The sequence below is a fragment of the Telopea speciosissima genome, chromosome 11 (genome assembly GCF_018873765.1).
Source record: "Telopea speciosissima isolate NSW1024214 ecotype Mountain lineage chromosome 11, Tspe_v1, whole genome shotgun sequence".
NCBI lineage: Eukaryota > Viridiplantae > Streptophyta > Magnoliopsida > Proteales > Proteaceae > Telopea > Telopea speciosissima.
The window spans coordinates 51,870,981-51,943,069 of NC_057926.1; the positions used below are offsets into that span (position 1 = coordinate 51,870,981).

The following is a 72,089-nucleotide window of genomic DNA, read 5'->3' on the forward strand; positions in this document are numbered from 1 at the left end:
CCACCTAGCACTGCTGCACTGCCACACTTTAAGGAATTGAAGAGGATAATTTTCCGTTGGTATTACCAATGTTCACATCATAAGACTTATAGTTGTCCTCTTAGCTGACATGCGTCACGTATACTTAGTGAAAATATGAATGTTCACCAATGTTTCTATCTTAGTAGGCGTGACAATTCTCAACCTGATCGTTTTATACATGGGGACAATATGCCGATATATGAGGTGTATGTAAATTGTTGAGTTTTGCTAGAAAAAAATAAAACTAAAAATGGCATGCATATGGCTAATCTAGAGTCTAGACCATTCCCTTTTTAATCAATGGTTGGATTTATCAAATCATTTTTCCATGTAGCCATGACACATTAGGTGGTTGAGTGTATGGAATCTTCCATGGGTGGACCGACACCTAGAAAATTTACCTAAAAGGATTTCAATTTAAAAAACTGTTTTTCTAGAACATGGGATGTCCATTATAACATATAATCTATTGAAATCGAACTAATTGAACAGTTATACACATATACTAAAGAATGCACTCGTCCGAACTTAAGTTTAGGGTAGACGACACCATCGACGCATTGATCACCCACCAGTTCGGTTATGGAGACAGATTCCTTAAAAGGAATTGCGAAGTTCCTGGTAGAGATGGAACTCACTGGTTATGGAGACAAATTCCTTACAGAATTGCGAAGTTCTTGGCAGAGATGGAGCGTAATTAGTGACTGAATCCTTGAGGGTGAGGAGGTGCAGACCCTCACAACCTCCATGTAACCCATTTCAAACCCCACACACCCTCCCTCATTATTTGAAGAAGCTCTTCTCCTTTCATTCCCTGTGCCTGTAATGGTTCCATTGTAAGAGTTAGAGCTATAAGGTCAAAATAATGAAGTTCGAGTTTGAAATTTTGAGCTAGAAAAAATCACAGAAGCATGGTCAATTCATGGAGTACCAAAATGAAATTTAATTATTTTAAGTTAATAGACCTCATAATGTAGAAAAATATGAACTTAAAATAATGCTAAAAATAGTGAAAATCGCAAACAACAATTACACAATACGCCTAAGGATTTACGTGGTTCAATAAAATTGCCTAAGTCTAGGGTGATACAAGATCTGCTTCAATAACTATCAATGAAGAATAAGGTTATAGTTGCTCATCCTCACACACTCTCTCAAATTACATAGAAAACCATCCCACTACGAATATATACTGAAACTTTACATAAGCACAAATTACTAAAATATCCATGTAGTCCTACAAAATTTTTCATTGGACTCTTCAGACCTACGACGGTCCTTCAGAATTAACCCATTAATCGATGCAATGGAATGAAAGACATCACACCCAACACAAGACCCAAGCAGACCTACCTAATTTTATTTATAAAACAAAAAATATATATACAAAATGAGACAGCCAATTTAGCGCTAAACCAGCAATAATAATTTAAACAATTCATCACACAAAACAAAAATAAGACACCCATCCCCAATACAAAAGAAATTATATTATATGCAAATTGACTAAGCCTAAACTGTCTTCCAAAACAACCTGCTTACCCTCATCGGCAAGTATCATAATTCATAGCACATAGCTTCAAGATTGATAGTACGAACTCTGGACAGGAATTGTAACTAAACTGGGAGCAGTTCAAGCGTGATATTGTCATTACAATCCGAGAGAACTAATTGTAAACCATTACAACATCGCAAAAAAGATAGGAAAACCATGTGGAAATTACTGTAGTTGACAATCCACTACTGTTGTGGGAGAATTGGTGGCAGTTCAAGCACAAAGTAGTAATGCCATATCAGAATTTGAAAGTTGGCATCGATAATCTTCAAGCAATACAGCGCAAGTCTGTGTTGTTTTCTGTTCTAATATAACAACTCCTTAATATCCTGAAAAGGATGCAGAACTACACATTAGAAAGTCATGACCACGTTTAAATCTTAACCTATTTTTTTTTTTAATCTTATTCATAAATTCAAAAAGTTGTAGTCTGGAAAAAGAAAACTAAACAATGTCTATTATTAGTAGAGACGAGTGTATAAAGATATTGAATATCAGGGAAAAGGAGGTCGAGGAAATAGCATACGACACTTTTATAAGCTGTATAGACGGATGCGAAGCCTAACCGTTGATTCAAATATCATTTCATTAGTTTACTCCAATGTCTCACTTTCTTCTAGTAAGATATGATGGAACTAGAAACCATATGAAGAGCATTGTTCCAGTTTGTCATGCTTTGAATTCTTTGTAATATTAAGATGTAATTATATTGAATCAACAAACCCAAGGAATTTTCTTTTATGAGACACAAAGCATTAAGTAAATAATAACTTCCTTGTACCTTTTCACTACAAATGTATGTCTCTTCCAACGAGTTTAACATGACGGTCCAGTAACTACTTACACAGACTGGTGTGTTTTTCACGTTCACATCATAAGACTTATAGTTATCCTCTTAGCTGATATGTGTCACGTATACTAGTGAAAAGATGAACGTTCACCAATGTTTCTATCTTAATAGGAGTGGCAATTGATCCTTTTATACAAGTGGGAGGGAGACCTTCACTATCTGTAGTGAAGATTAGGTTTAGGTATGTTGTTAAGAATAGAGGTTTGTCAAATAGTTGATTCAGTATGGTTTCAATCTGTTTCTTATGTACCAAGTCAGTTCGAATCAGACCAATAAGGTGTTCGGTCTATAAAAATCAAATCGAGAATCAATATCTATCGGTCCGGTTAGTTTGAGTTTGTTATCAGTCTGGTTCAATGGTTTTTTTCATCGGTCCAATATTTTATTTTTTCATATATAAAAAAGTAAACAAATATTGAAATTTTCTGCTATAAGTCGGTCCAGTCGTTTTGACCTTATAACAATTTCTAAAATCCAAAATTAATACCGAACAGATAATGAGTTCAATCGATCATTTCGGTTTGATTGATTCAATTGGAACGGTCTATATAACCCCTGTTTACCCCTTTTTACCCCGATCTTAATTTTTTCAAACGTTTAGAGGTAAAATATATATGACGTAGAATGTCATTGTAAGATTTTTCAATGCTTATTTATCATTTATTTTACATAATATAATTATTTAAAATTATAACACAAAATGCCATTATAACCAGATTTTAATTTCGCAGCCCCTATATTGGGTTAAGATTATTGTGTAAGAGCAATAAAATACTGAATCTAAAATCTAATTCAATCCAGTCATAAGCATCTCCTCTTGACTATAGCAAAAGTAATAGTTAAAATTAATAAGACTTACCTAAAGCCATACTAAATCAGTGTGGTAGTTGGTGTGAGAATTGGTTTGCAATCAGTCATTCCTCTGCAATAGATCAATGATGTAATGAGACATGGAAAGTAATAAAAATTTGTATGAATGAGGATGTAAATCCAACATACTCAAACTCCATCTTTTTTTGGCGCGTTTTCTACGCTCGTTTTGAACTTTTTGTTCGGAGTTAATATTATACATAGGGAAAAAGAACACTGCCTGGTCATGTGTAGCCTGTGCCTAAACACATTCCACCGTTTCATCCCCTACAAATGAAAAATCCCCCTGATCCATGTCCTTATGTGTTCCCTCAGTGGCCCCACTCTAGTGCAGGGGTGCAACAGAACAGCGTTCTTCTTTCCTTATGCATAAAAAAAAGGCGTACCCAATACATGAAACTCCCGCCACTGCAAAGTTTGGGAGGGAATCATTATACATGCAGCCTTATTCTTCCTACTTTCACAGGAAAGCTGTTTCCAAACTCAGACTCGTGACCATTGGTCACAATGGAGCAACCTTAGCACCAAAGCACTCCTGAAAAAAAATATATATATATATAAACCCCATCTTTCTCATTTAATAAATCAACTTAAAAATTTATTTGTACATATTTTATTATACTAGTTGGAGTTTGACCAGATTACTTTAACACCTTTAAAGTTATCTGCAACTTAAGTTTGGTTTTGCTTCTACACAACCGAATTAAGAGAAGGGGGAGATAAGATTCACTAATAGAGCGAAAATGGAGAATGGAAGAGGCGAAGAAGAAGGATACGATCGGGCCAAGGAGGTGAAGCAATTTGACGATTCCAAAATCGGAGTAAAGGGACTCGTCGACTCAGGCATCACCTCCATCCCTCGTTTCTTCATTCACCCACCCGATTCTCTCTCCTGCACCGCCACACCCACTGCCACCGCCATCGCAGCTTCTCCTCCTGCGTCTAATCCCATCCCTACCGTCGATCTCACCGACTTTGATTCAGACCGTAGATCGATCATCGTTGACCAAATCCGAGACGCCTCCCGTACTCTGGGCTTCTTTCAGGTCACTAACCATGGCATCCCTTCCGAAGTCATCGACCGTACGATCGCCGCCATCAAAGGCTTCAACGAGCAGTCGGTGGATATCAAAGCACTCCACTACAACCGCGATGTGGGACGCAGCGTATCATTTTCGTCAAACTTCGATCTCTACACATCGAAGGCTGCCAATTGGAGGGACACGATTGAATTAAGGTGGGGCCCGAATTTTGACATCAGTGAAATCCCGGAGATCTGTCGGAGTGAGCTCGTTGAGTGGGACAGGCAGGTTCAACGGTTGGGAGAGACGTTGATGGAGATCTTATCGGAAGGCTTGGGACTGGAGGGTGGAAGATTGAAGGCGTTGAGCTGCACAGAAGGGAAGACTATGGTGGCCCACTACTATCCGTTCTGTCCTCAACCAGATCTGACGCTTGGGACTTCGTCTCACACGGATCCAGGAGTGCTGACCGTGTTGCTGCAGGACCAGATCGGAGGGTTGCAGGTGAAGCACGGGGAGCATTGGGTGAATGTTCAGCCCGTACCTGGTGCTCTTGTCATCAACATCGGGGATATCCTCCAGGTAACCAAATTCATTTAATCTGAACCGGATGATTGAACCATGTTAGATAACCACCTGACAAACCCTAGTTTGGTGTGTAAACCATCGGTTAAACCAAAAAAAGAAAGGGGACCTACTCTTTCAAGGCTTCGCTAAAAACTCAATTTTTATCCTCTCAAATGCATTTTTAAAGTATATTGGCTAGTGCACGGCACTTGAGAAGATGAAAATACCCTTCGTTGTTATCGTATGTAAAAAAAACTCATCTTCCAACCACAATGGGGTGAAATTACCGCCCCACCCCCATGAAAGACAGAAATCCCACCCCTAAGATACCAACGAACTCTCATTGGTTGTTGCACATATGTAGCCCCTCCAGTCCCCCATTATATGTGAGATTCGTTATATTTTTCAGGTTATTTCCAATGATGGATATAGGAGCGTGGAGCACAGAGTGTTGGCCAATCATCTTCTGCAACCACGCATCTCAATTGCTATTTTTTTCAATCCAAGTAAGAGAGAGGACTTATATGGACCCCTTCCAGAGCTGATATCACAAGATAAACCAGCCCTTTATCGGCCATTTACGTTGTCAGAATTCTTAGGAAGGTTTTTCACAAGGGGGTTGGGCGACAAATCTTTGATAAGCCACTTTCAACTGTGAAAGAGGCATCTTTGATAGTTGTTTTCTGTTTAAGTTGTTTTTTAGACCTGGTTGAACTGGTGGTTCAGTTGGTCCAGTTTAATTTAGATATTTAATTTTTTTTTTCTTTTTATTTAAGTTTGGATTCACGATTTCTTAGACTTTATAAGAAGTTATGACAACCATAAATAAGATCAATTAACTTGCGTTCAACTTTAGAAAGAGAAGAGTTAGAGATGGGGGATTTAATTAGTTGTACCATAGAAGGACCTTGCAGGTACTCCATTCACAAACCTCAATGCATTTTGTCTAAGTAATGTAGAAGAATGATACAGCAATTGAAAATCATTGAATATTAGATTGATTTAAAATTGTGATCCGTTAAATTTTACGTTCAAACTCAATTATATATCATTTGATAAAATTAATCAATAATGTTTTGATAAGTCACATGTCAAATTTGGTGATCAATCTCACATATACGACAACTAGCATAAGTTTTATCGATTTTTTAACATCCTAATCCTCCATTAAGTTCATGTTAAATTCACTTATAAATTTCTTAGACCTCTTTAAGATCCATTCTAACTTTCTAGTCTGAAATGTTGGCAATCGTGATGTAGGCAATATAAACCTTGAAATTTACGCCCCAACTGAACCGCTGTGTCAATTATAAAGGCTACAATGGAATGAGTTCTAAGTATATTAGGCATATATATATATATATATATATATATATATAGCCTGTTCTAATCAAGGTTTTAAGTTTTTCATTTTTCTCTTTAAAGATATTGTTTTATATAGTTGAATCGTTTAAAAGTAAAAGTCAACCTCACTAAATAAAGGGCAATTTTGGTGAGGTAAATTTAATTGATTGCTTTAAAATTCGAATTATTTAAAATTTCTACCAACTCCCCCAATTAATCATTAAGTAAATTAAAATGATTTTTCTCTTCATCTACCCACCTACAAAATTATCTGCCACAAACATGATAGTGTTGCCAATAGAGATTTCTTTGGCCGGTGGATGATCCGGACACCTGGCCCTTCCCTCCCCTGGGCAGGCAGCAATCAATTGTGATGGTTTTGTTCGCGATGGGTAAGGCAACTATGGTGTTCTGGGCCGTGACGCATTTGGTCGTGTGTTGTTTGCCATCACTAGGCAACTATTGTGTTTTGGGCCATTCGTAGCAGACTACTTCGCTTGCTGAGACGTATAACAAACAGTTCACAAATTCAAATCATCAAGGATGATAAACCATTGGCATACCCTCACGTATACTTTGCCAAGCAGCTAAGTCTTTACTATAACAACAAAGAACTATATTACTCTCTCTCTCTCTCTCCATTTTACAACTACAATTCAAATATCAGTTGTAAGATACAAGCAATCAATTCAAATCGCCTAAATTTCAAAAGATTAAAAGAGAGAAAGACACAGCCAGCGCTAGTTTGCAGTGAGTGATATGCCCAACCTTTTTCCTAACCTTCAATTAAGATCATTCGTTCCCTCCAATATCTCATTTTTTTTCCTCTTTTTGTCGTGTGGCTCCAGCTACTTTTTTCTAATAAGATACAATGGCACCTAGAAACCATATGATGAGCATTGTTCCAGTTTGTCATGTTTTGAATTCTTTGCCATATTAAGAAGTAACTAAGCTGAATCAACAAACCAGGAAACTTTTTGTATGAGACACAAAGAATAGTGAATACCTTCCTAGCTTGAACATTTTTCACTACAAAAGTATTTCTCTTCCAGCGAGTTTTACATGATGGTCTAGTAACCACTTACAAATTCATGACACTTGTGTTTGTCATGAGAATTATGGGTGGCATTACCAACGTTCACATCATAAGTGAAAAAACGAACGTTCACCAACGTTTCTATCTTAGATTCGTGACTGTACGTATAATCACTTCACATAACTGAACTCTTTATACCACCTCAAACACCCCCAAAATAAAAAAATAAAAACTCGAGAAATAAGGTTTAACAAATCTCATCACTACATTGCATTCCTGATCAAGGAACAGCCTAGACGTACGGTGCTTGGCTCTTTGATAAGTCAATAAAGATTTGTATTTCTGTGCTTAACCATACCACAGCGATGGAGAAGCTGTACATTAAATAGCATACAATGACTTGGTTGCTAAGAAGTCAAGAACCGCAAGATGGAAAGAGACCTATTCTAATAGGAAATAAATATAGGAGACTAATATATGTTTTTCTCAATCTAATAGTAATATAAGTATGTTTCCCATAAAAAAATATATATATATGCACATCTCAATCCTTAGTGTTAATCGACATGGGCTGATGGGCCAGAGCAGGCCGGTCCAACCCACGAGCATGGGAGAGAGCCGGCCACTTAAGTGGCTGACTTTCTCCCCTCACTTTCTTTTGGACGATTAATCCTAGAGGGAGTCTACAAGGGGAAGGGAGTTTTAGGGTTTTAGGTTTATAAATAGATAATCTCCCTAACCCTAAGACCATGCGATTATTCAACCAATTTTCAATTTCTCTATGCTCTCCAAGTGTTTGTGTTTTCTGTGGGATTCCATCTTTTTCCAGGGATATGTGGTGTGGAATTCTCTGTGGAGATTTGTTCGTGTGCTCGTAACCATAAGCTTGACTTTTAATCCTTTTTCCGTAACATTTTCGTACATATTCACTATTCAAGTATGATCCAAACCCGAGTTTATTTGCATATGGTTTATGTGATCTAACGCTAAGTAAAATATTACATGTAATGTAAGGAAAGTAATATGAATTTGTGTGAATGAGAATGTAAATCCTACGAAAATTATCTCCTCCAGTTCCCCCAATGCCTGTAATTAGGAGGGATGGACCCCACCTGGGCAGAGTGTTCGGGTAGGGGTAGGGTGGTCATTGTGCCCTCCTTATTACAGGCACTGGGGGAATTGGATCGGGCAGGGTATTGGAGGGGACAAAGATCCTACCCTACATACTCAACTCTATCTTTTTCCTGGGGGCTTTCTTCGCTCGTTCTTATGTATAGGGAAGAAGAACACTGCATGGTCATGTGCAGTCTATGCCTAGACACATGCCCCATCAAATGACCGTCTCATCCCCTGCAAATGAAAAATCCCCCCAATCCATTTCCCTACACTTTCCCTCATTGGTCCCACATTGGTGCAGGGCCTGTGATGGGATAGTGTTCTTCTTCAATTCCCTTTATATATAAAAAAAATGGCTTACTCAGTGAACAAGGCTCTCGCGATTGCAGGGTCTGGGAGGGTCATAATATATGCAACCTTACTCTTGCTATTTTCCCAGAAATTGTTTCCAGACTCGAAATCGTTACCACTTGATTACAATGGAGCAATCTTACCGTTGCATCAAGGCTTGCGCTAAAAAAAAAAAATATCAACTCCATCTTTCTCCTTAATTAAATGGATCAACTTACATATATTTTTGTAAGTATTTTATTAATCTATTTGTTTTTGTTTAAGTTGTTTTTTAGACCTGATTGAATTAGTGGTTCAGTTGGTCTAGTTTAATTTAGATGTTTAGTTTTTGGGGCACTGTTCTTTGTGCCACAGCGCAAGCTACACCCAAACACATGGGGGTGGGCTCAATGACCACAGAGAACATTCATCCTTATTTTTTTTACCTAAAGATCCTACAGCCTAGTTGTTTTTCCCCTCTTTTTTTTTTTTTTTTTTGGCTTTTCTGCAATTCAAGGGTTGATTGGCCATCAGGGCCGTACAAGGAGGCAAGGAGAAGACCCAAAAGGGATCAAATTTCAAATATGATACCCATAGGCCGGGCTCCACTTCTTAGAAAGCAAGTAAATGTGGACTTCATGCCGTTAAGGAGACTTGAGTCACTGATCAAGCTCCGGACGCAGTTCTCCCAAGGGAATAGTGAACCACCAGGGGCAAGCCCTGGATCGGCTGCAACATAGATGCTCAGTAAAATCATAAGAAAGAAACAAATGTCAATTGATTTCAGCATCTTTTTTATTTTATAGAAAGTATTTATGGATTGCATTTTTGTTTATGTAATGTAGAAGAATGATGTAGCAATTTGAAAATCATTGAACATAAGAATGATTTAAAATTGTTATCTGCTAAATTTTAAATTCAAACTCAATCATATATCAATTGGATAAATTAATCAATAATATTTTGATAAATCGCATGTCAAATTTGGTGATCAATCTCACATATACGATCCCTAGCATAAGTTTTCTCGATTTTTTAACACCCTCCTCCTCGAATAAGTTCATGTTCAATTCATTTTCAAAACTTCGTAGACCTCTTTAAAATCCATTCTGACTTCCTAGTATGAAATGTTGACAAACTTGATGTGGGCAATATAAACCATGAAATTTAAACCCCAATTGAACCATTGTGTCAATTATGAAGGCTACAATAGAATGAATTCTAAGTATATTAGGTAGCATGTTCTAATCAGGGTTTTAAGTTTTTCATTTTTCTCTTTAAGTATCCTGTTTTATATGGTTCAATCGTTTAAAAATAAAAGCCAGCCTCACTAATTCATATTGAGGTAAACTAAAGGACAATTTTGGTGAAGTAAGTTTAATTGATTGCTTTAAAATCTGAATTATTTAAATCTCTACCAACTCCCCAATTAACCATTAAGCAAATTAAAATGATTTTTCTCTCCATCTACCCTCCTACAAAATTATTTGCCACAAACATGAGCTCTAATATCAAAATGTTCAATTCATAGACACCAGGATTCGGTTGTTGCCCATCCTTTCAATCTATCTTGTGCATGCGGCAGTCGATGAGAACGCGCTAGCATCTGGAATTGGAATTTCCGTCTTTCATGGGGCAGTTATTTCGCTCCGGCTGTATCTCTGCGTGGCCTCCGCCGCCACCACACACACAGAACATATTCATTTTATTAAAGTAGTTGGAGTTTTTGGACCCCCTGTGGTTGTTGAGCAGAGGATCTGTTAACACCTTCATGTTCGGTTCAACTCGAAAGTTTGGATTTCTCACTCCGTAACAGAATTGAGAGAAGAGAAAGTGAAGATTGACAGAGAGAACGAAAATGGAGAATGGAAGAGGAGAAGAAGAAGGCTACGATCGGACCAAGGAGGTGAAGCAATTCGACAATTCAAAAATCGGAGTAAAGGGACTCGTTGACTCTGGCATCACTTCTATCCCTCGCTTCTTCATCCACCCACCCGATTCTCTCCCTTGCACCGCCACCGCTAACGCCACTGTCATCGCAGCTCCTCCTCCTGCATCTAATACCATCCCCACCGTAGATCTCTCCGGCTTTGATTCAGACCGTAGATCCATCATCGTCGACCAAATCCGAGATGCCTCCCGTACGCTAGGCTTCTTCCAGGTCATCAACCATGGCATCCCTTCCGAAGTTATCGACCGTACGATCGCCGGCATCAAAGCCTTCAACGAGCAACCGATAGAGATCAAAGCACTCCACTACAACCGTGAGATGGGACGCAGTGTATTATTTTGCTCGAACTTCGATCTCTACAATTCGAAGGCTGCCAGTTGGAGGGATACGATTTCATTAAGTTGGGGCCCCGATCTTGATATCGGTGAAATCCCGTGAGATCTGTCGGAGTGAGATTGTGGAGTGGGACCGGCAGGTTCAACGGTTGGGAGAGACGTTGATGGAGATCTTGTCCGAAGGCTTAGGGGTGGAGGGTGGGATGTTAAAGGCGTTATGCTGTACACAGGGGAAGAGGATGGTGGCCCACTATTATCCGTTCTGTCCTCAACCAGATCTGACGCTTGGGATTGCGTCTCACACAGATCCAGGTGCGCTGACTGTGTTGCTACAGGACCAGATTGGAGGATTGCAGATGAAACACGGGGAGCATTGGGTGGATGTTCAGCCCGTACGTGATGCTCTCGTCATCAACATTGGGGATATCCTCCAGGTACTTTAATTCTTTTTACCTTATCCAAAAAACAAAAAAACAAAAACCTTAATTCTTTCAATCCGAAGTCTGAACCAGGTTGTTGAACCATGTATAGGGTTTTAGTTTTTGGTATCAGGAGTCAGGACTCGTATTGGTCACCATCGATATACCAATCTGTATCCGATCGAAAATTTAGGGTTCAAGCTGAATATCTGATATCATATTAGTCAGGTATTAGTTTCTGACACAATTGATATCAATACAGAGCAACCAATACACCCGATTTAGAATTTAGCACGTCTGCAAGGAGCCCAATACGCCAAGGGTGCTACCAGCCGTTGAGCTATGCCGCACACATCCCTAGGCATGCGCCAAGATGTGTGCCGCACAACTCAACTGTTGGATGCTCCCTGGTAGCATCTTGGGCGCTGGGCTCCCTGGAGACAATCCTGATCCTCCTATTTAATACTGATTCCTAAAACCATGATAACGTTAAACTGAAATGATCACCTAACAATCTCTAGTAGGAGTGCAAACCAGCAACTAAACAAGAATAATGTAAGTGGATGTCCTCGATAAACACTAGGGCCATTTGTTTGAAATTATGTCCTAATGAAAGACTTAATCAAGTAATAATCTCTAAGGAAAATTTTATTGTAACCAATGTTGGCAAAAAGAAAAATTATAATCTTACTATTTTGCCCTTTTGGGATAGTATATTTTCTACTTTAGCGGAAAAAAAAAAAGAGAACACATTTTTTTTTCTCATTGAGGACAAGTCATGGTATGTCACATTAATAATGCATTAAATTATTTTCAGTTTTTAATTTTGTTTTATATTTATATAAAATAACTCTTGAAAATAAAACAAGAGGCAATTAAAAGAAGATTGCAACTTCTTAGTTCACCACTTTGGTGACACCAAGTTGGAAAAAAGAATATATCTACTACCTGGGCATGTTCAGTGCACTGCCCGTGTGCACAGACATATGGGCGTACAAAATGACCTTGCCACGCCCCAGGAATTTTCGTTTTTCCAAGGTTGTGGCGATCATTTCGCACAACCCTGTGTATGGGCACAAGGGCAGCGCCCCATGCACGCCTAGGTAGCATTCTTTCTCCCATCTTTTTTTAATAAAATGAAAAATTAACTACTCCAAAGTATTGATTGAAGAATTTCTCTCCAATAAAATTTTTATATAACATAGTTTAAATAATATCATGACATATATTAAATTAAAGGGAAAATCCTTTTGTAAGTTGTAACAAAAGTTGGTTAAAAAGAAGCTGTTAATTTACTTTTTTTTTACTCTTTTAGTACAACACTGTCCTTTTACCAATGAAAAATCCTATCATTTAACATTTGTATTTCAAAAATGTGTAAGACAATGATAATATTTGAGAATGATATATTGGTAAGCAAGTTACTTTGAAATATGTGAGTCAACCCTAAAAGATAGCAAAATATTAATCTAATGGGTGAGGGATTTCTGGTCCGCATTGATAGTGGTGATTGGTTAGCTTTTGGGGACATTTGTTCGGATTCAGATCCTCTACTGCTGAGCTAACCGGAAGGACGGTACTGGCAAGACACAGCAAGGCGGGGAATGACTACCTTACCCCTACCCGAGCGCCTTGCCAAAGCAGGGGTAAGGTGGTCATTCACCGCCTCACTGTGTCACGGCAGTACTGTACTGCCGGGCAGCTCGGCACTAGAGGATCCAAATTGCATTTGGTCCTAGGGTCTCAAGTTTGAGGATAGTTTCAGACATTTATAAATAGGGGGTAATGATTGGTGGGTCGATCGCTCCTGTACAAAAAGATTTCATTTTTCTCCGGCTTTTCTCCTAATCTAATACCCCTTTAGTTATTTATGCCCTTCACGATTTCCCTATGCCCATTCATGAATATGAATTCCTTCACTGTGGCTTAAGGAAAATTCGATCCATATATTTATGTGTTTAATGTGTGGGATTTAAATTTTGTTGTTTTTTGGAGAAAGATGTGTAGGATTTGTTATTTTTTCAGATTATTTCCAATGATATCTACAAAAGCGTGGAGCACCGAGTCTTGGCCAATCATCTTCACCAACCGCGCATCTCAATTGCTACTTTCTTCAATCCAAGCAAGAGACAGGACTTCTATGGACCCCTTCTGGAGCTAATATCACCAGAAAAACCAGCCATTTACCGGCCATTTACATTGTCAGAATTCTTAACAAGTTTTTTCACAATGGAATTGGGTGACAAGTCTTTGATAAGCTACTATCAACTGTGATAGACAAGGGACAAATAAAATGAAAACTTCAATATAGAACTATGAAAGCCTTTGTTGTTGAAAAATGTCTAATTGTAGTGGATTAGACCATTCTAGCCTGGCATTTGGCAGTCTACAATCAAATGTCCTAAAAATGAAAAAGAAGGATATACCTAACATTATGATTAGAAGGAAATTATATTGTTAGTTACAGAACACCTAGACGTAGATAAGATAGCTTTACGAACAAGCTAGCCTTCAAACTAGTATCATTCTTCTATGGGGATGTGGTAATCATTTTGCATGATTTTGTGTGTAGGCACATGAGTGGAAGATAGAATAATTTCTAATCCACCATATGAAGTAGCAAGTTGTAACAATACGAAACACGTAGTGATTTTCAATCTTAGAGAAATTATGGAGCGATAACAAGAATTCAATTAAAGCAATCCATGAGACTGACTGAAGGTTCTCGGTATACATACCCAATGGTCCTAACATTCAGAAATGCGATCACCTTTTTTTTTTTTTTTTTTTGTTTTGTGTTTTTTAATGAAAAAAAAAATTTATTAATAAAAACCTTTAGGGAGGCGGGTACTAAGAACGTCAAACATTAAAAGAAAGAAGAAAGAGTCGATTGCGTGAGAACCCTCGATTTAGGTGACGTTTCGTGATAGAAGAATAGCAACTTTTTTTGGGTGCAAAGAATAGCAACTTGAGCTGTCTACTATCGCTTCATTATCGTGTGGGTCCTCTTTTTATAAGTTACGTGAGAAGGATACCCAGCAGGCCAGCATTCAAATCGACCTCTCTTTTTCCAAATCAATTTATAAAAAAAAAAAGATAAAGACCGGACACAAGGTGCTTAACTTAAGTTTGTCTCTCTACGATCGGATTTTCATCCTTTCTAAAGCGTTGCATTGTCTAATATACCTTTAAATGTATCGGACAACAGCCACTGCTAAATCCAACTTAATTCACAAATGAGATGCACTTTACAGGTGGATTAGGGCAGTGCATCACACTTTTTTTTTGATAAAGATTCCTCTCCGACTGCTATGAAAATGACAGAATACTTTTGCTACTACCCAGGTTGCAAGAATATTCCTGTTAGAAATGAAATAATTCACATCTTCACAAATACCTTGCTAGTTTATTGTATTTTCCAAAATACATTTTTAGATTCTGTTTCTTTGGCTGTGTGGTAGCAGCAAAATTTCGTCCTGAAATGGCCTCCAGCCGTCCCCGTTCTCTCTACATATTTTATCCAAATAGTTGGACTTTTGGACCCTGTGGCTGTTGACCAGATGACTTTTAACACTTTCATGTTTGCTTTCTGACTGCGTAACATATTTGAGAGAAGAGGAAGAGAAGATTGAGAGAGCGAAAATGAAGAATGGAAGCGGCGAAGAAGAAGGATACGATCGGGCCAAGGAGGTGAACCAATTCGACGATTCTAAGCTCGGTGTAAAGGGACTCGTCGACTCTGGCATCACTTCCATTCCTCGTTTCTTCATCCACCCACCCGATTCTCTCACCGCCACCACCACTGCCATCGCAGCTCCTCCTCCTGCTAATCCCATCCCCATCATCGATCTCTCCGGATTTGATTCAGACCGTAGATCGATCATCATCGACCAAATCCGAGACGCCTCCCGTTCGCTGGGCTTCTTTCAGGTCACTAACCATGGCATCCCCTCCGAGGTTCTCGACCGTACGATCACAGCCATCAAAGCCTTCAACGAGCAGCCGACGGAGATCAAAGCGCTCCACTACAACCGCGAGATAGGACGCAGTGCATTATTTTCTTCCAACTTCGATCTCTACAGATCGAAGGCTGCCACTTGGAGGGATACGATTACAGTAACGTGGGCCCCGAATATTGACACCGGTGAAATCCCGGAGATCTGTCGGAGTGAGATTGTGGAGTGGGATAGGGAGGCGCAACGGTTGGGAGAGACGTTGATGGAGATCTTATCGGAAGGCTTAGGACTGGAGGGTGGGAGGTTAAAGGCGTTGAGCTGTACAGAAGGAAAGACTATGGTGGCCCACTACTATCCTTTCTGTCCCCAACCAGATCTGACGCTTGGGATTGCGTCTCATACAGATCCAGGAGTGCTGACCGTGTTGCTGCAGGACCAGATCGGAGGGTTGCAGGTGAAGCATGGGGAGCATTGGGTGGATGTTCAGCCCATACCTGGTGCTATCGTCATCAACATCGGAGAACTCCTTCAGGTATTTAAATTCTTTTAATCTGAACCGGATGGTTGAACCGTGTTAGACCAAAACAATCACCTAACAATTTCTGGTTTGGTGTTCCTACAATCACTTTTGCAAATTACGGACAGTTGCTACCGCTGTTGTTGGCTTGAGGCTAGGGCAATAGAGACTATTTATGTGGTTTTTTTAGCGTCCTCAACTATATATTCAGAGGAAAATTTTCTTTCACCCACAAATCTAAGATCATTATTACTCTCTTGCTACAGTAAATCCTAAATGTCCTTCACCATTATCCTACATCCATCCAAGTGCAATGATTGTCATAAGTGAAGGAAATTCTTCGTTAAAAAAAACTCAGCCCATATATTTATTTATATGTTTGATATGTGGGGATTTGTTATATTTTCAGATTATATCTAACAATTTATACAAGAGTGGAGAGCACCGAGTGTTGGCCAATCATCTTCACCAACCACGCATCTCAATTGTTGTTTTCTTCAATCCAAGCAAGAGAGAGGACTTCTTTGGACCCCTTCCAGAGTTGATATCATCAGATACACCGGCCCTTTATCGATCTTTTACACTGTCAGAATTCTTAACAAGGTTTTTCACAACGGAGTTGGGAACCAAATCTTTGATAGGCTACTATCAATTGTAACAGATGAAGGACCAATATGATGAAGAGTACAATAAAACGCTAAACTCATAGTAGAACTATGAAAGCTATTGCTGTTGAGAAAGAAGGATATCTTAATCCTTGCTTGCAACCTTGTAAGGTAATTTTTTTCAAATCCGTAAAAGTAGCCATATGTAAATTTTATCATTATTACACAACATAGACGTGCATGGGCACAAAAATAAAATTAAGGATAATTTATACATACCACCCTTGAGGTTTGACAAAAGGATAATTTTACTTCCCAGTTTTGAAAATTTCTGCGTACCCCCTTGAGGTTTGCAAACAATAACAAATAAGTCTATTCTGTCAATTCATGACCTACAGTGCTACAAATAAGGGGTGAACTGACAAAGTTACCTTTGCAAAAAAAAAAAAAAAAAAACCTGCAACTCATCTTCCCCAATCAATTTGGGGAAGATGAGTTGCAGGTTTCAAAACCCTTTAAACCTTTAAGGAATTTAGGGTTTCAAATTGGGAAAAATCCTCAAATCAAAACCCTTTTACGTACCTGAGATACTCACTGCCATTGATTCCTCCCTTGGCAACGCAGGCACACCAGCCCTGCTATCGACTTCCCCCGCCTTCTCGGTTGCAAAAACCCCCACCGCTACACAAGGTCTTCCAATTGGCTTGCAATTGATAGGCTGTCCATGGGCTGAAGCTTCAATCTTGAGTTTGGCTTCTGCAATGGAGGTACCACATCTTATTTGACTGAGATGATTTACGAGATGCTGTTTGTGAAACATTTTGTAATTTAATGTTCCATCACTTCTTTCTTGCAATTGAAGAGCACACATTTAAGATACATCATGTCCTTCCATTTTCAGGAGCTATCTACAGATTCTAGGAAGCGGCCCTCAACCTTTTATGATATTCTGAAGGGGAATTAGAGCACTGTAGAACATTTCTGCACTGTGCCAGTTTCCTCTCTGGAAGGTTGTCTCACATAATCATCATAAGTTTGAAGAATCTAGTCATTCTCCATCGGAGTGTGAGCACAAAGGCTCTTGTATTTCACAAAGTTTGATATTATAAATGCTTGGATGATCCATTCCTCAGTGTGCTATGAAATAATCTGTTTTCTGTTGAAAATTCTAGGATATGTCTTGCTATAGAAAGTCAATAATTGATCCCTCTTTTGGGTTCTACAAGGTCGAGGCTTGGTGCAACAGGGGGAAGAGGGGCGCCTGGTCAGGGGATTAAGGGTGGACGATGGCGGCCAGTGGCATAACAGGCTGCGGCACATCGGTACCTGTTTATCGCTGAAGAGGGCCCGAGCGCTACTGCTCCCACTGGGGCTTTGGTCTCGGTGGGCCAGGTGGAGGGTGTGGTTCGTGAGGAAGGGGTGCTTGCTGTGGGTGGTGGGGCTGCCCCCCTTCCCTTAGAAGATGGGGAGATTCCTTGAGTAGCGGTGGGAGATTTTGCAGCCGAGAAGGCGGGGAAAGTCGATAGCAGGGCTGGTGAGCCTGCGTTGCTGAGGAATCAATGGCAGTGAGTATCTCTGGTGCGCAAAAGGGTTTTGATTTGGGATTTTTTCCCAATTTGAAACCCTAAATTCCTTAAGGGTTGAAAGGGTTTTGAAACCTGCAACTCATCTTCTCCAATCGATTTGGGGAAGATGAGTTGCAGGTTTTTTTTTTCTTTTATTGCAAGGGTAATTTTGTCAGTTCACCTCTTATTTTTAATACTATTTGTCATGAACTGACAAAATGGGCTTATTTGTTACTGTTTGCAAACCTCAGGGGGTACGCAGAATTTTTCAAAACTAATGGGTAAAATTATCTTTTCGTCAAACCTCAGGGGTGGTATGTGTAAATTAAATCCTTATTTAAACATTGACATGCAATATTTAATTTTTTATATTTTTTTTTGTAAAACTAGAAAAGATAAAATAAGGAATGAACAAATTAAAGCTAATTTAGGAGTGGCTACTATATATGGTAAATTGAGAGAAGGTTGTTTAAGGTGACATAAAATGTGCAACGAAGGCCTTAGAATATTTCAATACAGCTGTGTGATTTAATTCAAATTGAAGCAGTTAAAAGAGTCAGGGTTATGCTTAAAATGACTTTAGGAGAAGTGATGAAAAAAGACATGTATAGCTTAGGATTATTAACAATAGATAGGTCTAATGCCTTAGACTCTCTTTTGCCTCACATTGTAAAGGGCATCATGGCGACTCTCTATTTCTTTCACTTCTAGCTGGGGTGGCGATTACCCTCTCTCTGCAACCATTACTGGAAGCGATGGGTTGTCTATTTTTGGCACCACAAGGGACTAGTTAGGTAGTGATAAAATTTAAGAATAGAAATAGAGAAGATGACGAGATAGTCTGAGTCGAACGAGCACGTTCTGTCCTTAAGACAGTAGTTGCACCCTAATTATTGCAACCTGGGTTGCAGCAAATCTGCCTCCCAAGATAAATCAAGCCTAACTAATTATTATTTTGCAGAGACAGTAATCATCTTGAAACTAAGAGAGAACGTTTTTGTTACTACCAAATGACTAAGTTGTTGGGCTATATATGGGTTTGCTCATGACTGTTCGGATGAGCTGCAACCATTTGCCCTTTGGTTCAGAACCAAACCATCACACCAAATCAACGGTGAGATCCGATCCATTACACTGGTTCATTGATCGACGATCCAAAAAAAATTAAGGCACCTCATTAAGAGGATACATAGTGCAAGGTGCGCCACATTGCGCTTGACGCACTTGCTTGGGCAGTTTCTGTCCTCACAAGTGTTCCATAGAATATTTTCTAAACATAACGTGTGATAGTAGAATACTAACACATACACGCCATATGAATTTCTTCTTCATAAAGTTCCACATCAATTGTTTGAAAATTCCAACAGGTAGTGTGACCTAGGGCCTATTCTAGCTTTTGACTTAGAAGCCAAACCAAACAATTAGACCATTCTCGCATGCTGGAATTTCTATAATCTATTGAAGGTTTGTATTAGCATGTCACTATCAAGGGGAAAGGGATAACATTGTAGAAGATTTGGTTGACTAAAAATCAGTGCAAGTCCATATTGATCCACTACTTAAGATCCCAACAAACATTTGGCCCCAAAAATTTATAATCTTTTACAAAACTCAATACCAAATTGGCGAAATTCTTTCTCGATGAACAAATCTGCACGGTATATCAAAGTAATCAAATAGTACAAAGTTTTTACAAATGGAAGGTAATGTGGTAATTTTGATTATATTAATATAGTATGGATGTAAACGGATCGAATTCGATCGGATAGTAGCATTATCATATTCATATCCAATTATATTCGGACAAATTTGAATAATATCCTATTAGTTTTCGGCTTTGGATAATATCCTATCCACTGACATCTTTAACGTTTTGTTAATTAGGATTATGATTGAAACTTGGGAGTTCAGTAACTACCTTTTCTTGGTCTTCGATTTTCTTATATTTTTTACATTTGATTTTAGCTTGTATTTATTTTAATTGATATGTGATACCATGTATCACAATGCATAAAACAATACATATATAAATCAATAGAAAATCTAGAAAAAGAATCACATTATCTTAACTTATAAAATTATATAAAAAAAACTTAATTGAATAGATGGACACAAAGATGTATTTTTGACATTTATCACCGTAAAATTGCTAAACAAATCAGATAATAATTGATCGAATAAAGAATCATATTCGTATCCAATTAGTTTTCAGACGGATTCAAATTCTCCTTAATGGATACGAACGAGATATCCTTATAATATAGTACAAATGATTAAGATTGTTCAACTATCAAATTTAAAAAACCAAATTCAATCAATTTGAGATTGACCAAAAGAAAATATGACTTGCTCCCCACGGTGGGGTTTAATCCCACATCGAGTGGGTTGCATGTGTGAATTTGTATCTATTTGGCATTTGACAAAAAACAAAAAAAAAAAAAAAAAAGTTTTCTTTTTAGAAAGTTCTATTTTTTCATACATTTTTTAAGCTTTATTTTACACCATAACTGAACCAATCTCAACTGAAACTTGACATATGAGAAGAGATTCTTGGGAGCAAATTAGAAATTTTTTTAAAAGAATAAATCTCTGCATATTTTATCCAACTAGTTGGAATTTTCGATCCTATGGCTGTTGACCGGAAGACTTATAACATCTTCATGTTTGCTTCTTCAACTCCAAGCTTGGATTTCTCACTGCGTAAGTGCGTAACAGAATTGAGAGAAGAGGAAGTGGAGATTGAGAGAGAGACTGAAAATGGAGAATGGAAGAAGCGAAGAAGAAGAAGAAGGATACGATAGGGCCAAGGAGGTGAAGCAATTCGACGATTCTAAGATCGGTGTAAAGGGGCTCGTTGACTCTGGCATCACTTCAATTCCTCGCTTCTTCATCCACCCACCCGATTCTCTCCCCTGCACTGCCACCGCCACCGCCACCGCCACAGCCACCGCCGTCGCCGTCGCCGTCGCAGCTCCTCCTCCTCCTTCATCTTATGTCATCCCCACCGTCGATCTGTCCGGCTTTGATTCAGACCGTAGATCGATCATCGACAACCAAATCCGAGACGCCTCCCGTACGGTGGGCTTCTTCCAGGTCACCAACCATGGTATCCCTTCCGAGGTTCTCGACCGTATGATCGTTGCTATCAAAGCCTTCAACGAGCAGCCGACGGAGAGCAAAGCGATCCACTACCATCGCCAGTTGGAACGCAACGTATCATTTACTTCCAATTCCGATCTCTACAGATCGAAGGCTGCTTGTTGGAGGGATACGATAACAGTAAGGTGGGGCCCGAATCTTGACATCAGTGAAATTCCGGAGATCTATCGAAGTGAGATTGTGGAGTGGGGCCGGCATGTTCAACGGTTAGGAGAGACGTTGATGGAGATCTTGTCGGAAGGCTTGGGAGTGGAAGGAGGGAGGTTGAAGGAGTTGAGCTGTACGGTAGGGAAGATCATGAAGGGCCACTACTATCCGTTCTGTCCCCAACCAGATCTAACGGTTGGGATTGCGACTCACACGGATCCAGGAGTGCTGACCGTGTTGCTGCAGGACCAGATCGGAGGGTTGCAGGTGAAGCATGGGGAGCATTGGGTGGATGTTCAGCCCGTACGTGATGCTCTCGTCATCAACATTGGGGATCTCCTCCAGGTAAACCTAATTCTTTCACTCTGAACCGGATGGTTGAATCGTGTTAGACTGAAATTATTGTTAGGGTTAGGGTTTTAAGCACAAGGTTGCTTAAAGCATTACACCCCGAGTATTTAGTTTGGAATACCTGCATCCGCCTCCAAGCTAGTATATGTAGGGAAACTAGGGTTTAGGTCGGATGGGCTAATTACTAGATTGCCCTCACGACGCGGCATTAACACAAGTAGGATTATATTAGAACATATGAAGGGATATTACATAAATATCTTTACAATCTCCTCCTATGTTCTACAGATATCCATTACACATGTATATGAACCATTGTTCAATCAGTAATTGAATCAATATAAATTGAATATCAATAATCCAATAAATCAAATAAGAAATAAGTAAACTTCAAGAAATAAAACTAGGGTTTTAGATCAAAACTAAACCCAACAATAAATCCGAAGTTCCACATGCAAGTGGCTAAACCAAAAGAAATAATCAAAAGAAAAAGTCCTTGCAATCCATGTGACTTTACTCATCAAGTAAGTCATCTTCATCGAGATCGATTCAACCGTTCTCCTCCATCTTCGCCATTCTCTGTAATTTGTCAAATATGAATTTCATAAGATATTATGAATTCAATCATTTGCACAATAGTATCTAGTTCAACAATAAGAACTTAGTATATTTCATATATGGTGAAGGTAAATCAAAAACAATAAGCATCATCATCAAGTTTCTTTACAAGAACTCGATCCTATATAGTCTCTATCATAAGGACCATACCATGTTTCCATTTAGAATACTGTGTTCGTCATCTGAGTCATAGATTTATGTTGTATCATCAAATTTGGAATGGTACACCATACTATGAAAGACATGTCATCAAATTTGGAATGACATAAAGACTAGCACAATATCATTGAAACATATCGGACATTTTCCATATTCCTCTCGTGGAATAACAAAATAAGGAGACTTCACATGAAAATTTGCTACACCATCAAATTTGGAATGGTTTCACAAACCCCCATACTTAGTAACCTAACTAAGTTATCGAAACATGTAAACTATCCCGAATGCTTACCAATGCTAGATGAGATTCGAATAATTCAAAACAATATTGGGTTAGGTTAAGACTGACTAAATGGTTTTTAACCTCATCTCCCCGTAGTTTTGAATGTTCGATCTTTGTTCAATCCTTTTGTAAGGGCATCGCCGTATTATCCTTCGATCTCACATCAATCAAAGTGATAATCCCTTGTTCTGTTCTATAATTCAGCATGGTCCATTTCGCCCGATGTGTCTCCTCTTACCATTAAAGAGTGAGTTATTCACAATCGTCTTTGTTGCTTGATTATCACGAATATAGATATATAGTTTAACTTAAAACTCCTCAATGGAATATCCATGATCGAGATCCTTTATCCACTACGCTTCATCTCCCACGAAGCTAGAGCATAAAGTTCGATTCCATAGATGACGAGCAATTCTAGTCTGTCTTTTGGATTTCCATGCTACGCCTACTCCTCCTAGTGTAAATACATAACCTTTGGTGGATCTGCTTGTCTCCCAAATCGAGCACCAAGATGCATCGAGAATATCCTTCCAAAGTTGGAGGATGTCGTTATAACATAAAATATAACCTTAAGTACCCTTAAGGTATCTCATCGACCGATAGGGCATCCCAATGCTCTTTTCCAGGATTACTAGTGAAACGACTCGCATGCCTACCGTAAAGGCTATGTCCGGCCTAGTGCAACTCATTGCATATATGAGACTACCAATCGGTTTAGAATAATCTAAGCGATTCACGGTGTCTGTGTTAGGTTTCAACCGTTTGTTATAGTCATAGGTTGTCTCAATCGGTTTACAATAATGTATCCCCAACTAGAAAGTAGCTTCTCAATGTAATGAGTCGATTAAGGGTGATCCCTTGCTCACTTAGCTTACTCTCATTCCAAGAATGGTGTCTACCACACCAAGATCTTTCATGTCAAATTCTTTGCATAAGGTTTCTTTAATGTCACTCACTCTGAGAGAGATCGGAACCTAGAATCAACATGTCGTCTACATACAAGCAAATAATCGCGACCTTGTTTGACTCAAAAAAAATAAAGGCACTTATCCGAGTTGCTTGGTTTGAAAACCAAGGCTCTTTCTTGTCTTGTCAAACTTCTCATGCCACAATTTAGGTGCTTGTTTAAGACCATAGAGAGATTTGTTTAATTTACAAACTCTTTTTCGGAACCTTCCATGACAAACCCTTGAGGTTGGTTCATGTAGATTTCTTCTGTTAGGTCTCCATTAAGGAAAGTCGTTTTTACATCCATTTGATGCACAACATAGTGCTCAATAGATGCTATGGCAAGAAGAATCTTTATTGTTGCCAAATGGCGGACCGGGAGTAGATGTCAAAATAATCTATCCCTCTCACCTATTTATAGCCCTTAGCTACTAATCGTGCTTTATACTGGCTATAGACCCATCCGGATTAAGTTTCTTCTTTAGTACCCACTTACACCCTATTCTCTTAGCCCTCTAAGCGAGATCAACAAGGTGCCGGTCTCATTACGCATTAAAGAGCTCATTTCCTCATCAATGGCTTCTTTCCATAACAGTGAGTCCCTAGATCTCATCGCTTCCTTATAGGTGGATGGATCAGCCTCTAAATGGTAGGTCACAAAATCCTCACCAAAATTCTTGGGTACTCGATCTCTAGTAGATACTCTTCTAGATTCGATTCAAGGAGCATTGTGGGAGTAGTGTCGAAACAATTGGTTCGATTCCAAAGGTGATTACGTAACCACTTGACCAAACCAGGCAAGGTCAGGCCTTTATTTCTAAGGAATTTATCCTCAAAGAATATAGCATCCCTAGATTCTATCATCACATTGGTTGATAGATCCAAAAGCGGATCTGCAGACGTTTGTCTTACGCACAACCTAGATATACACAAGTGTTTGTTCTAATTCCCACCTTAGGTCTCCTAGGGTCTTGTATCCTAACATAAGCTACATGCCCCAAACCTTAAGAGTGTCATAGCTACGGGATGATTATGCCATAGTTCATAAGGTGTAGAAGTCGGTTTTGAATGTGGTAGTCTATTTAGAATGTGATTTGCGAGTCAACACTTGCTTCTCCCCAATAGCAAGAGGGCATGCCACCGTTTGTCAATAACATGGAGTTTAACATCTCTATTAACGTCCTGTTCTTTCTTTCACTATGCCATTTGATTGAGGTGAGTAAGGAGCAGATAGTTTCAAGGATTATGCCGAGAGGCACGGAATTTCTTGAACTCGTCAATTTATATTCTCCTCCCTATCACTTCTAAATCTTTTAATTTTCAAGTTCAACGATTTTCTATCCTATTCTTGAAAATTTTAAAATTTTCAAATGCTTCATCTTTAGATTTGAACGGTATAAATGTCAATATCTAGAAAAATCGTCTATAAATGTTATCAAATACTTCCAGCCTCCTTTAGTTGTGTAGCTTTTAAAGTCACAAATGTCGAATGTATAAGTTCAAGAAGTTGAGTGCTCCTAGAAATCAACGATTTTCTAGTTATTTTAGTTTGAGCATACACTTCACATCATAAATCTAATTGAAGTGTCTAATGGTAAATTATGAGTTTTAGCTACTTTGAGCATTTTTCTATAGTTCACATGTCCTAACCTACAATGTAGTATTTTGGGATCAAGTGAATTATGGTTAACCTGGTTTATTGTCTCATTAGCTAAACTCAACCTAAACATACCATTCAAATTATAAGCACATCCAAAATAAAAGGAGTTAACGAACAATGTTACTCTACCACTACTAAAAGTAATAGACATGCCAAGCATCAAGCAAAATTTCAATGAAAATTAAATTCTTTTCAAAACCAGGAAAGATTTTAACATTTTTCAAAGTTAATATTTTATCGATGATAGAACCAGGTTCATTGTCTCTTGTTGAGCCACTTCCACGACATCTCCATTTGTAGTGTGATGAGTCTCGTTACTTGAACAACATCGATGAGCGAGTCCTTGCTATTGCAAACATGACAAGTCGCTCCGAGTCTAACCACCAATCGAAGATGTATGCCAACCCCTTACCCTTACCAATCATGGCAACAAAGTTAGTAGGCTCGAGTCTTGTCCACCGGCATGTGAACTTCCTACGTGGTGTGTCGGTGTTCCCTTTCTTAGGACCCCTACACTCGGATGCATAGTGACCCCACTTTCCACAGTTGCGACACTTGCCCCTCTTTTTAAAATTAGTCTTTTTGACCTCCAACGTTGGGGTTCTTTCTTAGGTGGCTTGGACGCCTAGGATATTTCTTGGGTTGTGAAACCAAATTAGGATGCCTATTGTTGTTTCACCATCTCCAAGTTATTCTGCTCTGTTCTCATCTTCGATTCTAATGAACCGTTTGAGATCATCCAGTCCCACTTGTGTTTTCTTTTGTGCATCTCGGTTTTAAAAGAATGTCGGGTAGAGGTAACTTAAAGATAATTGCACCTACTAAGAATGCATCAACAACATGGATGTTTTCTTGGTTCAATTTTGTTCTCAAGTTCTCAAAGTCACATTACTTGTGAAAGTATCTCCTTATCTTCTTGAAACTTGAAGTCCATAAACTTGTCAACCAAGTGAGTTTTTGATAGGTCCTCCTTCTTTTTGAATTGGGCTTCTAGGTTTTCCCAAATCTCTTTTGTAGACTCATATTTACTATAGGTCTCTGCAGGCCTATCGATGTGAGTTCAATAGGTAGTCTTTGCAAAAATCCTCATCACTTATCCATTGGGCTTGATTAGGTCCGTACAATCGAGAAAAAGTATTTACTACGATGTAGAAAATATTGAGGTACTTGAGTCCAAACTGAGTCTTCCTTTTCCAAGAACTGAACTCAGAGCCACTAAAACTTTCCAATTTGATAATCTCAATTGGAACAGCATGTTTGTTCATTGTTATGTGATTTGTTTATATGCCCAAGTAAAAAATTAAAATAAAAATAAATACTTTAAGGAACAATCACACCTGATATGAAGGACCATGGATTTAAGCGGCGGAAGAAAAGATGATGGCGGTCTGGTGGCGTCAACACTCGTAACATACATGTTAATCTTGTCTTTGGTAGATATTGGCGAACCAATAAGATTTGATAACTCAAATCAAAAGTATCTTTTTTTTTTTTCTTCAAAACACCAAACCTTTCTGCCAACGTTCTATGATTGCCTTTTATATTTTATAATGGCAATCAAATCAAAGCATTGATTGCTTTGAGTTCTTTCTCTCTTTTTTTTTTTCAATAAACAATCAAATCAAAGTATTGAGATTCAAAGGAGGCTTTGGTTGAAGCTTACGGACAAAATACAAAAAGCTCTCGGCCAGCAAAATTTCAGTAGACTTACGCACGATCGTGACAACTTCTTTTGGTTTAAAATAATCAAAAAAACTTGATTAAAAACACGAGATGGCTTCAAAAGTCGCAATCGATTGGAGAGAAAAAAATCACCAAGCCTTGATCTAAAAAACAATTAATCACACCAAAATCGATTAGAGAAAAATCACCGAAGTCGAATGTGAATTCGAAAATCCAAAGTGATCGCAGAGAAACGAAAAATAATAATGCTTTAAGATTGTTAGGGTTAGGGTTTTAAATACAAGGTTGCTTAAAGCATTACACCACTGAGTATCTAGTTTGGAATACCATTTGTTGCCTCCGACTAGTATATGTAGAAAAACTAAAGTTTAGGTCGGATGGGCTAATTACTAGATTGCCCCTCACGGCTGGGCATTAACACAAGTAGGATTATATTAAAACATATGAAGGGATATTACATAAATACCTTTAAATTATCACCTAACAACTTCTGGTTTTGATGTGCAAAACCAGCGGTTAAACCAGAAATAGGAACTACACTTCAACTCCTGATCTATTAATTAAAAAGTATACCCTAATGAAAGACTCAATCGGGTAAGAATCTTTAGTAAATAAAGAATATTGAGATCTGTAATTAGTCACGTGATTCTTGTTCCCAGAGTCGTAGAGTCCCATCCATGTTGATGCCTTTATACACGCTCTTATTAGCCTCTATGTTGGTTCAGGGCCCTACGCAATTAAGTAGCGCTCCCTTGTCCTTACAATAATGACCTGTCGAACATAGTGGTTCAAATGGACCTTGAACCGAGTGATTTGATCACATGGTTGAATCATTAAAAGACCACGCATCTCAATTGGTGATATGTGAGATTTGTTATATTTTTCAGATTATTTCCAATGATGTATACAAAAGTGTAGAGCACCGAGTGTTGGCCAATCATCTTCACCAACCACGCATCTCAATTGGTGTTTTCTTCAATCCAAACAAAAGAGAGAACTTCTATGGACCCCTTCCAGAGCTTGTATCACCAGATGAACCAGCCCTTTACCGATCATTTACATTGTCAGAATACGCAACAAAGTATCTCACAACGGAGTTGGGCAGCAAATCTTTGATGAAATACTTTCAACTGTGACAAACAAAGGACCAATAGGATGAAAAATAGAATAAAATGCTTAACTCATTGTAGAACTATGAAAACTACCTCTTATTTTGATTTTTTTTTTTTAATTTTCCTGGTACATCCTCTCTACTCCATTGCTTTTCCATTTATTCTTAAACTTCCATCATCATTGTTGAGTAAACATGTCTGGACATTTTTTCTTTTAAATATTTAATATGTATTTGTGCATTAATAATTGACATTTAAGCATTTACAATGAGTACTCCTAATTTGGGGACTTTATTGCTAATTTGTGTTAGTTAAATAAACTTTCCAAGGTTCCCTACAAGTATCGATCATTTAGTAATTTTTGTGTGTGTCCATGCACGTCTATGTTTACCGCAATTCATTTGTTAGAATGAGTACGGCTAATTTCCTTTGTTTTTTTCGGGACTACATTATTTTTCTTTGTTGTGCCGCAAGTTGGAATGTTGTGACCAAGTAATAAGTCGTTACCAAACTCCAAAGAAGTGATGTGTGGTCTTGTGTGTGTGTTTGCGTCTCTTCTGATATATCCTAAATCCCTTTAGTGGGAAGAATTCACCTCTGAGGAAAATAGACTTAGAAATTTTTTCTAGAAAAATCTGAATTAAGGCCCTAAAGTTCGTCCTTGGTGATCCATAGGCAATCTGTACTAGGTCTTCATCTCCACTTGACAAGAAACTTACGATACCCCCTGCACGAGTAGACACGGCTTACTCATGTAAACTGTTTTTTGTCTCTTCTCTTTTTCTTGCTTTCTTGACATAGCTAGTATGTCAGGCTGGTTTGAAAGTTTGACAAAAATAATGTAAGCGAAAAATCCATATCTAAGCCCAATTGATATGTTAATTAATTATCAAGGATGAATGGAATGCTTTCAATTATAGGAATTTAGACTCTTCTTACCAAGGTTTTGAATTTTTTCTTTTTTTTCTTTTATAATTTTCTGATTTTTTATGATTCAATCGTTTAAAAATAAAGGTAACTTTAATAATTCATATTGAGTCAAACAAAAGAAAAAATTTGGAGAGATAAGTTTGTTTGATTGTTTCAATATCTACATTATTTAAATCTGTACCAACTCTCACCACCTAAAAAAAATCCCCTTTGGCCCTCTCCCTCCAACACACCCCTGTAAAATAAAAAAGGAAATGTATCGGGAAGATTCTTCCATTAACTCCATCAAACAACAAGGGGTGCAAGGGCTTTTACGTCATTTCAGATTGATAATTATGCACTTTTTTTTGTGTTGTTCTAGATATATCTTCTAAAAATCTACTAAACTAAAAAAACTTCCCCCAAAATTGAGAGAAGTTACAAGTAGAACCCATTTCCGATGGGATAATTTATGTTTCCAATTATGTAAATGAACCATGGTTTCGAATATTGGAATTGGATTAGGCAAATCGTCTGATTTTAATCGGATCAGGTGAATTGCCAATGTACTGAATGCTTGGTCACAGGTTCAAGTCCTTGAAACAACCTCTTTGGAAACAGGGGTAAGACTACAGAGTTTTGACCATCCCCAGACCCTGCTAAACGCGAGACCCTTGTGCACTGGTTACAACCCAGGTTTTTTTTTTTTTTTTTTTTTTTTGATAATGGAAGTTTATTGACATTGAAACAATGTTCCACACTAATCAAAGTACAAGCTAGGGCAAAGAAATACAATTCGAAGAGGTGAAAAATCAAGAAAAATCCAATTGAGCATTGGTTCCAAAAGATGCTAAACAATCAACAATTGAGTTAGCTTCTCTAAGAGAATGAAGGTAAAAGATGTAGTAGATGCAACAATCTTCAATGATGGAAGCGATCCTCCAAGGGGGTGCTTTCTTGGTATCCTTGAGCAGATTAACAATTAGCAAATAATCACTTTCAATGATCAAGTTTTTTAAGTCCATGCTGCAGCAATTACCAAGCGATCATAGGCTTTTTGCACGTCAACTTTGAATCAGAATCATGTACGCCCAATCTCAATTCCTGCCATTTTAGAGCAGACGATCCAGGTAGGCTTTATAGACTCGAGGCAGAATCTAGCTGATTTTAACCGCTTTCGACCAATTTTGATCGATTTAAAATGGAATGGAATCGAATCCACTAGTGCCTACCAAACTCGACCTTTTTCCTCTGTTCCAGAAAAGATAAAAAATAAACATATTTTTATCCAACTAGCTAGTACGAGTTTTGGACTCTCTGGCTGTTGACCACAAGAGAACTTTTAACACTTTCATTTTTGCTTAAACTCAGAAGTTTGGATTTCTCACAGCGTAACAGAATTGAGAGAATAGGAAGAGAAGATTAATAGAGAGAACATGGAGAATGGAAGAGGCGACAAAGAAGAAGGATACGATAGGGCCCAGGAGGTGAAGCAATTCGACGATTCAAAAATCGGAGTAAAGGGACTCATCGACTATGGTATCACCTCCATCCCTCGCTTCTTCATCCACCCACCCGATTCTCTCCCCTGCACCGCCTGCGCCACCGCCGTCGCCGTCGCCGTCGCCGTCGCAGCTTCTCCACCTCCTCCTCCTGCAACTAATCCCATCCCCACTGTCGATCTTTCCGGCGTTGATTCAAACCGTAGATCGATCATCGTCGACCAAATCCGAGAAGCGTCCCGTACGTTGGGCTTCTTCCAGGTCATCAACCATGGTATCCCCTCCGATGTTTTAGACCGTACGATCGCTGCTATCAAAGCCTTTAACGAGCAGCCAACGGAGATCAAAGCGATCCACTACAATCGCGAGTTGGAACGTAGCGTATCATTTTGTCCAAGCTTCGATCGCTACAGATCGAAGGCTGCCAGTTGGAGGGATTCGATAACAGTAAGGTGGGGCCCGAATTTTGAGATCGGTGAAATTCCGGAGATTTGTCGGAGTGAGATTGTGGAATGGGAAACGCAGGTCCAACGGTTGGGAGAGACGCTGATGGAGATCTTATCGGAAGGATTGGGAGTGGAGAGTGGGAGATTAAAGGCGTTGAGTTGTAGAGAAGGGAATATTATATTGGCAAACTACTATCCCTTCTGTCCACAAACAGATCTGACACTTGGATTTCAATCTCACACGGATGCACCAGCGATGACCGTGTTGCTGCAGGACCAGATCGGAGGGTTGCAGGTGAAGAAGGGGGAACAATGGTTGGATGTTCTCCCATTACGTGATGCGCTTGTCATCAAGATAAAAACCCCTCGTTCCTTTGTGAATGACAAAAATAGGATAATTGGTTCAATTTGGATCCTCTCTACTGTCAAGCTGCCCGGCAGACCCTGCTGCTGAGACGCAACAAGACGATAAATGATACCGCCTTACCCCAACTTGGGTAAGACGCTCGGGCAGGGGTAAGGCGGTCATTCCCCATCTTGCTGTGTTTTGGCAGTAGAGTCCTATCGGACAGCTCAGCCGTAAAGGATCGTTAACTCTCACATATACATTCACCTGTTGGTACGAGTAGAGGAACCGAACCAAATGGAACAAGGGCAATTTCATCCTTCACCAAGGCTTACGGAAGGTTCATATATTAATATCTTTGATATATGGGAATTGTTTATCTTTTTCAGATTATTTCCAATGAAGGATACAAGAGTGTAGAGCACCGAGTCTTAGCCAATAATCTTCGCCAACCACGCATCTCAGTTAGTATTTTCTTTCGTCCAAAGTTTGAAAGAGGACTTCTATGGACCTCTTCCAGAACTGATATCACCAGATAAACCAGCCCTTTACAGGTCATTTACATTGTCAGAATTCTTAACAAGATTTCACGCAACAGATTTGGGTAATAAACCTTTGATAAATTACTTTCATCTGTGATAAGTAGTTGTTTTGTAAACAAATACTTGCATTAATGTGTGTGAGTGAGGTGCTTTGATTCATGCTTTTGGTGCCAAGGCCGAGTGGTCGTGTACCAAAATGAGATGTTCAATGCAGCCATCTTAAAGAAGTCCATATCGGGATTAAAATCCTCTGCATCTGGCGGTGCACTGCAGTGTAACCCTGAGAGCTCGACACGTGAAAAAGCTTCATTCACCGGTGCGAGTTCAATAAGACTTGCTTTGAACTTCAACCTGGAAGTGGGTTTTTGAGAGCACTGAGGTTCCCGATCCTACACACACTCTGTTCTCTGAACCGGCATTGTTGTTGTTACTGACTATACACTGGCATCAATCCAAAAGGTTTTCTTTAATAGCCTTTTCCTTACGGTTTACTCGAAAGTTTTAATCAAATTTGTTGTCTATGATGGACCGAAGGGTGACGATTTGTAGAAGTTCTTGCTTTCTAATAATTTTCAAGTAAACCATAAGGGACAGGTTATTATACGGGTCTACCTACAAACAAATATCGCCATATATCAATGATTTAATGATTCGATTTCATTGTATGAATTAAGAACATTTTATAGATGCATCATTTACTACTTGAAATATTATGAAAATTTAATGATATTTCAACAAAGTTCACATTATGCCTAAAAATATTAAAACTGACTTCTTTTAAAGCACATTGGTATTCCCCGTCTTGTTGTGTCTTAGCAGCACGTTCTTGACGGACAACTCAGCAATAAAGAATCCAAATTACGATCAAACCCAGTAGGGCTCTTTCCTTATCGGCTTTTGGGCTAGCAAGAATTGTATATTCTTTTATAATAAAAAAAAGTATTGTATATTCTTGATTCTCTTACAACACTACTAGCTTCATTATACTTTTGATTGGCAAGTTGAAACCTTTATTGAAGTGAATTCCTCTTTTTGTTAGCTGAGTTCAAGAGAAACCTTCTTCATCTCAAGGTGTATTAAGGACATTTTCCTAATTAGCTAATTAAGTCTGAAATCTCTAGTAGCTAGTAGCTAGTAGCTCGTATTCTTAGTTTGATGGAGCCTTTGCTTCACTCATCTATTGATAGGATTCAAATTCTTTACTGCCAAATTGCCCCAACTGTCGTGCTGTGCAGATACAACAAGGCAAAAATGACTGCCTTACCCTCACTTGGGCAAGCCACTCTGACAGGGGTAAGGGAGTCATTGTGCGCGTTACTATATCTACCAGCACGGCACAGAAAGAGTAGCTCGACAATGGAGAATCCAAATTATCTATTGGCGTGTCAAAGAAAGTCAACGAAGAATGGGAATCCGAGATTGGAGTTTGTGTTACATGTACAAGGAAAGAGAGGTTTTTGAAGCTTTTGTAACTGTTGGCCTTGCATGCATGTGCTTCCCCACAGACAACGCTGACCCTAAATAAATAAATAAATAAATAAGTAAATAATTTCTGGGTTGGAGTTTTGGACCACTCGAATTTTGAAATTCTCACTGCGTAAGAGAATTTGAGAGAAAAAGGAAGAGAAGATTGAGATAGAGCGAAAATGGAGAACGGAAGAGGTGAAGAACAAGAAGAAGAAGTATATGATCGAGCCAAGGAGGTGAAGCAATTCGACGATTCTAAACTCGGTGTAAAGGGACTTGTCGACTCTGGCATCACTTCCATCCCTCGTTTCTTCCTCCACCCACCTGACTCTCTCCCCTGCAATGCCACCGCCATCGCAGCTCCTCCTCTTCCTGAAACTAATCCAATCCCCACCGTCGATCTCTCCGGCGTTGATTCAGACCGTAGATCATTCATCGTCGACCAAATCCGAGAAGCCTCCCGTACGTTGGGCTTCTTCCAGGTCATAAACCATGGTATCCCTTCCGATGTTTTCGAACGTACGATCGCTGCTATCAAAGCCTTCAACGAGCAACCAACGGAGATTAAAGCGCTGCATTACACTCGCGAGATGGAGCGCAGAGTATCATTTTGTTCAAACTTCGATCTCTACAGATCGAAGGCTGCCACTTGGAGGGATACGTTAATATTAAAGTGGCGCCCGAATTTTGACATCGATGAAATTCCGGAGATCTGTCGGAATGAGCTTGTGGAGTGGGACCGGCAGATCCAAGGGTTGGGAGAGACGTTGATGGAGATCTTGTCTGAAGGCTTGGGAGTGGAGAGTGGGAGATTGAAGGCGTTGATTTGTACGGAAGGGAAGACTATGTTGGCCAACTACTATCCTTTCTGTCCACAACCAGATCTGACGTTTGGATTTCAATCTCACACTGATGCAGTAGCGATGACCGTGTTGCTGCAGGATCAGATCGGAGGGTTGCAGGTGAAGCATGGGGAGCATTGGGTGGATGTTCCGCCCGTACGTGATGCTCTCGTCGTTAACGTCGGAGATATGCTCCAGGTAAATCTAATTCTTTTAATCTGAACCGGATGGTTGAACCGTGTTAGACCCAATACATTGGTTAAAAAGGCGAAAGGACCACTGCACTCCTTATCGGTGATCATTTCGCACGCCCTGTGTCAGGGCAAAGGGGCAGCATGCGCTACGCGATCAGCTGACATTCTCTTTTCCACTAAGTTTGTTACCAATATAATAATTATGATATCTTAATCATTGGTACTATTGATAGGATCATTATCGTCTCTTGTTCCCTGCCCGATAGAGTGGTCCAGTTCCACTCATAAGTGTCAGAAATGACAGTCTAACCTCCTGTCTGAACACACTGCCCGAGGGAGATTAAAACGTCATTTTCGTCTCCCTATGAGTGGAATTGGACCACTACAATAATTTGTAACCACAACAATTATATAGTTACTTATAGAAAAATATAAATATTTATATATTTTTTTGGGATTCGTAAATAAGAGGAAAATTTTCGTTCATCCATAGGGGAGGATTCACCCACTAATCTAAGGTCATCATTACTCTTCCAATACTATATGTTGAAGGTTGTAAATGTCCTTCATTATTATCATATGGTTATCCAAGTTGAATGATGACCATTGATGAAGGAATTATTCCATCATTATGGCTTAAGGAAAACTCGATTCATATATTTATATGTTTGATAAGTGGGAATTGTTATCTTTTTTCAGATTATTTCCAATGAAGAATACAAGAGTGTGGAGCACCGAGTGTTAGCCAATAATCTTCGCCAACCACGCATCTCAATTGGTGTTTTCTTCAATCCAAGCAAGAGAGAGGACTTCTATGGACCCCTTCCAGAGCTGATATCACCAGATAAACCAGCCCTTTACCGGTCATTTAAATTGTCAGAATTCTTAACAATGTTTCTCAGAACAGATTTTGGCAATAAACCTTTGATAAATTACTTTCATCTGTGATTAATTCATAGTAGAATTATGAAAGCTATTTTTGTTGTAAGTGAGGTGGTATTGAACCACCTCAAATAAAATTTCTCTGTGATGAAACTGATCAGTTGTTTTGTACACAAAGACTTGCTTATTGAATCATTGAAGCAGAATGGTTGGTTGTCAACTTGTGCATAAATTGGCAATAAGAGGTTGAGTTTCTCCCATTTTCTTGTAAGAGTGTCAACCGGTTCGGTTTCAATATGGTTTTTATTCGATGTCATAAATGGTTTCTTATTCGATTCGGTTTCATAAACCATTTCTTATATATAATATATCAGATACATATATAATATATATATTGAGATGCATAATTTATAGTTTTATACATGTTTAAAAATATTTGGTATGGTTTGATTTCGATTCCAAATTGACACACTTGATTAAGGATAAAGAATCTTTGTAGCTGCTTTACTTAGAGGAGGAAAATGACAATCTTGAAGTCCAAAACAAGGTATGGCATGGCTGCTGATCCAGATGAAGGCACTGCTTGATCGATCGTCTCCAAGGTGCCCTCTGTAATTATGGCAAAAAGAAGCTAATAAGTAAAACACAAGTTCCTTTAATATTAAGCAGTAAGTATAGTATTTATATAAGAGACTTAAAATACCTCTTATTTCACTTTTTTCTTAGTAAATCCCCTCAACTTCATTGCTGTTCCATTTATTCTTAAATATCCATCATCCATATTTGTGTGTAGAGGGCGGACCTCAGCGCAACAGTAAAGTTGCTCCATCGCGACTTACTGGTAGTGGGTTCGAGTTGGAAACAGTTTCTCTGTGAAGCTTGAAGCATGGATCAGGTTGTGTAAATTATGATCCTCTCTAGACTTTGCAATGGCTAGAGCCTCGTGCATTTGGTACGCCCTTTTTATCCGTCATCATTGTTGACTGTGCATGCACAGGCCCTTTTTTCGCTTTTAGATATTGAATATGTATTCCTACCAACAGCTACCTAATGCAGTTGGTGAGCTGTCATGTGCTTGTGTCAAGTTCGAATCTCCTTGCTGGTACCTTTCCCCCTCTCTATTCCCTCCCATCCTATAAAAAGTAAGCTATATATAAAAAGCTCCCAATTCCTCCCAAAAAAAAAAAAAAAAAAAAAAAATGTATTCCTATATTAATTTATAGAAATTTAAGCACTATAAGGAGCAGTGCTAATTTCTTTTTCTTTTTTTCTTTTGGGGGTGGGGGATCTTTGTCCCCTCCAGTGCCCTGCCCGGCCAGTTTCTCCAGTGTCTCTGTAATAAAGGGGTACAATCACCACCCTACCCCTACCCAAACACTCTGCCCGTATGGGATCCGGATCCACCCCAGGGTGCTACTTTATTGCTAATTTCTGTTACTTTAATGTATTTGCCAAGGTTCTCTAGCTACCACTATCATTTAACTTTTTCATGTCCAACCTGCAAGTGGGATTGAGAGGATCGAGGTCTCGATCCTACACTCACTCTGTTCTCTGAACCGACGTTGTTGTTCTTGTTGCTGCTGCTGCTTTTGCTGATGTTGGCCTCGGCATGATTGCTGCTCAATCTGAATCACGGAGCCATGAAACAAGACAAGTAAGCAAAAAATAGTAGAAATCAAAGAAGAGTTAGCCATGTTGTGGTGATACTAGTAGTAGTAGCCTAAGAAGTTAAATCTGTAAAATTGAATATTTGAGAGTGAGAAACAAGAAAGTGAATGAAAACATCTAGAAGGCAACTATTTTCCACCCCTTTTAGGAGGTTAAATCTTCAGGAGTCAATTAGTCTCAAAGGTAACAGTTCAGGATTGTCTCCAGGGAGCCCAGCGCCCAAAATGTGTTTAAGGGGTATCTAGTGGTTGAGCTGTGCCACACACATCTCGGTGCATGCCTAGGAATGTGTGTGGCAAATACAGCCTAACGGCTGACAGCACCTAGGGCGTGCTGAACTCCCCGGAGACAAACTAAATTCCAAAATAACTTACCCAATGACCAGTCCCCTTTCTTCATTGAAAGATGAACCTGATCAGATCCTCTTTGGGTTTCACAACCCTTTCCTGGAAAAGCCCAACACATCACAGCCCACTATATGTTGTTGGTGTAGCTTAGGAAATTCCATCTGGATAAGTACTTGTCTGGCAAAGTCTAGAAGTTGGGTTTTCAGTCGATGTTATGGATTGATTTAGCATCTATCTCCTTTTTGAGACATGGATTACAGAATCCTGAAAGATAATTGGAAGGTCATCTTTATTCACTAGACGGAAATCCCTGACTATACACTGCCATCAATCCAGAAGGCTTTCAAGTGCTTTTCGACGTGTATAATAGCCTTCCCAATATGATTTACTTGAAAATTACAGACCAAAACTGTCGTCTACGACAACGGCCAAAGGATGATAATTTGAACAAGTTCATGCTTTCAAATAATTTTCAAGTAAATCGTAAAGGAAAGGCTATTGTATGTATCTACCAAGACACAAATATGGCCATATATCACTGACTTAACGATTTGATTTCATTGTTTGAGTTAACAACATATTATAGATGCATCATCAAATACTCTGAAAATTTAATAATATTTCAACTAACTTCACACTATGCCTAAATACATTGAATCTGACGTCTTTTTTTAGGTTATCAGTATCATTGAAAACTTTAATTTTATATGTTTTTAATTAGTAGTTGCCAAGTAGTATCAATATTATATATTTAATTTAGGAAGAAAGAATACTATTCGGTCATGCGATAGGCATGGCGATCAAACCTAGACACATAACCGTCTTAGTGCATCTGAATATGAATGCCTCACCCTCATGTACAGATAGAAATTCCTAATGCCCAAGACGATTATGTGTACAAACGCGGTTGCCACAACTAGCTAGCACACGACCGAGTAGTATTCTATTCCTTTATATTTTATTAGAATAGTGAAAGATTTTCTTATTGATTTTATAATTATTTATTAATTATTATGTTGATTAAATAATATTTAAATATTCAATTCGATTATGTAGCAAACCCTTCTCCTTCTTTAATGCGTGTCCTTCAATGAAAACCTCTTGAAGCACATGGTTCCAAATATAAAACCTTATGAGGAGCATGGTTCCCAATATAACGCAAGCTGTAAGTTCAGCGCCCGTTATGGAGAAACTTTTTGACATATGGGTTTAGAGTGTTGGAGCTTTCTTGGCCATACCTTCAATGCTCCCCCTTAAACAACACATGGTGGTGGGAATCGAGACCGGTTCCTCTCCAATGACATTTAACCATCATAGTCGATCTCCCACTATTCATGGGATGTGGGGACCACACCTCATGGATGATGGGAGATCGACTCTAGTGGTTAAATGTCATTGGAGAGGATCTGAATTTGTGGGATCAAATCCTAGATCTTGAATAATTATCACCTCCAATTTGTGGGCACCTCCAATTCCTCTAATAGGAGGAGTGGACCCCACCTTGAGCAATGTTTTCGGGCAGGGGTAGGATGATCATTTTCGCCCCCATGTGAGGAATTGGAGGAATTGAAGGGGGCAATGAATTGGAGGGGACAATGATTCCCTAGATCTCCAGCGCCACCCCTCTAACGCACATATGATAGTTGGCAATGCATTGGGATGCATGCCAGGTGCGCCTAACCGTTGGATGTGCACTAGAGACGATCCGGGTTTCTACGAGAAAGATAGAAGCTTGGTTTTGCATCTTAATAGAAACAAATACTTAAAATGATGCAGAAAATAATGAAATCGCACACACAATACACACAAAGATTTACGTGATTTGGCAAGATTATCTTAGTCTGAACATTTTATTGGAAGCAAAATGGATTAGGAAGACTTTCAAAGGAGACTCAATAGGATGTATAGCCAAGCTAACGTTCAATGCTATAGTTGCCCACATTTGGAAGGAGATAAATTTCAGGTTATTTTATAACAAGACGAAGACATTGACTTGCATCATAAAGGTTATCGAAATGGATGTCAAGTACAAGTGTAGAGCTGTTGTTTCTAAGGGTAGGAAGTCCCCTATGTTGTTCTTCCAATCTTGATTGAAATGCGTATGCCCCGAAGATTTGATCCCACTGGTTGTTCCTTGGCTTTGGGTGCTTTTGGTTTGGTCTTTGTGAGCCATTCCGACCTTGTGGTCCTAGGAGTTTTCTTAGTTTTGGATAAGGGTGAAACAGGGACGGGTTTGTAAAACCTTAGCCCAACCCTGAGTCCTCTTAACTCTACTCAAACCCAACCCGGCCCCAGGTCAGGCGAAGATATCACATTCCGGACCCAACCTTGCCAGGCTCAACCCAGCCCAGTCCAACCCTGATTGACCCTAATTTTTGCTAGGGCCTGGTTGGCCCTGATTGACTAGTTTCATGTGATTGGGTATTGGTTTATTTCATACTCAATTAACCATTAGACTTTTCTTTAGGTTAAAAAACTTGGCCTAATCTTAAAATTTTAAATACTTTTTGTTCAACCGATATTGTTTTTTTTTTTTTTTTTGGTAAACAATAGATAATTAGATAATAAACAAAAGGGAGAATGTTCTCTGTGCCGGGGGCGCATGCTATGCCTAGACACATGGGGGTGGGCGCAATGACCACTCTGCCCCCCAGAGTGGCAAGCCCATGTGTCTAGGCGCTGCCTGCACTGCGGCACAGAGAACATGAATCCTAAACAAAAATTGCAAAATGTAATCAATAAATTGTAAAGCATAACCTAACATAGGGCCAGGCCTGGCCGGGGTTAGCCTGAGGCTTCAACCCTGGCCCAGTCCAACCATGACCCGGGCCTGAAAATTTCAACCCTAACCTGCCCTCAAGGTTGAAAAATTCAGCCCAAGCCTTGTTCGGGCTCAAGACGGGCTCGGGCCGACAGGGCCAAACTTACACCCCTAGTCTTGGGGGCCTTTTCTTTGAGACTTAGATTGGCTGGCTTTGACTTGTAATTTTTTTTTCTTTCTTTTTCATAAATTGATATTACCTATCAAAAACCAAGATTGTTTAGATCCACTGTGAGATGAGATCTACTTCATTATCAATGGAGAATAGGCTTACAACTGTTCATCCTCACAACTCTCTCAAATTGATTACAGACAAAGAAACATTGCAATAAATCTATAGTGAAACCATATACATATAAATTATCAAAATACCTATGTAGCCCCAAAAAAATTTTCCTCAGGCCCTACGACCTCTTAATAGTTTTTTGAAATTAACCCACAAATACAAGCGACAGAATACAAAACATCACACCCCAACACTTTTCGTGTTCCCTTAATGACTAGCAGTAGAATAATCTCTGTTGTGGTGAAAACAGTAGAAATGTAGACTCTACCATTGGCATTGTTGAAAGATGGGCAGAGAAAAAGTGAGGAAACATTGGAAGAATCAAAGGATTCAGTATGGAATACATGTATTTTAAAGGTATGTAAGTTTATATTCTTGAGTATACCATCATGGGACCCGCCAGATCCTCTCCAACACGCATTCAACAGTTGGGCGCACCCGACACGCATCCCAGTGCACTGCCAGCTAGATGCGCACTAGAGGGGGTGGCGCGCTGGAGATCTCGGATCTGATTCCCACCACCATTTGTTGTTTAAAGGGGGAGCACCCAGACATCAAAACATTTCTCCATAATGGGCGTTGGACTTACAGCTTGCATTATATTGGGGACCATGCTCAATGTGTTTATTAGGTATAGTGTGAACTTTTAGTTGAATTATTATATTAAATTTTCATACTATTTGATGTTGTATATATATATATATATATATATATATGTATAAAAATGATGCATCTATAAAATGTTCTTATTAACTCATACAATGAAATCAAATCATAAAATCACTGATAGTATGTTCATATTTGTGTGGAATGTGAATTGTGAGTTCTCTTCTACTCGGTATCAACATGGAGATCGAAGCATTCCCCAAGCTTGACAATTAATCCTATGACCACCCTTCATTCTGTGAAATACAAGAGACAACACCAGAACGATGGAGCAAATTTCTGGAGATTTGTGGTGGTTGATGTTTTGCATCAAGTTGATGATGGGTCCATTGGATTACCAAGCGAAGAAGGGTCGTCATGAACATCAATGGGAGAGCATTCTCGGTTTGATAACGATTGATCTGATCCCAACGAATCTCAGATGTTGAACATTTTAATTCAAACTGGTTATGGCAATGATGTCTCAGTACCCCGCCTTTCCCCTCTCTCTCTCTCTCTCCAACCAGTCACTCACTACATTCCCCTCCCCCACCCTGTCCCCCTCCTCGCTAATGTTCAACGGTTGAGATTCGATGGGGTTAGGTTGATGCCTTGATGGTTATCAATCAAATAATGCACTGCATCCCCCGCCCCACCCTACCCTCTCTCTTTGTCTCGCATTCTCTGCATTCCCTTCCCCCACCTCTCTCCCCAACTTTATGGTAAAGTGGGGATTCTCTCCCCACGTGGTAACCACTCCACCCCATCTCCTACCATCTATGGGGTGTGGTCCACACACCCCTTGGAGAGTGTGAGATAGGGGTGCAAGTTTGGTCTTGTTGAACCCACCCTGAGCCCGAACAAGGCCTAGGCTAAAGATTTTTGACCTTGAAATCAAAGCTAGAAATTTTTGACTTTGAGTTAGGATCGGGTTGGACCTGGGCTAAAGATTTTTGGCCTTGAGATTAGGGTTAGAAATTCTTGATTCTAACTTAGGGTTGGGCCGGACCAGGTCGGACCGGACTAGGGTTGAGGCATTGGGCTCAGTCCAACCTAGCCCTGATTTTAAAAACATTGCGATGGAAAATATGTTTTTTTTTTTTCTTCCTGTTCTGTTTGTGTTTCTTTGATAGTTATGCTACCCAGCGTCCCTCATTCAAAAAATATTGTTAATTCGCAAAAAAATTTGCTCAAGTCACCCACCACAATCGATACAAATGGGGCCAGCAAGGACATCAATGCGGAGCTTCACTTTGTGTAGATTTTCTTTTGAGATTGGTGTCACCATGCGCAATTTGGAGTTCAGGAAGAAGTCAGGGTCCAGTTAAACCATGGCTACCCTCTGATCTCAATGCGTCCTTAACCCCCCATTTTTCTAGTACTTTCCCTTGGTTAAAGTTTGGAGTCTGCTTGGTGGTTTTGTTTCTCTGACCCTATATAAACACCGCTCATGAATAGAATCCAACTATAAATATAGAGATGATGAAAGGGAGATCAAATTACACCATTGCAATAGTCTTTAGGTCTTGAGTAAGGGTCAATCAGGTCGGGCTTGGGCTGGGCTTGACCCATCAAGGTCAGGGTTTTTAGACCTTGAGTCAAGGTCAGGGCGGGCTGGGATAAGGTAGGAGTATTCAGGGTTGGATTGGGATTTTAAAAAGCCTGGCCCAACCCAACCCTAAACACTAGGGCTGTAACAGGGTTGGGTGGGGTGGTTACAATTTGGGGAGAGGATCTGGATCCCCTATGGTCATTTTATTCCTATCTTTCCATATATAATTAATCAAAGAATGGAAAAGATTCTTTCAGTGTCTCAGATCCGACAAGTGCATGATAATTATCGTCGAAGTGAAGTCCAATACTGTAGAGGAAATTAAGTGAAGTACACCATATACAAAGTATGGAAAGATGTCTATAAATTCCCTGCCAGGACCTACCCCACACCCTCGATATATACTATATAATATCCATGCCTTTCTTCCTACCTTTTTTTCGCACGTTTTGGAATACTTGAACGATCGATTATTTTTTTGTTTTTGGGTCCTATCCTCCCATTCATTAGAAAGGCCTCCATTGAGTCTCTGCACCTATTCCATTTTCTTGCTTTTTTGAACCCTTCTTTGTTTTCTGAAAATAGAATTTGGCTCAGGATTGCCACTTTTACTTCTAGAGTTTCTTTGAATTTGAAAATTTTCAGGACTCCGACCAAAAGTTAATCGATAGATCCAAGATGTACTCCTTTTCTCTATTATTTGGATTTGATTTTGATAATAAATCGACAAACACAGTCTTAGTAATTTTTTGAATGTTGGTCCTAGTATCCATATTGGCCCAGTGATTGTTGTTTTCAAATTTTATTCTACCCAACAGAACTGCTCCTTACTCAAGTTCCCAATCAAACAAACACCTGCTGTATTACATTACATTTTGACACACGATTCAATGACGTATCAATTCCATCTAGGAATGAATGGATAGAACTTAATTTGATAAATTTGATTGGAAAAATAATGACAAAAGAGTAAGTAGTACATGAATTATATATGGGAAAAAGTTTTCTGTCCGGGAGTGTGGCCTACGCTCCCACTCCCATGAGTCTATCTCTCTCCTCCCCATGTGAAAAGACACCTCTACCCCCTTGTTTTAAGGAGGAGAGAGATAGACTCATGGGAGTACTGGCATAGGCCACACTCCCGTACAGAAAACTGCTTCCCATTAGATATATACATGCTTATCCTTGTATACCTGGATTAAAATTAAAGGGAAAAAGACTGCTGCCAGCTCGCGTGGCCCCTGCACCAGCTTGGGAGCCAATAGGAGCATTGGCATCGGCATTTAACAGGGTCTGGCTCATAGGGGTGGGGTGGTCATTTTCACCCTCCATGTGTCTGGGTGCAGGGACCACATGACCAGGCAGTGATCCTCCATCATAAATTAAATTACAGTCTCTTACCCTTAAGAATGTGGATTCAAGTCTTGAGAGCTGTATTGAAATGATTTAAGTCTAAACTAAACTGCAGTAACATAAAGGAAGAATCTAAGACCATACAATAGTGAAAATAAAGAATTGATTGGAGAAATACAAGAGTTTCCAAAATATTGAAAACTTTAATTGCTCATTCATTTGACAATTTTGCCTTGGTTTTTTATGTAGTTCTCCATGAGGGTTTTCTTCTGACACTCCCCTAAAATAAGAGGACGAAATTTTGCTGCTACACTCGTAGCAGGAATGTTCCTGCACATTCCTGCTACAACGCTGGCAGACAAGTGTAGCAGCAAAATTTTTTCCATAACAAGATATTGGTGTTCTACGTTTAATTGCCCAAATGCGAATAATGGCCAAATGTTCTCTGTGCAGGGGGCACAGGCTGCGCCCAGACACATGGGGGTGGGCGAAATGACCATCTTGCCCCCCTGAATGGCCGGCCCATGTGTCTGGGCGCAGGCTGCGCTACGGCACAGAGAACATCTGCCCATAAACAGTGCATGCTTCTTATAAAGAACAGAAATATCACACAAGGCCTTTCCAATGCATAAAACCCTGACTATTGAGCACATAGATAACTGTAACTGTAAACTAATAGTATTCTTCAAATGCAGAGGATGAAAATGAATTTAACAGCAACTCATATGATTAATCAGTTATGCATCAGGTGAAGTTAAGCAATCCCCTTCCTGGTACATTGTTTTCTAAATCACTTGTAATCTCACAAAGAGGAAGTCATTAGATCCGAATTCATCATCGTTTTGTGCGCTTGGCTGAATTTTGAAGCTTGTCCATGAGTAAATGTGCTACTGATTTGTATCCTGCCTCCCGAGCTTTATCACATTCAAATTAAGAAACAACCATGATTCATTAGTGAGAGGCTAGATCATAAGACACAAACCACAAAAGAGAAGGTAGTGTGATAATCTGATTAGTATTCTGTCCTAACCTCTGAAAATGGCTATACCAGTGGGAACCATCTTTCTCTTCTTCATACAGAATGAACTGTCCACAGCATAACCAAAACAAAAAATGCTGTTACTCAGAAATCAGTTCAGAATTCAAGTTCCTAAATGGATTTTGCAGAAAACCAAGTGTTACCTATTACATATCCAATATGGGTTTATGCCTTTCTCCTCTATGCAATGTGGGCACATCCACTCCTTGTTCTCTCTTACCTCCTCCATTTCTAACACAGGTTATCAAAAAAATGAGACAGCAGATGATGATCAGAAATACATTAATGTGAAGGCAATAACTCATCAATTGTCATGAAGTAACAGCTCATCTTATCCCACTTTTGGTTATTCCAAATAGGCCATACCTTCACCATACCTAACCTTGAGACAGCCTCTACAAAGAACTCCATTACTAGAATGGCACACAGAGCAATCAGTTTTCCCTGCTAGGCAAATACTTGGAATGTTAGAAAGCAGTATTCAACTAAATCTAGAATGTAAATCAAAGAGTTATCCTTACACACCTAAGCATGGCTCATCCATATCAAGATCTCCACAACGCTTGCAGTCTTCTTCTCCACATAGTTTCTTCTGTCTGCTTTGATAAATTTCAGTATTTCAATAAGTAGCACAACTTTCTGTCTCTGAAATCAGAACACTCTGATGTCTACACAGTCACATTGAGCAAGTTACTACTCCAACAAACATAAAGTGGGCCTTCACAGCATCACCAGGGTATCATGTAAACTATCCAGGAGGGAAAAAGGGGGGGGGGGGGAGAGGGGAACTCTTCCTTTACTTTAGTTTCTAGATTAGATGTTTGATTCAGCCCAAAATGCAATTTGGGTCATGGCGAACCTGGCAAATAAGCTATTAAAAAGGAACTTGTTTAAAAGGGCAGCTTGAAGGGAAGGGAAGGGAAAAGGTGGAAAGAACCTGCAGAAATGGCAGCAAATCCCAAAGATGGGGTCATAGACACTGCCCCTGTCCTTGCTGTGGCAACGCCGAGATAGAACATCTGGAGAGGGTCGCAGCTTTGTAGTGTCCACATTTAGCAGAGGCGCATTTGCTGGTCTCTTTGCTTCATCTTCTTCTTCTCCATAATTAAGAATCCTTCGATTCAACTTTGAAGTACAAAATACTTCTGGGGAAGCATCTAAAATGTCAAAATAGAACCAAATGGACAAATTCTTTAAGAACTTTAAATGGTTCAAATATTAAATAAGAGATTGGGATGAAACCCTTACGAGATAGTACAGAATTTCCAGATTTTGCTCTTAGTCTTTCAGAATATCGCAAACAATGGGATTTAGATAATAGGTCTCCAGAGTTTCCCTTCAATCGATCAGAACGCCGTAGAGACGTGCATATGAAGACTTTCTTACAGTATTTTCTAACGGGAGTCTTCTCAGATTTTGGAGGGGTAGCGATGGTTCGAAGTTCAGAGACTGTTTTTTCTAGTCCTAAAGACGCCAATCGTGCCTATTAATTAACCAAAGAAACGAAATGGTTAGAGAAAATCTTATCAATCTCTGTGTGATCTCTTTGTTGAGAAATCTGTACCTGGTTCTCTGAGATTCGGGCATTTCGGAGACTTTCGTAGTCACACGATGCTGCAAGTCTTCCCATGGTTTCTTCAATGGCGAAATCAGAGGCAAGTCGGGCAACAGAGACTTAAGAAGTTACAGCCTTGAACAGAGTTCGCGAACTCCAATACCATTTTGGGTTTTCAACGGCTATCTATTTAACGGCTTTAACCGAGGCTCTTCAAACTATATTCGAAAAGTGACCGCCCGATGTGAATCTTGATTGAGGACTGTCCAAAACGAGTCAGACATTGGATTCATTGTTGATGCAGGCTCCACTCGCAATCAGGTGGGGCCTACTGAGACAGAACGATCATACTGATTGTGCCGTGACTTATAACCATTATATTGTTTAGGACAACTATAGCCCCTGTACCAATGTAGAGGGCAATGAGAACGCACCAGAGGCATCAATATTGATGTAATTTTTTTTTATTTCATAAGGGTTACGATGATACTTTCACGTGTTCCTATGTCTCTAAACACATGAACCACACGACCAGTTAATGCAGTTATTCCCTTATGATTATACTAACCGAAGATTGACTTGCTCAAATGGACAGCAACTAAAGCCGTATGGTATACGTACCCCTAGCCAGCATATCCATCCCTCTCCCTAAACAAAATTAAGCACAAGAAAAACTCATATATCTTCCCCAATATAATCATAAGAGTGCTAGCTTACGGTATACCAACTAGCATACCAAAACTTTCATGCTCAAGACTCCCTCGAATAGTTTCACGCACAAGACACCCACTCCCAGCATTCAAAACTTTTGTAATAATAATTGTGTAACTCACTTAAAAATTTTAGATATAATCTTTAGGGAAAAGGTTCACTAAGCTAACCATAGAGGATACACTAGCACCCTCTCTCTTTATCTCTCCTCTACTCACATAAAATGACATCTCGTGCCGATTTGGGATCAAAACTATTTCGTCAATCTTTATTGGTGTGCTCTCCTACGCGGCTTGCTCAGACAACCCTATTCCTAATCTGATTTTTTTTTTTTTTCAAATTTAGGACATGAAAAAAAAATAAAGTACAATTAAGGAAATAAAATCACCACCCCAACACTATGGGGATGCTTTCCCAGACCCTCTCACTTCACAAGGCCTTAGGAATTGATATCGGATGACTAATACCGATCTGATATCTATCCAGATTGGCCCGTATTAGCAAAATTACCCCTATGTTTCTTAAAAAATCAATTTAAATTGTTTTTACATTTTATCCTCAGTGTGTACCTATCCATTGATCTGGGATCAATCTTGAATCGATATTGACCTCTGCCGATATTGATATCAATCGGCCGATCCAACCAATCCGATACTGATTCCTCAAACACGCTCCTCCCTGAGTATGTGGGATTATGGGCCTAACCCTGTTGATGAAACCATTTTCCACACCAGGATCGGTGTGGGAGATTTTTCTCGCATTGTCCACTTCAACATGAAAAATCCTCCCAAAATTCAATAATCAAATTTAGAATTATTTAAAATTCTATGTAATGTAATGATTACAAAAATTTTCTTTGATTTAATTTTATTTGGAGAAATATCATCCCCCAAGTATCCATAATATCAACCCAATAGCCAAGGAAGTGGTGGCGATGATGGTGGTGCTGGCGGAAGAAAAAGAAGAAGAAGAAGCATAAAGGAAGAAGAGGAAATGGGACAAGAAGATGCAAAAGGGAAAGTAGGGGAGGGCAAAATTGAAATAGAGTTTATTAAGGGTATTTTGGGATTTTAGAAATTTTGTACATGCCATGTCATCACTTAATGACGTTTTTTAACAGTTAGGGTACAGTAGATAGAATCTTGGGAAAGTAGAGGAGAGCATTATCATTATTCAAAACATAGGTATTGGATGGTTTACCTTCACTTGCGTTCCTTTTATTTCCCTTCCAAAATGCCAATTGTCCAGTGACATGCAATTAAGGTCTTAACCCTTCTGCTTTGACATAGCAATGGTTAGTCCGCCCAACTAATCAAATTTGAATAGTTGGTCCCACAGCTGCATTGTATCCATTTGTCTATCAAAGCCTCTTGGAGTTGAAATGGTAAGTTTTCACTCTTGGACGGCCATTAATCTGTCAGGGAATGAAACTAGCATCCGAAGCAAGTTAGAGGCAATTAATTTGGACGGTATGTTTGATTAGAAATGAATAAAAAATAAAAATATTTATGCTTTTTATTACTTGTTTGTCAATAAAAAGAAATGAAAAGTAAGAATATTTCATTTAAAAAAAAATTGATATCATTTTAGGAAGGATTGAGTTTTTGCACACCCAGGGACCGAAAGATTCAGATGGTGTTCATAGAGTATGGGGGAACAATGAGGGTGTCATCAAGTTTGTAGTATCGGGAGTAGATCATTTATGAAGGTGAATCCTCGATAAGTACACTCACTTGAACGGACATCTTAGTTGCCAGCACCTGTCCATTTTGTTTTCATATATACCCTTCTTCATCCTTTAAATGGCAATAAATGGGACCTGTGTTGGCATGTAAGACATATGAGTTGTCTTGCTTAGGATACTACCCGTGATCTTGTTTGTGTACTCAGAACTACATTCTAAGGGGTGCTAAAATGATGAATAATCCTAAAGTACGGTTACTATCAAAGGATCCATTCTCAATATTCATGACCTCTTGGGGTGCGACAGTAATTTCGTGCAGCTGTATATCTAGGCACAGGGGATGCACACCGCACGTGACCAGGCATGCAATTAAGGTCTTAACCCTTCGGCTTTGACATAGCTGGCTGGATAAGCAATGGTTAGTCCGCCCAACTAATCAAATTTGAATAGTGAGTCCAAACCATATCTGCATTGTATCCACTTGTTTGTCACAGCCTCTTGGAGTAGAAATGGTAAGTTTCTCTCTATTATGTAGTTCACCACCTGGCAAACAATGGCCATTGATCTGGCAGGGAATGAAACAAGCATCCGAAGCTGATTTAAGGCCTGTATGTTTGGCAGGAAAAGAATAGAAAAAATAAAAAGCTAAGAATATGTATGTTTCAATAAAAAGAAATGAAAAGTAAGAATTTTTTTTTAATTGATATCTTTTTAAGGACAATATTCTTTTTCTTAAATTGATATCATTTTAGGAAGGCCACTGAGTTTTCATACACCCACAGTCAAAGGAACCGAAGGATTCGAATGGTGTTCATAGAGTATAAGGGAACAATGAGGGAGTCATCGACTTCGTACTATAAGGGGTAGATCATTAATGAAGATGCATCCTCGGCAAGTACGCTCACTTCAACGGACTTCTTAGTTGTGAACACCTCTCCCTTTTGCTTCCATATATACCCTTCTTCACTCTTTAAATGGCAATGGCAATAAGTGGGATATGAGTTGGCATGTAGATGTACGAGCTAGCTATTTTGTTGAGAATAATAAGCATGGCATGGTCTTGTTTGTGTACTCAAACTAGGACCTTTATCGCCCCCAGTACTACTGGGGGTGATGTGCACATCGTGCGGTGCAGCACCCTCAGTAGTACTGGGGGCGATAATTTCCCCTCAGACTATGCTTGCTATCAGAGGATCCCTTCTCAATATTCATGACCTTTGGGGTGAAGGAAAACTCTATGGAATGTTAAAATTTTCTTGATATCGGAGGACTCCGTTCTTTTTTTAAATTGATATCATTTTAAGAAGGACCAAGTTTTCGCATACCCACAGTCAAAGTAACTGAAGGATTTAGATGATGTCCATAGAGAATAAAGGAACAATGAGGGTGTTATCAACTTTGTACTATAGGGGGTAGATCATTAACGAAGATGAATCCTTGGCAAGTACGCTCACTTGGACAGACGGGACAGACACCTTAATTGTCAACACCTCTCCCTTTTGCTTCCATATATACCCTTCTTCACTCTTTAAATGATAATAAGTGGGAAATGAGTTGGCACGTAAACGTACTAGCTGTCTTGCTGAGGATACTATGCGTGGTCTTGTTTGTGTACTCAGACTATATGCTCTGAGGGGTGCTAAAATGATGAGTAAATCGTAAACTCCAATTGCTCAAAGGATCCATTGTGGTGTAGAAAACTCTCTCGAATATTAAAATCTTCTTATTTTTTATTTTCTTACAAATTTTCTTTCTAAAATTGAAAATTTTTACAAGAAAGTATATTTTGATTTTTTTTTAATGTATTTCTTACCAAACAAACACAGAATAAAGGAGTTGATTGACCTCATATTATACCATAAGGAGTAAAATAATACGAGAGAGAGAGAGAGGAACAAGTTACTCAAATTGAAACACAAATGAAACACTACACAGTCCAGAACTCCAGATGCAAACATAGAAATTAAACATTTAAAAAAAAAAAAATAAACCCATCAATTTTGGGACTCAGGAGAGGAAGCATTATCTTCGTCATTGTAAGTTTCATCAGGTTCAGGTGGTTCAGCAGGAGGCATGGATGAGGAAGCAATGTCCTGGTTCTCCACATCAGCCGGTCCAGGAGGAGCCAGGGAAGTGGAAGCAACCATAGAGGAATTATTATTATTATTATTATTATTATTCTTATGGTTATTCATCCAAATCTTGAAAGTGTTCCTTGGAACCCTAATCTCATCGCAGAATCGATCAATCTCACTACTTCTCTCCTTAACCATTTTCCATCCCAAATCTTCAGCAAAACCACGCATTCTCTCTTTCTGAACATCGTTGAACCTCACCCTTGTCTTCTTCATCCAATCATATACCGGGAACTCCTCCCCTGGTGGAATCATTGCCAGTGGCTCCACGTCATACACCACCGGCTTAGGGACTGCCCGTAAAGCCATCACTATTCTTAACGGCCTCCTACTCTCATCCTCCTCTTGCCTCCGTCGCCGCTTTCTTTCTTCCGTTGCCTCCTCTGCCTGTACTGGAGGCATTTCTGCCTGCAATGGAGGCACCACTGGCTGCTTCCCTCGGCGCTTTCTTTCTTCTGATCGCACCTCTGGCTGCACTGGAGGCTCCAGTGGCTGCTTCCCTCGTCGCTTTCTTTCATCCGATCTCACCTCTGGCTGCACCGGAGCCACCACTGGCTGCTTCCCTCGTCGTTTTCTTTCATCCGATGGCACCTCTGGCTGCACTGGAGGCACCTCTGACTGTACCGGAGGCCCCTCTGGCAGCACTGGAGGCACCATTGGCTGCTTCCCTCGTCGCTTTCTTTCATCCGACCTCACATTTGGCTGCACCGGAGACACCACTGGTTGCGCTGGAGACACCACTGGCTGCACCGGAGGTATAACTGGCAGCGCCGGAGACACCACTGGCTGCGCCGATGCCGGCTCTTCTATCCGTTCTGAGGAACAAATGAAGAGAGTTCTCTTGTGAAAATTTCGGTGGCAGCCGCAAACCGAGCAAAGTAGTGAGTCCGGTGTGTCGTTTATTGGCCAGAATTCGCAGCAGCCGTCTGTTACAATTTTGCCGGAAGAGATCTTGTGATTCTTCATGCACTCACCGTAGTAAAACATCTCCATGGTGGAGTTCTTTCCACCTTCCATTCCTCACTCTCTTAAAGCTTCACAATCTTGTCTTAGATAAATGTAATAGGTAAACCTTGAGTTTCTGCGTTACTGAGTGAACAGAACAGCTTCTTTTATAAGAAGGTGGTGTTACTTCTCAGGCTTAAGCTAGCCGTTACTCTAAAAACGTGTTTTTGGTGAGTCACTTGGAATTTTTGTCCTCTCAAGTGTGGTGCACTGCAAAAGTCCATTGGATTGTCGTCGAAAACATGTTTTTGGATTTTAGAGGTGAACAAATGTACTGCCCATCGTCGGATGCACTTTAAGGTGCATTAGGTAGTGTACCGCACTTGAGAAGATAAAGATCCAGTGATTCTTCGTATTTGTAGTTAATCAATAATATTTACCATATTTAGGGTACATTTATATTTAGGGTTTTTAACCCTAATTTGGAATGTGAAATAATACGGTGTATCATAGACTTCCATTATAATATTTTGATCGGATTGATCGATCGATCGTAACTCTCAAACACCATTCGATCGTATTATGATATTCCAATTATATTAAGGTTGCATGCATACGAATAGAATCAGATTAAAAAGTCTACTAATTGCAATTAAGTGTCGTAATTGCAAACATCAATCGATCAAGTCTCTCCGACAACATTCGATTGCTCTGCAATATTCTTACATGTCGTAATTGCAAATGTCAATCGATCAAGGCTCTCTGACAACATGTGATTGTTCAACGATATTCTTATATGTCACAATTGCAAATGTCAATCACCCAAGGCTCTCTGACAACATCTGATTGTTCCACGATATTCTTATATGTCGTAGCTGTAAATGTCAATCAATCAAGACTCTCTGACAACATCTGATTGCCCTAAGGATTTCTTATATGTCATAATTGCAAATGTCAATCGATTAAGGCTTTCTAACAACATGCAATTACTTCGTGATATCCCAAGGCTCTCTGACAACATCTGAATGCTCTGCAATTTTCTTATATGTCGGAGTTGCAAATGTCAATCGATCAAGGCTCTCTGACAACATCTGATTGCTTTGAAATATTCTTATATGTCATGATTACTAATGTCAATCGATCAAGGCTCTCTGACAATATCCGATTGCTCTGCAATATTCTTATATGTCATAGGTACAAATGTTAATCGATCAAGGATCTCTGACAATATAGGTTCTCTAATTGTTGCATTAAATCTCTTAATTATGAATCAATATAGGTTCTCTGATGCCATCCGATTGCTTTATGTTAGGTGCAAATGTGGTAGAGGCACCCAAATTGGTAGTTATCAGCTTATGTAATTAGGTGTAGTATAGAAAGTTATCCGATAATGGGAAAATGGGTTTAGTTATTAGAAGTGGATAGTTATTAGAAGTTATCTTAACCGTGTTGTGTAATTTTTAAATAGTTTAAAAATAATAAATGAAGAAGACTTTTGAATCCCTAAATTATCGCTAAAAGAGAAAAGAGATGAGGTAGGTTTCCTCACCGATGCCAAGATGCAAGGCTTCGTCTGTAAAACCAAAACCCTTATTTTCTCTTCTATATTTTCTATCTTAGCTCCTCCGATAATTTATTTATTTCTTTCTTTTTCTCTCATTCCTCTCTTGTGCACGTATCATCTGGTATCAGATCCGAGGGATGGATCAATGGGTGGAAAAGTTGGAACCAGAGGTGAGTATGCTCAAGGAAAGATGACAACAAATCTTAACGAAATTGGAAGGACAACCACATCTTCTCTCAAGGCTCAACAAGCTATTTGAGAGGCTGAGTCCACGTCACCAACCCACACGAACCTCTACTTTACAATAGAGTTACACTCCTAAGCTAGTCAAGCTTGACTTTTCCCGCTACAATAGCAACGATAATACCACCAATTGAAAGTGTAAGGCAGAGATGACCAACAAGTACAAGGCAAACTTCCAACGACGCAAAATAAACAAGAGATTCTCCATCCTAAACCACAAGAAGTGTTGGATCGGAAAATTCCCAAACGCAAAGAATAGATGTTACATTTATCCATTGGCAAGAAATGTAACCAGATGAAGCAAATTTGGAATTATTCCACCAAGATCTGGGATCCGGGTTATTTTAATTTTTATTGTAACTTGGATGCTCTGAAAATTCAATTCTTAAATGGCCTTGAGGACAAGACCAAATTTAAGAGGGATGGATTGTTCCATGCACTTGTGGTAGAGGACCACCTATTGGTAGTTATCAACTTATGCAATTAGGTGTAGTATGGGAAATTATCCGATAATGGGAAAGTAAGTTTAATTATTAGAAGTTATCTTAACCGTGGTGTGTAATCTTTAAAAAGTTTACAAACTATTAATGAAGAAGACTTTTGAATCCCTAAATTATCTCTAAAAGATATGAGGTAGGCTTCCTCACCCAAGCCAAGACGCAAGGTTTCATCTCTAAAGCCAAAACCACTATGCCTAAGGAAATTTAACGCTTCACCATTTGCCACATGGCAGAACATGGATTAGCCATGTGATAGAAGACCAGGCAAGCATCACTTTGGTACTATTTCACTTTAAAATGAGTAGGGGAAGTAATTAAATTAAAAAAAGATGTAATTTTTTTTTTTATTATCTTAGATTCAACTCCATTTGATGGCATTTTGGTAACATTCTAAAACTTTGAATTAGAGTTTGAGTCACTATCCTTGCTTACTTTGGACAAAAAGTTGGTCATTGAGATGTATGTGGGGTCCTCTATCATATGACTAACCCATGTCTTGCCAAATGACAAACAGTGAATCATCATACTTCACCACGAATTGTGTTGACGTCTCGAAGGACCTTTCTTATTTGGATAATAACATATATATTACTAAAGGGAAAGACTTATAAAAGCAATATGCCTTGATGTGCTTATCAAGGTGTTGTCCCAAATATGTATCAAATGGTAGATCTTATGGGATCCAAATTTGGCCCGGACAAAGTTTGTCAAATGGCGAAATAGAGGTTTGAAAAAAATCAAGACTATAAAAGAGTCATTACAAGAAGAGAGAGCAAGGCCAATACATGAATGGGTAGAGTACTATTGTAAGCGTGCATGGACATGCAAGTGTGAATACACAAGGTGGGTATTTGATTGAATTAGATAAAAAAAAATTAACATATGACTAATAAAAGTCATATATACCACTATACCAGCTATGCAATAGTCAAAATTGTCACCTTATCATTACATTTTCAAATCCCAATTCCATGCATAATTCATATAACGTCCAACGAAGAAGTTATGAGACATCTACAAGTTAGAAATCTTGTTTCTACTTTTATAGTTTATCGACTCACTTCATATCTCATATCATGAGTGGTCTCTAGCCTCTACTCCTCCTTTTCCAAATCCGAAGAAGTTCTCCTATGTATGTTACTAAATGGGTGGGTTTTTTTTGTTAAATTATAGTTAAAATTTAACACATGACTAATACAAGTTATATATACCACAATACTATTTATCCAATAGTTAGAATTGTCACATCATCATTTCATGTGACACAATGAGATGATCTGCCTTAACAAGCTTTTCAAGGCCGGGCAGTTCAAATGAAATATTCATTACTAAACTAGTTTAGAAATTACAACTTCACTCGCCATGTGAAATGACTGCCACGCCTTCATGAATTTTCACTTTTCCATGGAGTGTTGCAGTCATTTGGTGCAGTCCTGTGTCTGAGCACAAGGACCACACACCACACGTGATCAGGTAGTGTTATTTCTCCTTTTTTCTTAAATATGATTAAGAGACAGAAAAGGAAAAGTACATGGTGCTCCATTCTGTAAGTATCCCTGCTAAAATGCCAGTTGTCTAATGGCATGCAAGTACGATCTTAACCCTTCTGCTTTGTAGAATGGATCATCTGCACGTATCAATAGGTGAACGTACATCTCAAAGTCAATCATATCTTAATTTTGTTTCCATAAAAACCCCTCCTCCCCTTGTAAATGACAAAAATAAGATAGGTGGTTGACTCTCACATGTACGTTCACCTGTTGATACATACAGCAGATTCAACAACGGAACCGAACTCTCTGCTCTGGCATAGCTGGCCAGATAAGCAATGGTTAGTCCGTCCAACTAATAAAATTTGAATAGTGGGTCTCATATCTGCATTGTATCCAATTGTCTGTCACAACCTCTTGGAGTTTTTTTTTCCGATCGAAACGGCCTCTTGGAGTTGAAATGTCAAGTTTTTCTCTATTATATAGTTCACCACCTGGCAAACAATGACCATAAATCTGGCAGGGAATGAAACAAGCATATGAAGCTGGAAAAGAATAAAAAAATAAATAAGAATATTTATGTTTTTAATTAATTGTTTTTTTCAATAAAAAAAATGAAAAGTAAGAATATATATATTTTTAAATTGATATTATTTTAGGAATGATTGAGTTTTCGCATACCCACAGTACGTGGTCAAGGAACCAAAGGGTTCGGATAGTGTACATAGAGTATAGGGGACCAATGAGGGTGTCATCAACTTTGTACTATATGGGGTAGTTCATTAATGAAGATGAATCCTCGGCAAGTACGCTCACTTGAACGGATATCTTATTCTTTGGTGTCAACACTTGTCCCGTTTGCTTCCATTTATACCCATCTTCACCCTTTTTAAGTGAAAATAAGTGGGACATGTGTTGGCACACAGACATACGAGCTGTCTTGCTAAGGATATTAAGCATTGTCTTATTCGTGTATTCTGAGTATGCTTTGAGGGGTGTTAAAATGATGAGTAATCCTAAACTCCGATTACTATCGGTGGATCAATTCTCAACATTCATGACCCTTGGGGTATAAGAAACTCTCTCGAATAATTTTATTTTATTTATTTATTTATTTTTTGATAATCACAAATAAGAAAAAATGTATTTTAATTTTTATTTATTTATTTCTTACCAAACACACACGTACTAAAGGAATTGACTAATAGACCATGAATGCCAAAAGGGGTGAGCAGGTTCATTCACCATTATCATTTGAGAGAGAGAGAGATAGAGAGAGTTGGTTCTGAGCATGTGGCATAGGGAGCAAAGGATACAGATCCTCTACGTCGCGCTGCCTGTAGCAGCCTGAGCGGCGAAGACTGAGCCGCACGTGCAAAGATCGTCTTACCCGTGCCCAAACACCTTGCCCGAGCAGGGGTAAGGCGATCATTACACGCGCGGCCCAGTCTGTGCCGTACAGACCGCTACGGGCAGCTGCGCCATAGAGGACCTGTGTTGAGTAAGCACATCAATAAGGAGTGAATGATTTCGTAAATAGGGGCAAAGAGGTCATTTTAGGTGAAGAAGAGGTTGATAGAGAAAGGGTGCTAACACATATCCTCCAGTAACGGCTCAAAAGATCCTTTTTCCTTAAAAGGTGTCATTTTGCATTCCCTCCATGTATGTAATTGTAAACTCACTTGCTGAATATCTAATGTATGAAAGACCCTTATTAAATGAATAAAAACTCTAATCAAAATCTAAGAAATACGTATATCACTTGGAAATCTATTACAAAAGAGATCGATCCATCCACTTCAGATGACCACACCCCTGCTAGGCAGCTTGTGGAATGGCTCTCTAGCAGCCCTTTTTGGATATATAATCCCCAACAATTTCAACTGTGGGTCGACTGCACAGCGATGGGCCAGATTTTTGCACAGCAATGGCCAGGAGCCGGGAATGTTTACTAGTAGTGGTTGCAAGGGCTGCCTGCTCCTGCAAAGCTGATAGGCAGCGGTTTCACATTGTTGTGTCCTTATGGGTTCTTCTAAGACCTGATTCTTGTGAAATATAAAAATAAATAAAGAAATAATCAGAAACTCTCTTACAGTTTAGCTCAAAAAAGATTTTCATTAATGATTTTTTTATAAATGAATCATAAACAAAAATAAAATGTACATTTTCATTGGATCAAGATTCTCTCCACTATTCCCAATATCAATCCCCATTTTAACTTTTCTCACATTAAAGTTTTCATGATTTGCAGAAGTGCAAACCCTCACATTCTTGGTTTCAAATTCCTTGGACTCACAAGTGTTGAAACCTTCCTCATTCAATCCAACATTAATATTATGTGAGTATTGTGTTTTAGCAGCCAACACCTAAAATTGTTGCATGGTAGACACTGATGATATGCATCAGTTAACCTAGGGCTATTGTCAATGTGGAAAGAATCATCTGATGACATGGAAATTTCTCACCTGGTTGTTCAAAAGGAAAAAAAAAAATCCATTGGTGAATTTGGGAGATTCTGATTTTCTTGCAAACTATTCTAGGAAAACATGTTCTCGTCCAAACCAATCATTAAGTGGGGCGGCTTGCCTCGACTTTCCATTCCTTTGCTTTAACCTTTGATCCGTAATTGTAGATCTTTAGGAATTAAATTCCAACTTCTGATTTACATCAGCAAATAGATTGCCTGTAGAAGTAAAAGAATATTGTTTTGGTTGGAATAATGAAATTTGTGTGGCTCCTAAATTTTTTTTCCAGCAATCGAGTCAAAATGGAAACGGTATAGGAATAGGGTTCTCAACGCAAGGAATCTGTTGTGAACATTTAATAAAAATTCAAGAAGAAGAGTTTGATCCAATTTCATTAGTTTACTCCAATATCTCATTTTCTTCTATTGTATGGATCGAGTAATTTTTTTTCTAAGTAAGATATGATGGCATTGTTTTAATTTTTTTTTTATTTATCAATCTTACGATGTACTTATATTGAATCAAGTGAATACAGCCTTCCTTCCTTGTATCTTTCCACTGTAAAGGTATTGCTCTTCCAGCGAGGTTTACATGACAGTCCAATAACCACTAACACATACTCCAAAAATAAAACGAGGATCCGGTGTCTTTGTCATCAGAATTATGTGTCCCAATAAAATAAAAAGTATTTTTGTTTATAATCAATAGGAAAATTTCTTTGACTCCCTCCCTTAGACTTATATTCTATTTACTCAAGCTCTCCTATTTAAACTTTTGCATCTGATTCCCCCCAAAAGCAAACTCTTACCTCTTTTTCTCCCATGTTAATTTAAAATACCAAAATTACCCCTTCATGATTGAATTGTGTCATTTATTTTTTATTTTTTTTAGGGAAGCAAATTTTTGTATGGGAGTGTGGTCTACGCCAACACTCCCATGTGTCTATCTCTCTCCTTAAAACAAGGGGGGCAGATGTGTCTTTTCACATGGAGAGAGATAGACTCATGGGAGTGCTGGTGTAGGTCACACTTCCGGACAGAGAACTTTTTCCCTTTTTTTTTAAGGAAAATTTCTTAGATCCACTAGATAAGAAAATAAATTACTAGATAAGTAGGTTTAAAATTGTTTTACATTTAGTAGTTTTGATTTTGAAAATATTTACTTAATCCCCATAGTTAGTTATTATTTATGGTTTCAAAAAAGAAACAAGAATAAACTTCCTAAAATACCCTAACATCTCTTGTTCTCTCTCCAGTTTTTTTTTCTTTCTTGTTTTTTACATTTTTATTCAATTCTTTTATTTTTAATCACATTTGATGGGACCCACCACAACCTCCTTTCTCCTCAGAAGGCCGCACCATCCCCGCCGTTGCAATCCTGCAACATCACCTAGCTCCCTCTCCCTTTCCTGCTCTCACTCTCCCCTCCCCTGCAACCCCCCCCCCCCCAACCACTATGCTCTCATGACAAGATGAAATTTGGTAATCTTAAATCATATTCCATTCGTTTTATAAAAATGTACAGAGACACCTTCATTTCTTTATACAGTCAAAGATTTAGTTTCTTTGTGATTTTGTCTTTCAATCATTCCAATTCAAATATTTTTTATCACGTTTGGATGGATTTTGAAATTCTGAAGAAATCATAGAATACAGTTCCCTTATCTCTGAGAATCCACACAAAACCACATACTCCGTGACTTACTAATCACCCTCGTGAATCTGCTCAAGAAACCAAGAAATTTCAAAATCACTGGCAGAATTCACCAAAATTGTGACGTTCAACCACCCAATTCTATATATGGATCATAACCCAAGTCTGAATTCCATCAAACCGGACTACAAAATATGATTAAAAAATGGAGAGAGATGATGAGATCACAGTGAGGTAGGGTTGTAAGGTATGGGAGAGTAAGAGTGGGAGAGGGAGAGGGAGGGGAGTTAGAAGTTGGGGTTAAATTGCAGGGTTGTAGCAGCGAGGATGGTGTGGCCTTGAGGAGAAAGAAGAAGGAGGAGGTGGTGAGTCCCACAAAATATAATTAAAAATGAAAATAAAAATGGAAAGAAGATGAGATACTAGGGTATTTTAGGAAGTTTAAATTTTATGTTTTCTTGAACCATAAGAAATAACTAACTTTGGGGATTAAGTAAATATTTTCAAAATCAAAACTACTAAATGTAAAACAATTTTTAAACTTACTTATCTTGTAATTAATTTTCTTATCTAGTGGATCTAAGAAATTTCCCCTTTTTTTTATTAACAGAGGTGGGAACTAAGCCATTTAGGAAAGAAAAAAAAAGCGATTTGCATATTGAAGTTGAAGATGATTCCTCTGTTGACTATAAAGAAACACCTACGAATAAGAAGAAGAATGATGCACGTATTGCTGCACTGGTCGAGTTTTTTGTGGACCGGAAGATCACATTTGTTGGATTGGGGATTAAAGGGAATGCGGCAAAGGTTTGTGGAACTAGAAACTTTGGCAATCGATGCATAAGATTTTCTGGTATGTACAATAGTCCCACAACGGTCCTATCCCACCCTTTGATGGCTGACATCTTCGTCGGCCCACTACGGATCAGGTAGTCCTTTCTAGGTGGCTCCACCCTGCTCCAGTACCCTTTCCCGGCGGCAGGTAGTCCTTTCCTAGTGCCTCCTACTCTGGCACCAGGTCGCCCCTCCCAAGTAGCCAACCACAAAGGACGGGTCAATGAAAACACCAATTGATACGATTGGAAGAACTCACCCTCATAAACTGGTCCACAAGGGGAGAGAGCCCAATATTATATATGCCTACATCCAATCCCTTATGGGACCGATGTGGGACTATTGTACATAACAGATGCCTAATTGGGTCTAACATAGCGACTAGGAGGCTAGTGTGTTGAAAGATGAGCAAATTGGATATGCCGCCGTCCATTGTTCTCTTGCAGTAGCTATGGGAAGAAAACTCCAGAAAATATAGAGTTTTATCCCTGCAATCTAGTCGAAATGGGAACGGTGTAGGAATAGGGTTCTCAACAGGAACATCCTGTGGAAGGTATGGAATGTTCATGTACGTGAGCGTACGTGAACGACTTAGATGGAATCCAATCTGTGGGAATGTTTCATTTGAACGACTCTGAGTTGTTCACGTACATGAACATTCACCCCCTCACGTACGTTCATGCGGTGACCCCTTTACTAATATTCCAGAATTTTCACTGAATGGGGAGGGAGAGGTGTGAGTGGAAAGGTTTTGAAACTCAAAATGGGTGTATTTTTAGGTCTGGATCCGTCGCTTCGAGAGGATCGATCTTCAAGAGGTTAATGGGCTGAATTTTTATTACCTGCGGTTCCCCTGCCCGGTACGGTTCCCTCGTGCCTCTAATAAAAGGGGGGTGGACTCCACCCGAGCAGTGTGTTCGGTCAAGGGGTGGAATGATCATTTCAGTCCTCCTATGAGAGGAACCGCACAACTGTACCAATCAGTGAACCTCAGGGGATAAATGAATTTTTACCCCGTGTCTTCTAATGAGGCCCGCACTGCAACTCACTGGAAGATTAGTAAGTTAGAGAGGATTTTGATCCAATTTCATTAGTTTACTCCAATATCTCACTTTCTTATATTGTATGACTCGAATAATTTTTTTCTAAGATATGATGCTACAATGGTACCTTGAAACCATCCCAACATTGTTTCAGTGTATGGTGACATTACCAATATTCAGCGAATAAAAATTAATAGTTATTTTCTTAACTGCCAATTCCATGGTTTTAATGTACGGTACCTATACCTCAAATCATGGCCAATTCTCAACCCCTTTATTTTTTTTTTGTCAAAATCTGATCCTTCCAGATCATCCGAATCCCACCCCAAATAAAGTAAAAAGAAAAAGTTTTTTTTTTTATTTAAATCAATCAATTTAAGGGTTAGATTTAGGTATGCTGTCAGGAATTTGGTTTCAATAGTTTGTATATACATGGTCGGTCTAAACTCGGACCGATAAGGTGTTCAGTCTATAACAATCAAATCGAGAATTGATAGCTATTGGCCCATTATTCATTTCTTTTAACGATTTTTTTTATTGGTCTAGTATCGGTTTTTCATATATAAAAAAGTGTAAACAAATAATAGTTTTTACGGATTTAGTGTTTTTTTTATCGTTTTTTTTTTTAATTTCGGTCAGTCCACTCAATATTGATTTTTTATCGGTTCGAAAAACACCAAAGCAATTAGAAGTTTGGTTGGTCAGTTGTGATCTAATTGGTTCAACCGGGTCAGTCTGATTCTTTGTAGAACTGGTCTATATATTAACCCCTTTAACCCCAATATCAGTAGTTTTTTTTTACAAGATTTTAAGCTTAGACGAAATTTTCATTCTTCGATTAAATTTCTTTTCTTCTCGCGTAATCCTTGTCTCTCACTCTCTCCTCGATCACGACGAACCCTTTTTTATCCTTCTCTGCTAACTAACATAACTAAAACGTACCTCGCTTCTCTCCACATCCTCAGCTTCTGCAAAAGCTTAAACCCCCATATCCATATATCTACTCTCATAGGGGGCAGAAATGACTACCCTACCCCCTGCCCGGGTGGGATCCACGCCCCCCTAATAGATGTAATGAAAAAAACAGAGAGGCAGGCAAATGGAGACGATAATTTTCCCTCTCTGCGATCTCATTCTCCTTCTTCTTCTTATGCTTAATTAATAAACTTAAAAGACGGTTCCGTAGCAGTTGGGATTGGAATCGGCCTTCAAGAAAATCAAGAATCGCTCCATATATTAAAAAACAAAAAATTTCTAGGGTTTCAGGTTTGAATAGGCTGTATTGGATCGGTCGGAATCAGGATCGACAACGACGGAGCGATTCCCAGCATGACCTAACTTCATTCTACCTTTCTCCATCTGTTCTCATATATTTTGATGTTTCCAGTGATATATATCTACCAGTGTAGCTCTAGCATCAAGAGAGGATACGGATCTTCTACGGCGTGGGCTGCCCGTCTTGCCGTGCTGCACATACACAAGGCGGCGCATATTGATCGCCTTACCCCGGCCCGAGCGAGGGTAAGGTGGTCATTGTGCATGGCTATGTGTTTGCGCAACACAGGCAGGACAAGGCAGTGCACCGTAGAAGATTTGTGTTGGTCGAGAGAGGAAATGTTTGAAGTTATCGGATACCCACTTGATTTGTTGGAAGAAAGATCACTACTATGGTTATTTCCAATGGGTACTTATTTACATCAGTATTTTTTTTTTTATTATGTTTTTGGGCAAAAGAAACGTTACCCGTGCATGAAATGACCAATGCAGTCCTTTCCGCCTTTCCAAGGGTGCGTTGATCATTTTGCACGCTGCTGTGCCTGAACGGAGGTACACGCCACGATGATGCGACACCAGTTAACGTTCTTTCTCCCTATATTTATTATCTTTTCTGTATATCTACATTGTGTCAGAAGAAATCATGCAATTCACTAATAATTAAATTCTTTTTGGTGTGAAAGATCTTCATGCAGAAATATGGCAACCAGCTGATATAGAGTTCTTCTCCGGCATGCAGAATACTTCATGCTGTCAAGAGGTACATGTTTGGCTTGATTCTCACAAAACTCAATTCTAACAATATTTGTTAATGATCTGATAGTTTTTTTTTTTTTCTTTTGTTTTTGCAGCTCTTTTTTGCAGCTCTTGGCCATGGAAACAATTGATGAAGCTATGAATATTGATTATCATTATGTTGATCCAGAACTTTTTTCTTTTTTGGTAAAGATGTTGATCCAGAACTTGCTAAAGACATTTACAAGCACGGGAAAGAATATGAAGTACGTACTATTTAATTATTTATTTATCTTCCAATGGTTATAATTTTATTAATTAATACTTTTCATTTATTTATATATTTTTATTTGACAATACATTACCCAATATGGAGAGCGGTTTGAAAGAATATAAACATTGATGTGCGAGAAGTACTGATTGATTGGATCGTGGTGGTAGGCGACATCAGCCAACCTTATATATCTACTATCTAGTAGTTAATATTGTTGTTTCAATCTATTAAAATGCAATTTGGATCCTATAGGGCCAAACAGCCAGCCGAGTGATCATTGTGCGGCCTCATACGGGCAGGGCATGGAACCCCTTCGGGCGGGGCGGTTATTTCGCCCTTGCCTATGGGAGGCCGCACAATGGCTGCTTGATGCCCAGTTGTAAGGGATCAGAATCCATTACAATGCTTCTTAAACTAATTAACTTAATCCATTACAATGATTCTTAAACTAATTAACTTTCCTTCTTCACATGCAGGCTTGTGAAATATGTAGTATCTCACTTGAGACCATCTATCTAACCATCAATTATGTTAATCGCAATATTTCCAACAATGCGTTACAGATAAATTACAATTAATTAGAATTGTTACTTGATGATAGCAATGTAACTTACAGCTTTATATAGAAAATGATATTAATTGGAATTGTTTTGTAAAACTCAATCCGCCTTCTTCTCAGATAGAAGTCATTTGGTTGATATGACACAACTAGTCTGCCTCCTAAATTTTTTCCCAAGGTTCTCAACGCAAAGAACATGTTGTGATCCCTTTGCAAAAATTCGAGAAGAAGAGCTTAATCCAATTTCATTAGTTTACTCCAATGTCGCACTTTCTTCTATTGTATGGCTCGAGTAATTTTTTTCTAAGTAAGATATGATGGCACCTCGAAACGATATCAACAGTGTCTCTATATTGAGGTTTGTTTTTTTGTGTCATCGTAAGACTTTCTTATATTGAATCAAGTAAATATTTCCTTCCTTGTATCTTTTCACTATAAAGGTATTGCTCTTCCAACGAGGTTTACATGACAATCCAACAACCACTTATACTGTCAAAAAAAACGAGGATCTGGTGTCTTTGTCATCAAAATTATGTGTTGAAAACCCGCCCCATTAAATTAAAAAGAAAAAGTTTTTATTTTTTTATTTTTATAATCAATAGAAAAATTTCTCTGACTCCCCTAGAATTATATTCTATTTATTCAAACTCCCCTATTTAAACTTTTGCATCTGATTCCCCCCTCCAAAAGTAAACTTTACCTTTCTTTCTCCCCTGTTAATTTAAAATACCAAAATTATCCTCTCATGATTGAATTGTGTCATTTATTTTTTATTTTTTTTATTAACAGAAGTGGGACCTAAGCCATTTACGAAACAAAAAAAGAGCTTCAAGATAAGTTCCATGAGCGTTCAAGGGTATTCGAGAAATTTGGCACACTCGAGGTATCATCAATTATATCCACAAGTCTCAACAGCAAGAATTTTTATCCTCTCAATTAGATTGCCCGTACTTGACGTCAAGTACATCTAATAGAGGGAGGTGGACCCCACCTCGGGCAGTGTGTTTGGGCAGGGTGTAGGATAGTCATTTCTGCCTCCTCTGTTAGATGTACTTGACATCAAGTATGGGCAGTGTAATTGAGAGGATAAAGATCCCTCTACTTTGCAGCTCAAATGGAATGATGTAATTCGGCTAGACATCAGCCTCAGAAGGACTGGTTAGCTCTTCTGACAAATTCTTGTTCAGAGGCCGGATCTCGTGAGAGGAGTAGCTGGACAACCGGCAAGGACACTTTATTTCTTTTTCCCTGCACTCCCCCTACTTCCCAGCAGTCGGCGATGGAGAAGTGCAAGGAAGCATGGGATATATAGGGCGGTGGGGACTAGGATGGAGGGGAGAGTTGAGGGGATTTTCATCCTCTCAAGTGTGTGTACAGCAGAGTGCATCCGACAGTGCAATGCACTTGAGAACATGTACTTGGTCAAGTTCGGTGCATTGTCCACTGTCGGGTGCCCTTAAAAGATGCATTGGACAGTGCACCACACTTGAAATGATAATTATAGTATACGTACCTCGCTTGTTTTAGTAGTAGTAGCTATTGCTTGATGAGGATGAGTTGGATACTCATACATGATCCAATTGGTTTTAGTCAAACGATAGATTACTTTGTGGTTGTTTCTTCTTCGCATAATAGACAAAAGTTGTCTTGAGACCAATTTTACTGGATTTGTAATCCAAGACAAGCTTTTCTCCACTAGTAACCTTCCACATTGATTCATCTTTAGCTTGTGGACTTGCCCTAGACAATAATGACCCTTGCAACCTTTGTATTTAGGTAGTGCAAGATGAGTTCTTGATCTGTGGGATCAAATACAAATCCAATAGGGATTCATGGGATATGATGATGGAGAAGGTAATTGGAACGAACAAAAGTACTGATTGAACCAAGAAAAGTTTTTGCGTTTGTGGCGGTGGGTCTATGAAGTGTGAGTCATTAGTGAAGTATCATGTAAACTAATGAAATTGTACATGAAATTTTGAGATATTGGAGTAATCTAATGAAATTGTATTTGAAATAAAAATTCTAGGACTTAGTGGGTTGATGCAGAAGAGTAATGGGATGAGATGCAGGGTGAACCGTGGAATAGCAGCATCCAGGGTGCAGTCTGGGCTTGATGAAGAAGCTCGATCGGAGGCTACAAGCTCGGGGTTTGATAGAAAGCAACACAGAGGATGGAGAGCAAATGAGAGTAGATGGAGATGGGGTTTAAGCTTTTGTAGAAACAACGATGTGGAGAGAAGAGAGGTAACTGTTTTGTTTTGTTTTGTTTTGTTTTGTTTTGTTTTTTTTTTTTTTTTTTTTTTTTTTTTTTTTAATAGCCTGGAAAGCTAAACCTTTTAAATACGTAATTAGTGTCATCAGAGCATAATATAAACTTAACAATAGTAAAATTAGCAGTTGTGTCCGCTAATTCAAGAACCAAAGGGAAGCAGTTCCAAGGAATATTACTATTGTTTGGATTAATTAAACTAAAGTGGATGTTTTTTGTAGTACACCACACTTCTTCTAGCAAATGTCCTGATCTTGAATTAAACTAAAGAGAGCTAACTGTTAGTTAGCAGAGGGGAGAGAGAAAGATTACACGGGAAGAAATCTAATCTTAAACTCTTTTAGAGATAAACTCTCACGGAGGAGGTATTGCTTATAGTGTCTAGAGTTTAGATCCAAGCCTATCCACATCTAATTGGACGAATTTTTATCCTCTCAATTACACTGCCCGTACATGATGTTAAGTACATCTAATAGAGAGAGGTAGACCCCACATGGACCCCACCTTGGCCAGTGTGTTTGGGTAGGGGGTAGGATATTCATTTCTGCCTCCTCTGTTAGATGTACTTGAAGTCAAACACGGGCAGTGTAATTGCGAGGATAAAGATCCCTAGTTGGACCCCTCACCTTAAGGAATGAACAATGGATCCTCAAATCCATGAAAAACAATGAAATAATTGAATCCTTTTTTTTTGGTAGAAATAACCAAATCCATTGGATCCACTGTGAAATGGGAAATTTGGGCAAAGTAAAGTAAAACCATATAAATTCTATAGGAAAGGGAAGGCTACTACGCTGCATGGTGCCTATACCTAGATATAGGAGCGCACAAATAGAATGTTAATCGATCGTGTGGTTTCTACGCTCAGACACAAGAGTGCACAAAAAGACCGCTCAGCCTCCACTGAAATCGAAAAATCTCATTTAAACCAATGCTTTTGTGTACACTCTCATTGGCCCCTACGCTGGTGTAGGAGTTACATGACCAATTAGCATTCTCTTGCCTTCACTTTAAATACACATAATTGATTGAGGTACATATTTTTGTTTGGATTACTATTACAAGTTTAGGGTTGTGTTAGTGTCATTTGTTTCAATAGTTTAGGTTAATTCTGGATGATTCTACCCAATTCCGATTAATTCCATAGGGAGAAATATATGAACCAACGGATTAGGGTCTTACCTTAAAAGGTCGCTAAAGCTGGAAGAGTAAAATATATGATTGTCTCTCTATCTATCTTGGTAATCTTGAATATTTCAATGTTTTTTTTTTTCTTTCAAGTGGCAATTTTTGTTTTTTAGGGGATGATGAAATGCAGATATTCAACAAGTGCAAAGAATATCCAGTCCCAATATGGAAGACGAAACGGAAATGGTGGGGGAGTAAAAGAGGAAATAACAGGCAAAACCCAAAAACATGAAAATAGGCTTAGCTCAAATTAAAGAGAGGATTTAGGTATAAGGGTATTATGGTAATATCCATTTATATGTTTTAATATAATTCTACTTGTATTATGGCTCAGGCTGTGAGGGGCAATCTAGTAATTAGTCATTCTAATCTAAACCCTAATTTCTCTATAAATACTAGTTGGAGGCAACAGATGGGTATTCCAAACTTGATACACAGGGTGTAATGTTTTAAGCAACTAATGCTTTAAACCCTAAACTCTAACACTAGGCATCGGACAAAGATCTAAAGATAAATCTCATGCTATGCATCAAAAGTTTAAGTTGTGGTCAAATTGGTCGACGATCCACTTCCACTCACTATCTAAGGATCCAATGCTCCTAGGATAAAGTCAACACCGATTGCTAACATGGGATCAAATCCAAGTCGCAAATTTTGTTGAAAAAGATCCTGTCAATCAGGGCAGCATGCAGCCATGTGTAGCGCCTGAGATGAGGCGATTGACCACCTTACCCTAGTCGCATGGGTGACCGCCTGCTATCTCCCCTAGCCGGGGCAAGGCGTTGAAGGGACATGTCGCAGGGGTCTATCTATCCACCAAAATTCAACCCTACTAAGCAATATGGCACAACTAGAAAATTAAGGCGTTGGGTCGAGGATTTTTGGTTCAAAGGAGCTTATATTTAGTAGAAATATAGAGATTACATCCGTAGTATGTCTCAAAGGCATCATTCCTTATTAATATGGAAAGTGCCTCAGCGGACAAGTTATACTTAAATCAAGATCATGTACACATCTAACAAACCCTGCTAAAAGTTAGCACAAGTATTGATCTTAACATGATGGATGAAACTACAAGTAAAATCATCACGTAAAATCTCTTCAAGCAACAAAGTACATACCACGGGCCTGAAAGGTGACATCTGTCAGCCACTACTTCCGCCTCTTGGGGTGGTTTCTTAAATTTTGTGGAAAGTTTAGTTGTGGTGGTTTCTTCTTTGGGTCTTCGTCAGCTTAGAACATTGAGTGTTATAAGGAAAAATGAAGCCCAACAGATAATGGAAGAACTTTCTTCTTCCACCAAATTATTAAGTCCTTCGCTACAGGACAGAGACACACTTTTTCCATTCTCTGCTATGATACGATTTTCTAAGGGATGCGGTGGTGGGTGCGCGTAATGGGCCGGATTTTTTGCCCAGCAATGGCCAGGAGCCGGGAATGGTTACTAGTTGTGGTTGCAAGGGCTCTGCCTGCTCCTGCAAAGCAGACAGGCAGCAATGTTGTGGCCTTGTGGCTGGGTCCTTCGAAGACCTGATTCTTGTGAAATATAAAAAAGATTCTTGTGTAGAGTTTACGAATTTAGCTCAAAAAAGATTTTCATTAATGATTTTTTATAAATGAATCATAAACAAAAATAAAGTGTACATTTTCATTGGATCAAGATTCTCTCCATGATCTCAACATGTGCCCAGTTTGAAATCGAGGGTCTGCATTCATTTAGTTAGGGTGATCCATACTAAAAAAACCCACCCATTTTCTTTTTTAAATCCATTGGACTCCTATTATCAATCCCCATTTTAACTTTTCTCACATTGAAGTTTTTCATGATTTGGAGTAAGTGAAATCCTCCCATTTTCGGTTTCAAATCCCTTGGACTCACAAGTGTTGAAACCTTCCTCATTCAATCCAACATTAATATGTACGAATTGTGTTTCAGCAGCCAACTTACCTAAGTTGTTGCATGGTAGATATTGTTTGATATGCATCAATTGACCTAGGGTTGTTGTGGAAGGACTCATGTGATGACATGGAAGTTTCTCCCCTGGTTCTTCATAAGGAAAAAAAATCCATTGGTGAATCTGGGAGATTCTGGATTTTCTTTGAAACTATTCTCCATGAAAACATACTCTTGCCCAGTCCACTTAATAATTGGGGCGGCTTACCTCAACTTTCCCTTCCTTTACCTTAAGCTTTGATCCTTAACTGTAGATCTGTTGGAATTAAATTCCAACTTCTGATTTACATCAGCAAATAGATTGCCTCTCGAAGCAAAAGAATGATGTTTTGTAAAACTCAATCCGCCATTATTCTCAGATGGAAGGTATTTGGTTGGTATGAATGAAATTTGTCTGGCTCCTAAATTTTTTCTCAGCAATCCAAACTAAATGGTAACAGCATAGGAATAGGATTCTCAACGCAAGGGACTTGTTGTGACCCCTTTACAGAAATTCAAGAAGAAGAGCTTAATCCAATTTCATTAGTTTACTCCAATGTCTCACTTTCTTCTATTGTATGTCTCGAGTAATTTTTTTTCTAAGTAAGAAATGATGGCACCTGGAAACGATATCAACATTGTTTCAATGTCTCTATATTGATGAGTTTTTTATTCTTTGTCATCTTAAGACTTACTTATATTGAATCAAGTGAATATTGCCTTTCCTTATATGTTTTCACTATAGAGGGGTATTGCTCTTCCAGCCAAGTTTACATGACTGTCCAATAACCACTTACACCGTCATAAAAACGAGTATCTGGTGTTTTTGTCATCAGAATTATGTGTCGAACCCCTGCCCCAATAAAATAAAAAGAATTCTTTTTTTTAATAATCAATAGGAAAATATCAAAATTACCCCCTCATGATTGAATTGTATCATTTATTTTTTATTAACAGAGGTGAGACCTAAGCTAATTGACTTAACTCTTCTCAGGTTCCCTGCCCGGTCAGGTTCGTAGGTTCCTCTCATAGGGGACCGGAAATAACGACCTCACTCCCTGCCGGAACACACTATCCGGGTGGGGTGAGGTCGTCATTTTTGCCCTCCCTATGAGAGGAACCTACGAACCTGATCGAACAGAAAACTTGAGAGGAGAAAAATTCGACCTAAGCCATTTACGAAAAAAAAAGATTTGCGTATAGAAGTTGAAGATGATTCCTCTGTTGATCATAAAGAAACACCTACGGATAAGAAGAAGAAGGATGCACGTATTACTGCACTGGTCGAGGTTTTGTGGACCGGAAGATCACATTTGCTGGATTGGAGATTAAAGGGAAAGCGGCATAGGTTTGTGGAACTGGGTTATAAAGTTTGTAATACGGTTGATGTTCGGTCTCTGGCGGTGGAGAAAAATCAAATTATGATTTGAAGCATTCTAGCTTGAAGGTTCTCGCACAAGAAACATTGGCAATCCATGCATAAGAGATGCCTAATTGGGTCGAACGTAGCGACTGAGAGACTAGTGCATTGAAAGATGAGCAAATTAGATATGCCCCGGTCCATTGTTTTCTTGCGGCACCAATATAAGAAGAAAACTCTAGAAAATATAGAGTTTCATCCTAGTTTTTCATGTTCCAGTATTTGAATTTCTGAAAATTTTGAGTTTCATCCTTGCAATGCTTATGTAGTGTATTTGACAGCCATTTAGATGGAATCCAATTTGTGAAAATGTTTCATCTGAACGATTGTGAGTTGTTCATTTACAACGTACATGAACATCCACCCCTCACGTACGCTCATGCCTTGACCCCTTTACAAATATTCCAGAATTTTCACCGAATGGAGAGGGAGGGGTGTGAGTGGAAAGAAATGGATGTATTTTTAGGTCTGGATCCAACCGTTTCGAGTGGATCTTCAAGGGGTATAACTTCAAGATTATAAAATTCTGAAACTCAGAAACCCATCTTGGTTTTGTATAATCACCAGCATTCTACTATACAATTTGCAGCT

The 72,089-nt window shown here is 39.0% G+C and overlaps 5 protein-coding genes and 1 pseudogene across 6 annotated transcripts; 4 read left to right on the forward strand and 2 right to left on the reverse strand.

The window, feature by feature from the left end:
* Positions 1 to 4,016: 4,016 nt before the first annotated feature.
* Positions 4,017 to 5,543, forward strand: LOC122646524 (1-aminocyclopropane-1-carboxylate oxidase homolog 4-like). The gene is made up of 2 exons (XM_043840097.1): positions 4,017 to 4,900; positions 5,295 to 5,543. Exons 1-2 carry the CDS (start codon positions 4,040 to 4,042, stop codon positions 5,541 to 5,543), a joined length of 1,110 nt encoding a protein of 369 aa, XP_043696032.1. The 5' UTR covers positions 4,017 to 4,039.
* A 5,026-nt stretch (positions 5,544 to 10,569) lies between these two features.
* On the forward strand, positions 10,570 to 13,723 carry LOC122645318 (annotated as a pseudogene).
* A 1,299-nt stretch (positions 13,724 to 15,022) lies between these two features.
* LOC122646525 (1-aminocyclopropane-1-carboxylate oxidase homolog 1-like) lies at positions 15,023 to 28,259 on the forward strand. The gene is made up of 2 exons (XM_043840098.1): positions 15,023 to 15,904; positions 27,955 to 28,259. Exons 1-2 carry the CDS (start codon positions 15,059 to 15,061, stop codon positions 28,201 to 28,203), a joined length of 1,095 nt encoding a protein of 364 aa, XP_043696033.1. The 5' UTR covers positions 15,023 to 15,058; the 3' UTR covers positions 28,204 to 28,259.
* Positions 20,802 to 35,378, forward strand: LOC122646523 (1-aminocyclopropane-1-carboxylate oxidase homolog 4-like). The gene is made up of 2 exons (XM_043840096.1): positions 20,802 to 21,710; positions 35,127 to 35,378. The coding sequence occupies exons 1-2, from the start codon at positions 20,817 to 20,819 to the stop codon at positions 35,373 to 35,375; spliced, it is 1,143 nt and encodes a 380-aa protein (XP_043696031.1). The 5' UTR covers positions 20,802 to 20,816; the 3' UTR covers positions 35,376 to 35,378.
* A 9,259-nt stretch (positions 35,379 to 44,637) lies between these two features.
* Positions 44,638 to 47,010, reverse strand: LOC122646383 (cell division cycle-associated protein 7-like). 2 transcript variants are annotated; one of them, XM_043839932.1, is made up of 9 exons: positions 47,006 to 47,010; positions 46,585 to 46,694; positions 46,263 to 46,503; positions 45,958 to 46,162; positions 45,546 to 45,616; positions 45,387 to 45,464; positions 45,164 to 45,251; positions 45,012 to 45,067; positions 44,638 to 44,895 (listed from the first exon to the last, which is right to left on the reverse strand). In XM_043839932.1, exons 2-9 carry the CDS (start codon positions 46,648 to 46,650, stop codon positions 44,816 to 44,818), a joined length of 885 nt encoding a protein of 294 aa, XP_043695867.1. In that variant the 5' UTR covers positions 46,651 to 46,694; positions 47,006 to 47,010; the 3' UTR covers positions 44,638 to 44,815. The 2 variants fall into 2 exon arrangements, with proteins under 2 accessions (XP_043695867.1, XP_043695868.1); XM_043839933.1 differs by lacking the exon at positions 47,006 to 47,010 and having other exon boundaries at positions 46,287 to 46,503.
* Positions 47,011 to 50,964: 3,954 nt separating this feature from the next.
* LOC122645319 (zinc-finger homeodomain protein 7-like) lies at positions 50,965 to 52,122 on the reverse strand. Its single transcript, XM_043838632.1, has one exon. The coding sequence runs from the start codon at positions 52,120 to 52,122 to the stop codon at positions 50,965 to 50,967; it is 1,158 nt and encodes a 385-aa protein (XP_043694567.1).
* Between the last annotated feature and the right edge of the window lie 19,967 nt (positions 52,123 to 72,089).

Bases quoted from the DNA above. Each gene is read 5' to 3' on its own strand.
- LOC122646524 (XM_043840097.1), top strand. From the start codon at position 4,040: ATGGAGAATGGAAGAGGCGAAGAAGAAGGATACGATCGGGCCAAGGAG. The intron at 4,901-5,294 runs GTAACCAAATTC...TATATTTTTCAG, and splicing joins ACATCGGGGATATCCTCCAG to GTTATTTCCAATGATGGATA.
- LOC122646525 (XM_043840098.1), top strand. From the start codon at position 15,059: ATGAAGAATGGAAGCGGCGAAGAAGAAGGATACGATCGGGCCAAGGAG. The intron at 15,905-27,954 runs GTATTTAAATTC...TATATTTTTCAG, and splicing joins ACATCGGAGAACTCCTTCAG to ATTATTTCCAATGATGTATA.
- LOC122646523 (XM_043840096.1), top strand. From the start codon at position 20,817: ATGGAGAATGGAAGAAGCGAAGAAGAAGAAGAAGGATACGATAGGGCC. The intron at 21,711-35,126 runs GTAAACCTAATT...ATCTTTTTTCAG, and splicing joins ACATTGGGGATCTCCTCCAG to ATTATTTCCAATGAAGAATA.
- LOC122646383 (XM_043839932.1), bottom strand. From the start codon at position 46,650: ATGGGAAGACTTGCAGCATCGTGTGACTACGAAAGTCTCCGAAATGCC. The intron at 46,504-46,584 runs GTACAGATTTCT...GTTAATTAATAG, and splicing joins CCCGAATCTCAGAGAACCAG to GCACGATTGGCGTCTTTAGG. The intron at 45,465-45,545 runs GTGTGTAAGGAT...TTTGCCTAGCAG, and splicing joins TATGGATGAGCCATGCTTAG to GGAAAACTGATTGCTCTGTG.
- LOC122645319 (XM_043838632.1), bottom strand. From the start codon at position 52,122: ATGGAAGGTGGAAAGAACTCCACCATGGAGATGTTTTACTACGGTGAG.